Source organism: Impatiens glandulifera, chromosome 2 (assembly GCF_907164915.1).
Source record: "Impatiens glandulifera chromosome 2, dImpGla2.1, whole genome shotgun sequence".
In the NCBI taxonomy this organism is placed as follows: domain Eukaryota; kingdom Viridiplantae; phylum Streptophyta; class Magnoliopsida; order Ericales; family Balsaminaceae; genus Impatiens; species Impatiens glandulifera.
The window spans coordinates 2,098,855-2,169,339 of record NC_061863.1 but is presented as its reverse complement, the minus strand read 5'-3'; the positions used below and the strand labels follow the sequence as shown (position 1 = coordinate 2,169,339).

General features: G+C 35.3%; 3 protein-coding genes and 4 non-coding genes across 8 annotated transcripts; 6 read left to right on the top strand and 1 right to left on the bottom strand.

The window, feature by feature from the left end:
• Positions 1–32,054: 32,054 nt before the first annotated feature.
• Positions 32,055–36,461, top strand: LOC124926051. Of its 2 annotated transcripts, none has more exons than XM_047466212.1 (4): positions 32,055–32,194; positions 34,172–34,333; positions 34,433–34,723; positions 35,681–36,461. In XM_047466212.1, exons 2-4 carry the CDS (start codon positions 34,193–34,195, stop codon positions 36,323–36,325), a joined length of 1,077 nt encoding a protein of 358 aa, XP_047322168.1. In that variant the 5' UTR covers positions 32,055–32,194; positions 34,172–34,192; the 3' UTR covers positions 36,326–36,461. The 2 variants fall into 2 exon arrangements, with proteins under 2 accessions (XP_047322168.1, XP_047322169.1); XM_047466213.1 differs by having other exon boundaries at positions 32,096–32,194; positions 34,182–34,333.
• Positions 36,462–37,904: 1,443 nt separating this feature from the next.
• On the top strand, positions 37,905–37,978 carry TRNAV-AAC. The gene has a single exon. It is a non-coding gene; the product is annotated as a tRNA-Val (tRNA).
• Positions 37,979–41,979: 4,001 nt separating this feature from the next.
• On the top strand, positions 41,980–43,807 carry LOC124925570 (6-phosphogluconate dehydrogenase, decarboxylating 1, chloroplastic). Its single transcript, XM_047465605.1, has one exon. It carries the CDS (start codon positions 42,141–42,143, stop codon positions 43,608–43,610), a length of 1,470 nt encoding a protein of 489 aa, XP_047321561.1. The 5' UTR covers positions 41,980–42,140; the 3' UTR covers positions 43,611–43,807.
• Positions 43,808–44,872: 1,065 nt separating this feature from the next.
• LOC124926934 (ATP-dependent Clp protease proteolytic subunit 4, chloroplastic) lies at positions 44,873–48,960 on the bottom strand. Its single transcript, XM_047467269.1, has 3 exons — positions 48,462–48,960; positions 46,187–46,694; positions 44,873–45,186 (listed from the first exon to the last, which is right to left on the bottom strand). Exons 1-2 carry the CDS (start codon positions 48,893–48,895, stop codon positions 46,208–46,210), a joined length of 921 nt encoding a protein of 306 aa, XP_047323225.1. The 5' UTR covers positions 48,896–48,960; the 3' UTR covers positions 44,873–45,186; positions 46,187–46,207.
• A 10,098-nt stretch (positions 48,961–59,058) lies between these two features.
• On the top strand, positions 59,059–59,226 carry LOC124928316. The gene has a single exon (XR_007098522.1). It is a non-coding gene; the product is annotated as a small nucleolar RNA snoR143 (small nucleolar RNA).
• A 72-nt stretch (positions 59,227–59,298) lies between these two features.
• LOC124928314 lies at positions 59,299–59,467 on the top strand. The gene has a single exon (XR_007098520.1). It is a non-coding gene; the product is annotated as a small nucleolar RNA snoR143 (small nucleolar RNA).
• A 56-nt stretch (positions 59,468–59,523) lies between these two features.
• Positions 59,524–59,691, top strand: LOC124928315. The gene has a single exon (XR_007098521.1). It is a non-coding gene; the product is annotated as a small nucleolar RNA snoR143 (small nucleolar RNA).
• Positions 59,692–70,485: the final 10,794 nt, after the last annotated feature.

The window sequence follows — 70,485 nt, the reverse complement described above, 5'->3', positions numbered from 1 at the left end:
TTACATGAACGGATCAGTCGTTTTACATTATACTTCGAATTGATCATGACATCCAAATTGCAATCAAAGAATGAATCAAAGCTAACGACAATGAGTCGATTTATATCACTACAGAATAAACGAAATACATAATGTAAAATATAACTTCAGACTATAATCAAACATAACTTCATAATATTGATGAATACACAAAAACATTCCATAATCCGTTTACATAAGTACTGCACAGATTAACCAAAAATATAGATGTTCAACAATAAAAATGAAGCTCTAGTCTGATTCATGAGATGATGACTCGTCTATCGGTCCTGTCAGCGACACGACCTCATGTTCGATGACGGGTGGAATGTATAGCTGAATGGCTTCGTTCACAGCATTGATCCATCGGTTGGGGATGAAAACCGTCAAAGAATTTTCAATTATTGATGCGTACTCTAAGTAAAGATGTTGAGGAGTAAACATGAAGTCCTCCGGAGGATTGTCTCCATTTGAAGGTAGGGGATTCCGTAGGCCAAATTGTCTGTATATGACACTTGTGCAGTAGGAGGTAGTTCCCTGAAGGCCCAACAAAATGATGAATGGAGAACCCCTCATCTCGTACATCATTTCAGCAAACAGATACCACGGAACAATGAACCTAATTGGGTGAATATCCGAAATAAAATTCGGAGGCACGAGTCCATTGACCCTTTGCACTTGTAGATTGGCAAAGGAAGTGTAGGGAACTGAAGGACGGGGCAACCAATGCAACTTGTCTAACAACCAGAGGTATAGAACCAAAGGTGATCCACGGCGAGAATAGTTGTTTTCCTCGGGAACAAATTCGTTAAGACCAAGTAATGTCTCAGCAAGTACCAGGCTAGCCAGGTTTGGGGCGTTTCCCATCAGTGCAGGAACTACCCGCAGGAGCCTTTCCGAAGGCCGGCGTCCTGCAGCCGGACATAAAAAAAAATGAGCCAGAACCACAAGCATGATCAGTTTGCTTTGTGTGTGGTTGATGGTCCTCTCAGCTCCCTGGACACGCCAAATGTACTCGTCTATGTTTGTCATATTCAGAAATCCATGTTGGAGGGTAAACAAGAGAGCATCAAACATTGTACATCCATAGAAGCTGTCGCAAATGTGGACGGCCATATGAGGATCTTGATGGACAGGCAAGATCATGAGTGCATTTGTACCATACCTAAGGATTGAAGCAAAGTCCTCTAGCGTCGGGCATATGTGCATTTCCCCAATAACAAAAGAACGAGAGTCCGTATCCCATCTGCTTTGCATGTGGGCCATCAGTCCGTCGTTAACGTTTATTCGTATTAGAGGAAGAATCTCATCTACATGATAGACACTAAAAGGGACAGGGTCATCGTTGATCAGACTTAAGTATCGCTCCAGCTGTTGCTGCGATAAAACCAGCATGTCTGGGTCCATCTCTACATCCATCTTATGAGTTTTACGCTTAATGACTGAATGAAAGACAACGGTAGATTGAGATTCGGGAAGGAGTGAGAGTGTAATGTGAGAGTGAGAGTGAGAGTGAGGGTATGAGAGTGATGATCTTGATACAGCAGTAGTTGAAGTTAATAAATGAGTTTTCATTCTGGAATTGACATCAATACATACCACAGGTAGGTGCATTACATGTTGCGAGGATATCTTCGTTTATGAATTGGCAAACATATAGCGAAGAAGATATCTTCGTCTCGGATATTAAAAATATGGATAGCCCCAAAATTTAACATAAGAAGATATCATCGTTTCGGATATTACAAATATGGATTGAGCCAAAAAATGAAAATAAGAAGATATCTTCGTTACGAATTTCTAAATTTTCAGTGAAGAAGATATCTTCGGCTCGGATATTAAAAATATGGATTGAACCAACAAATAACATAAGAAGATATCTTCGTTTAGGATTTTGAAAATGTTTAGTGGCGAGGATATCTTCGTTCATGAATTTAAAAACATATAGTGAAGAAGATATCTTCGTCTCGTAGTTTCGAAATATCGACTGTACCCCAAAATAAATTAAGAAGATATATTCGTCTAGGAATTTGAAAACATATATTGAAGAAGATATCTTCGTCTCGTAGTTTCGAAATATCGATTGTACCCCAAAATAAATTAAGAAGATATATTCGTTTAGGAATTTCTAAATATATAGTGAAGAAGATATCTTCGTTTAGTAATTTGTGAACATATATTGAAGAAGATATCTTCGTCTCTGATTATCAAATGAAGGATTGCACCGAAAAGGAACATAAGAAGATATTCGTTTAGAAATTTGAAAATGAATAGTTAAGAAGAGGGCCACAAGAAGACATAACAAGATAATTCTGTTTCAAGAGGTGGTCATCATGTCAATATTACGGTTGCAAGTTTATCAGTTTGATCATGTTAAGAATATATCTTCGTTTAAGAATATTCAAAGATACAGTTAAGAAAATAACATCGTCTAGGATTTCACAAATATGGGTACAAGAATACATATCAAACATCAATACATTATAAGCAATTCATTATAACTCCATACATTAAGATCTGAACTGCCTTCCATACATTAAGATCTGAATTGCATTATAAGTACATCCATACATTAAAAATAGGTCAATTGACCTGTGTGAACATAAGATTTACTGTACAAGTATAATTCCGTGTAACACATACAAAACCCTAATATCTTGATCTAATTGCAGTCTTTAACTTGAACCTATTGACATTGTGGTCAGACATAAGAATTCTGTATAAATATTTTATCCTCAATGTACTCAAAGCTTCGTCGGCCTTCAAAAGAACAAGAGAAAGTATAAGAACATTTAAAATTGATAAATGTCATAGAATAACATATAAAAAACACTCACATTTTTTTCGTTGATGTCACATGACCAACCCTTCATCTTTCCTCTATATGTTTCCATATGTCTCATTAAATATACACCGCAGTCGGTCTTGTTTGTTTGGTCTTGCCAAGGCAGCTTTGGGGCCGTTATCCTGTACATCTTAACCTTTTCTGCAAATCTTTGTATGCCTTGCCTTTCCAAGAAAGTCGAAAAACTATCGATTTGATTCCTCAACTGGACATACTTCTCCAAAATTTTCATTCTATGCGGACGACCGGAGTTGTCTAGGACATTTATTTGGGAGTCTTTAATATTCACACATACAAGAAAGAAATGTCCAGAAGTGACGACAGGTAGGAATATCTGCAAAAAGAACATAACATTTGTTATTTTATGGCAGTCTCGTTACTTGGAATTGAGGGATATGTACATACCAGGTCAGCGAAGATGATGTCTTCTTTTGTGACATGGTAGTTTCTCATGTCTTCTTCAAGGGATTCACAAAATAAGGTCCTATCATACTGCAGACTAACCTGCAAAATAAGGGGGGAGACTCAAAGTCATGAACATTGAAGGATACATAGAACAAAACAAGAGAAGCACTTACATGTGAAATTGTTGAAAAACATATTATTCGTGGCTCATGCCTTGGCAACCTACGGCATTTGAAGTGCACAATTATGGACCAAGCGTCCACAACTTCGCTCGCAATTTCACGACCCATTTTCAACGTTTGAAAGAGCTTACGGGTGATATTACCCGGTGCACCTACGTACAGAACGTCCCTGCAAAATACATTCATTTACAAGACCATAACTAACTAATTTCATATTTGAAATTCCGAAAAGCATGAGAGGTAACTTACATTTCAGGCAGGTCTTCATCGAACACAAAATCGGCTAATCTCTGTTCCTTGATGGTTATGTTGTGGTCCAACATATCTGCAACTTGTTGCATGTAGGGGGATCGAAGGTGCACAGGAATTTTCGTGATCTTCCTCTTAGGATATTCTCTAATGTTGATGCATCCCCCCCATCACCTTCATCTTCGTCTTCAGAAGATTCAACGGCATCAGAAGCCTCAACCTTTTCCTTGCCTTTAACCTGATCATTTGGTGCAACAGATTTGGGTTCCGCAACATGTTCATTCCCTTCACCCTGAGCATTTGGTTCAACATGCTGCGCTTTGGGTTCCTCAACCGGTTCCTTCCCTTCACCCTGATCATCGTCTTCAAGAGTGGGTGTCTGCACTGGGGGTACCTCATCCGGTTCCTTGACTTCGCCATCATGATCAGTTGGTTCAACACGGGGTGAGGCATCTTTGTTGGGAAGAACTGCATCCTCAGGTTCGTCCGGTTGAAAAGGGGGTGACTTTCTTTGAATGGGCTGAAATGCAGCCTGTACATCTTCCAGTTCAACAAGGAGTGATTCTTCGTCAATGTCATGACCGACATCCTCAACATCTTTCGGTTGAACAGGGAGTGACTGATCTTCATTGTGCAGAACTGCATCATCGAGATCATTCGGTTCCACGTGATCCGAACAATTTTCTTGATGGGGCATAACTGCATCCTCAGGTTCGTCCGGTTGAAAAGGGGGTGACTTGGCTTGAATGGGCTGAAATGCAGCCTGTACAACTTCCTGTTCAACAAGGAGTGATTCATCGTCAATGTCATGACCTACATCCTCAACATCTTTCGTTTCAAGAGGGAGTGACTGATCTTCATTGTGCAGAACTGCATCATCGAGATCATTCGGTTCCACCTGATCTGAACGATTTTCTTGATGGGGCATAACTGCATCCTCTAAATCATTCTGTTCAACCCGTGTTGTTTGATTGTCTGCATGGTCCTCCAATGCAGTCTCACATGTGTAATCAACCCGGGGACTAATGACTTTCAAGCCCGCACACGGTAAAGTGTCCACAAGTGCCTCCCTTGTAGGATCTTCCACACCTACATGAACCGGACCATCGATCACCACCTTCAAGTGTTTCATGAACCCTTCAGACTCTCTGAGGTTCAGGAAACCGGCCTCAAAAAAGGGCTTCGGATCGATGTTGCGTTTCTCCAACTCCCCGGATAGGTAATTCAGCTGTTGGGCTGTATCTTTAAAAGTTTGCAGGATTTTGGCGGTCAGCAACTGTACATTATGAAAAACAGACTTCATTAATCTTGAAAACAGGCTAATAATGAACAATGGGAGTCAATTTATTGTTTCCACATACCTCATTATCGTCTTCTTTTAATTCAACCGAGTCAACTGGATTCTCGGGTTGTCTAACTGCTAGGCGCGCCCTTGCCCTGCCAAGCCCAAAACCACCGGCACGACCTTCTAAGTTGGTAAACTCCAACACGCTGACGTCATCCCAACAGGAGATGATTGGAAATTTTCTTTCGTAGGGGATACGTTCACCTTCCACAAAAACACCATCTAGGTAGCAAATCTGGAGTAAAGGAGTGGGAGACATGTTAGAAAATATTACATATCTATAAATCATATATAAGAGAGGCAACAATACTTACCGATAAAAGGGTTATAGGTCCATCGAAATATGGATTTTTATTTTTACTTGCTTTTTCTTTCCAACTTCTTACACTGTCAATCAATCGTTGAAGTGTAAAGTGGCACCAGTTCAGTTCCTTTATGTTATCAACCTCCATTAAGGATTTGAGAATTTTGAACCTGAAATGAAAAAAATACATTTGTCAGTATTCAAAAATACAATTAGATATATAAGAGGTTTGAATACATGTTTACCTGGCCCGTGAATTTTGAACAGGACATAAAAAACTAGAGACAACAAAGACAACGAAGTCTATTTTGAAATCGTTGTCTGCACTTGTGTTACTTAATATCTTGGGGATCATAGAAAGTGTTTCGGGAGCTTTGGAGTCTTCCCCGGTCCATCTGGTCTTCCAATCCCTCAAGAAATTAAAATAAGCAGGGTCCTTAGTCTTGTCCAACCCAACGGACTCGACTACGTTCATTGAGCCTCTAGGGAGGTTCATCACGAGCTGTACGAGATCTTCATCGATACGGATCTCATCACCGTTGGCCAATACCAGAGAACTCTTATCCGGGTCAAAAGATTGGATTACATGTTTGGAAAAATGAGCAAGGCACTTGGAGACGCCCATTGTAAGAAGAGAACCAAACCCGATTTCCTTAACGGCTTCCCTCTGTTCTACGCTCAATTGAGGAATGAGTTGAGCGAGGCCATGAGGTGATGATCTGGTTAGAAATGTCACTGGACGTTTCTTGCGGGTTTTGGTTTTTTGGGGAGAGGGGGGAAACTCTTCATCGAATGGGGTAGTAGACGGAGAAATATTAGTGGTTTCTGGGGGTGGTTCTGGTAACTCTTCATCGACTGTTGGATTGGAGGTAGGAATAACATTTGGTTTTTTTTTAGGGGGAAAAGGTGGTGGTAAAATATCATCAGTACCTGCAGCAACATCAGTAGCTTCGACAGCAACTGTGGAAACTGATTCAGCAGTCGATGAAGACTTAGTATTCGTCTTCGGATTTCTCTTCCTCTTCCTTTCATATGTAAAGTTATTAAACCTCGAAGTCATTATTTTGGGTGGGATAGCATAAATCAGTATTCAACGAAATAAATTGAATAAACATGTGTAAAATTAGTATAAACACAATAAGATGAACATACCTCTCTGGTTTAGTGCTGGGATTGACGTTGGATGCCGGAGTGGGTGCAGTTTCGTTTTCGGTTATGCTCCTACAAACTTGCAAGACGACCTCTCGGGAGTCGATGGGATGATCCACTTCCATGTTGTTGCCTTGGTTACCCGACATGTTCAGAAGAAATCCTTCTAGTATAAACGAAATATCTAGGGTTTCGACGTTCAGTGTTTGGATTATCGCCGGGAGATAGAGAGAGAAGAATATGAACAGTTGCTTATGAAAATGAAATTGAGGGATAGTCGGCTTGTAGCGGGAAATTGAAATTATATCAACTAGTCATGGAAGCGAATAAATATTCGTTCGATATCGTAAATTCATAAAAAAATGATAAAAATAACTGTAAAATAAAAACTATTCATAGAAGCGAAGATTTATTCGTGGAATGTAAGTGCACGGGTAAGTGAATTTACATGACAGGCAAGTTGGCTTCTCATGTGAGGGGAGGTTGTTTTACATGAACGTCAGGCTAAAATTATTTGAAAATAAGAAATCTTCGCTTTCAATCGTCTACTCGAAAAAAAAAATTCAACCGAATATTTGGTCGTTTACTGATTTCCAATTTAATTTAATTACATTAACATTTATTAATAAACGGAAAAAAAGAAAAAAAATATAGCCAAGGAATGGAAGCGAAGATTTGTTCGGTTGCTGCATGTCATCTTCAATTAATTGAATTAATATTTAATAAACGGAAATATAAATTCCATGTCATTCTGGTCTTTACATAAACGGGTAAGTGTCTTTACATGGTAGGCAAGAGGTCTTTACATGGGAGGGTAGGGGGGTTTTACATGAGGTTTTCATTAACATTAATTGAAGCAAATATATCTTCGCTCCAGAGAGCCTCGAGGCAAAAAAAATGAAATAAAAATAAAATGGGAAAAGAAAACAAGCCGGTAATTGAGGCGAAGATTTGTTCGGTCGCTGGATGTCATCTTCAATTAATTGAATTAATATTTAATAAACGGAAATATAGAATCCATGTCATTTTGGTCTTCACATAAACGGGTAAATGTCTTTACATGGTAGGCAAGCGGTCTTCACATGGGTGCCTAGGGGGGTTTTACATGAGGTTTTTATTAGAATGAATTGAGGCAAATATATCTTCGCTCCAGAGATTCGCGAGGCAAAAAAAATGAAATAAAAAGAAAAATATAAAATCCTAGAAAATAAAAGATTGAATTACTTGAAGCGAATATTATATCGCTGCCCTGTGTTATTTAATAAATTAAACAAATATTTAAAAAACGTAAATATAATATGACTGTGAATTCGGTCTTTACATGGACGTGTAAGTGTATTTTCATGAACGGCAGACGGTCTTCTCATGGGTGGGTATGGGGGGTTTACATGAGGGTCATTTCAATGGGCGTGTAGATCAGAGCGAAGATATCTTATCTGGGTATTATCTGAATATTATATTATTTCCTGGCGTTAACGGGCGCTTCCGTTAACGGCGTCTTGTGTGAACCCGGGCCTAAACCCGGATTCCGGATTCTCCCTCCCTCCGTCTCCTGCCCAGATTGATTTATTATTAAATTAATAATGCTGCAATCTGATTGGTCCGCCACAGGGGAACACGGCAATCGGTAGCAGAAGATCTGAACTGCTTGGCACGCCATGTGAAAATTTAGTTCAGATCTTCTGCTACCGATTGCCGTGTTCCCCTGTGGCGGACCAATCAGATTGCAGCATTATTAATTTAATAATAAATCAATCTGGGCAGGAGACGGAGGGAGGGAGAATCCGGAATCCGGGTTTAGGCCCGGGTTCACACAAGACGCCGTTAACGGAAGCGCCCGTTAACGCCAGGAAATAATATAATATTCAGATAATACCCAGATAAGATATCTTCGCTCTGATCTACACGCCCATTGAAATGACCCTCATGTAAACCCCCCATACCCACCCATGAGAAGACCGTCTGCCGTTCATGAAAATACACTTACACGTCCATGTAAAGACCGAATTCACAGTCATATTATATTTACGTTTTTTAAATATTTGTTTAATTTATTAAATAACACAGGGCAGCGATATAATATTCGCTTCAAGTAATTCAATCTTTTATTTTCTAGGATTTTATATTTTTCTTTTTATTTCATTTTTTTTGCCTCGCGAATCTCTGGAGCGAAGATATATTTGCCTCAATTCATTCTAATAAAAACCTCATGTAAAACCCCCCTAGGCACCCATGTGAAGACCGCTTGCCTACCATGTAAAGACATTTACCCGTTTATGTGAAGACCAAAATGACATGGATTCTATATTTCCGTTTATTAAATATTAATTCAATTAATTGAAGATGACATCCAGCGACCGAACAAATCTTCGCCTCAATTACCGGCTTGTTTTCTTTTCCCATTTTATTTTTATTTCATTTTTTTTGCCTCGAGGCTCTCTGGAGCGAAGATATATTTGCTTCAATTAATGTTAATGAAAACCTCATGTAAAACCCCCCTACCCTCCCATGTAAAGACCTCTTGCCTACCATGTAAAGACACTTACCCGTTTATGTAAAGACCAGAATGACATGGAATTTATATTTCCGTTTATTAAATATTAATTCAATTAATTGAAGATGACATGCAGCAACCGAACAAATCTTCGCTTCCATTCCTTGGCTATATTTTTTTTCTTTTTTTCCGTTTATTAATAAATGTTAATGTAATTAAATTAAATTGGAAATCAGTAAACGACCAAATATTCGGTTGAATTTTTTTTTTCGAGTAGACGATTGAAAGCGAAGATTTCTTATTTTCAAATAATTTTAGCCTGACGTTCATGTAAAACAACCTCCCCTCACATGAGAAGCCAACTTGCCTGTCATGTAAATTCACTTACCCGTGCACTTACATTCCACGAATAAATCTTCGCTTCTATGAATAGTTTTTATTTTACAGTTATTTTTATCATTTTTTTATGAATTTACGATATCGAACGAATATTTATTCGCTTCCATGACTAGTTGATATAATTTCAATTTCCCGCTACAAGCCGACTATCCCTCAATTTCATTTTCATAAGCAACTGTTCATATTCTTCTCTCTCTATCTCCCGGCGATAATCCAAACACTGAACGTCGAAACCCTAGATATTTCGTTTATACTAGAAGGATTTCTTCTGAACATGTCGGGTAACCAAGGCAACAACATGGAAGTGGATCATCCCATCGACTCCCGAGAGGTCGTCTTGCAAGTTTGTAGGAGCATAACCGAAAACGAAACTGCACCCACTCCGGCATCCAACGTCAATCCCAGCACTAAACCAGAGAGGTATGTTCATCTTATTGTGTTTATACTAATTTTACACATGTTTATTCAATTTATTTCGTTGAATACTGATTTATGCTATCCCACCCAAAATAATGACTTCGAGGTTTAATAACTTTACATATGAAAGGAAGAGGAAGAGAAATCCGAAGACGAATACTAAGTCTTCATCGACTGCTGAATCAGTTTCCACAGTTGCTGTCGAAGCTACTGATGTTGCTGCAGGTACTGATGATATTTTACCACCACCTTTTCCCCCTAAAAAAAAACCAAATGTTATTCCTACCTCCAATCCAACAGTCGATGAAGAGTTACCAGAACCACCCCCAGAAACCACTAATATTTCTCCGTCTACTACCCCATTCGATGAAGAGTTTCCCCCCTCTCCCCAAAAAACCAAAACCCGCAAGAAACGTCCAGTGACATTTCTAACCAGATCATCACCTCATGGCCTCGCTCAACTCATTCCTCAATTGAGCGTAGAACAGAGGGAAGCCGTTAAGGAAATCGGGTTTGGTTCTCTTCTTACAATGGGCGTCTCCAAGTGCCTTGCTCATTTTTCCAAACATGTAATCCAATCTTTTGACCCGGATAAGAGTTCTCTGGTATTGGCCAACGGTGATGAGATCCGTATCGATGAAGATCTCGTACAGCTCGTGATGAACCTCCCTAGAGGCTCAATGAACGTAGTCGAGTCCGTTGGGTTGGACAAGACTAAGGACCCTGCTTATTTTAATTTCTTGAGGGATTGGAAGACCAGATGGACCGGGGAAGACTCCAAAGCTCCCGAAACACTTTCTATGATCCCCAAGATATTAAGTAACACAAGTGCAGACAACGATTTCAAAATAGACTTCGTTGTCTTTGTTGTCTCTAGTTTTTTATGTCCTGTTCAAAATTCACGGGCCAGGTAAACATGTATTCAAACCTCTTATATATCTAATTGTATTTTTGAATACTGACAAATGTATTTTTTTCATTTCAGGTTCAAAATTCTCAAATCCTTAATGGAGGTTGATAACATAAAGGAACTGAACTGGTGCCACTTTACACTTCAACGATTGATTGACAGTGTAAGAAGTTGGAAAGAAAAAGCAAGTAAAAATAAAAATCCATATTTCGATGGACCTATAACCCTTTTATCGGTAAGTATTGTTGCCTCTCTTATATATGATTTATAGATATGTAATATTTTCTAACATGTCTCCCACTCCTTTACTCCAGATTTGCTACCTAGATGGTGTTTTTGTGGAAGGTGAACGTATCCCCTACGAAAGAAAATTTCCAATCATCTCCTGTTGGGATGACGTCAGCGTGTTGGAGTTTACCAACTTAGAAGGTCGTGCCGGTGGTTTTGGGCTTGGCAGGGCAAGGGCGCGCCTAGCAGTTAGACAACCCGAGAATCCAGTTGACTCGGTTGAATTAAAAGAAGACGATAATGAGGTATGTGGAAACAATAAATTGACTCCCATTGTTCATTATTAGCCTGTTTTCAAGATTAATGAAGTCTGTTTTTCATAATGTACAGTTGCTGACCGCCAAAATCCTGCAAACTTTTAAAGATACAGCCCAACAGCTGAATTACCTATCCGGGGAGTTGGAGAAACGCAACATCGATCCGAAGCCCTTTTTTGAGGCCGGTTTCCTGAACCTCAGAGAGTCTGAAGGGTTCATGAAACACTTGAAGGTGGTGATCGATGGTCCGGTTCATGTAGGTGTGGAAGATCCTACAAGGGAGGCACTTGTGGACACTTTACCGTGTGCGGGCTTGAAAGTCATTAGTCCCCGGGTTGATTACACATGTGAGACTGCATTGGAGGACCATGCAGACAATCAAACAACACGGGTTGAACAGAATGATTTAGAGGATGCAGTTATGCCCCATCAAGAAAATCGTTCAGATCAGGTGGAACCGAATGATCTCGATGATGCAGTTCTGCACAATGAAGATCAGTCACTCCCTCTTGAAACGAAAGATGTTGAGGATGTAGGTCATGACATTGACGATGAATCACTCCTTGTTGAACAGGAAGTTGTACAGGCTGCATTTCAGCCCATTCAAGCCAAGTCACCCCCTTTTCAACCGGACGAACCTGAGGATGCAGTTATGCCCCATCAAGAAAATTGTTCGGATCACGTGGAACCGAATGATCTCGATGATGCAGTTCTGCACAATGAAGATCAGTCACTCCCTGTTCAACCGAAAGATGTTGAGGATGTCGGTCATGACATTGACGAAGAATCACTCCTTGTTGAACTGGAAGATGTACAGGCTGCATTTCAGCCCATTCAAAGAAAGTCACCCCCTTTTCAACCGGACGAACCTGAGGATGCAGTTCTTCCCAACAAAGATGCCTCACCCCGTGTTGAACCAACTGATCATGATGGCGAAGTCAAGGAACCGGATGAGGTACCCCCAGTGCAGACACCCACTCTTGAAGACGATGATCAGGGTGAAGGGAAGGAACCGGTTGAGGAACCCAAAGCGCAGCATGTTGAACCAAATGCTCAGGGTGAAGGGAATGAACATGTTGCGGAACCCAAATCTGTTGCACCAAATGATCAGGTTAAAGGCAAGGAAAAGGTTGAGGCTTCTGATGCCGTTGAATCTTCTGAAGACGAAGATGAAGGTGATGGGGGGGATGCATCAACATTAGAGAATATCCTAAGAGGAAGATCACGAAAATTCCTGTGCACCTTCGATCCCCCTACATGCAACAAGTTGCAGATATGTTGGACCACAACATAACCATCAAGGAACAGAGATTAGCCGATTTTGTGTTCGATGAAGACCTGCCTGAAATGTAAGTTACCTCTCATGCTTTTCGGAATTTCAAATATGAAATTAGTTAGTTATGGTCTTGTAAATGAATGTATTTTGCAGGGACGTTCTGTACGTAGGTGCACCGGGTAATATCACCCGTAAGCTCTTTCAAACGTTGAAAATGGGTCGTGAAATTGCGAGCGAAGTTGTGGACGCTTGGTCCATAATTGTGCACTTCAAATGCCGTAGGTTGCCAAGGCATGAGCCACGAATAATATGTTTTTCAACAATTTCACATGTAAGTGCTTCTCTTGTTTTGTTCTATGTATCCTTCAATGTTCATGACTTTGAGTCTCCCCCCTTATTTTGCAGGTTAGTCTGCAGTATGATAGGACCTTATTTTGTGAATCCCTTGAAGAAGACATGAGAAACTACCATGTCACAAAAGAAGACATCATCTTCGCTGACCTGGTATGTACATATCCCTCAATTCCAAGTAACGAGACTGCCATAAAATAACAAATGTTATGTTCTTTTTGCAGATATTCCTACCTGTCGTCACTTCTGGACATTTCTTTCTTGTATGTGTGAATATTAAAGACTCCCAAATAAATGTCCTAGACAACTCCGGTCGTCCGCATAGAATGAAAATTTTGGAGAAGTATGTCCAGTTGAGGAATCAAATCGATAGTTTTTCGACTTTCTTGGAAAGGCAAGGCATACAAAGATTTGCAGAAAAGGTTAAGATGTACAGGATAACGGCCCCAAAGCTGCCTTGGCAAGACCAAACAAACAAGACCGACTGCGGTGTATATTTAATGAGACATATGGAAACATATAGAGGAAAGATGAAGGGTTGGTCATGTGACATCAACGAAAAAAATGTGAGTGTTTTTTATATGTTATTCTATGACATTTATCAATTTTAAATGTTCTTATACTTTCTCTTGTTCTTTTGAAGGCCGACGAAGCTTTGAGTACATTGAGGATAAAATATTTATACAGAATTCTTATGTCTGACCACAATGTCAATAGGTTCAAGTTAAAGACTGCAATTAGATCAAGATATTAGGGTTTTGTATGTGTTACACGGAATTATACTTGTACAGTAAATCTTATGTTCACACAGGTCAATTGACCTATTTTTAATGTATGGATGTACTTATAATGCAATTCAGATCTTAATGTATGGAAGGCAGTTCAGATCTTAATGTATGGAGTTATAATGAATTGCTTATAATGTATTGATGTTTGATATGTATTCTTGTACCCATATTTGTGAAATCCTAGACGATGTTATTTTCTTAACTGTATCTTTGAATATTCTTAAACGAAGATATATTCTTAACATGATCAAACTGATAAACTTGCAACCGTAATATTGACATGATGACCACCTCTTGAAACAGAATTATCTTGTTATGTCTTCTTGTGGCCCTCTTCTTAACTATTCATTTTCAAATTTCTAAACGAATATCTTCTTATGTTCCTTTTCGGTGCAATCCTTCATTTGATAATCAGAGACGAAGATATCTTCTTCAATATATGTTCACAAATTACTAAACGAAGATATCTTCTTCACTATATATTTAGAAATTCCTAAACGAATATATCTTCTTAATTTATTTTGGGGTACAATCGATATTTCGAAACTACGAGACGAAGATATCTTCTTCAATATATGTTTTCAAATTCCTAGACGAATATATCTTCTTAATTTATTTTGGGGTACAGTCGATATTTCGAAACTACGAGACGAAGATATCTTCTTCACTATATGTTTTTAAATTCATGAACGAAGATATCCTCGCCACTAAACATTTTCAAAATCCTAAACGAAGATATCTTCTTATGTTATTTGTTGGTTCAATCCATATTTTTAATATCCGAGCCGAAGATATCTTCTTCACTGAAAATTTAGAAATTCGTAAACGAAGATATCTTCTTATTTTCATTTTTTGGCTCAATCCATATTTGTAATATCCGAAACGATGATATCTTCTTATGTTAAATTTTGGGGCTATCCATATTTTTAATATCCGAGACGAAGATATCTTCTTCGCTATATGTTTGCCAATTCATAAACGAAGATATCCTCGCAACATGTAATGCACCTACCTGTGGTATGTATTGATGTCAATTCCAGAATGAAAACTCATTTATTAACTTCAACTACTGCTGTATCAAGATCATCACTCTCATACCCTCACTCTCACTCTCACTCTCACATTACACTCTCACTCCTTCCCGAATCTCAATCTACCGTTGTCTTTCATTCAGTCATTAAGCGTAAAACTCATAAGATGGATGTAGAGATGGACCCAGACATGCTGGTTTTATCGCAGCAACAGCTGGAGCGATACTTAAGTCTGATCAACGATGACCCTGTCCCTTTTAGTGTCTATCATGTAGATGAGATTCTTCCTCTAATACGAATAAACGTTAACGACGGACTGATGGCCCACATGCAAAGCAGATGGGATACGGACTCTCGTTCTTTTGTTATTGGGGAAATGCACATATGCCCGACGCTAGAGGACTTTGCTTCAATCCTTAGGTATGGTACAAATGCACTCATGATCTTGCCTGTCCATCAAGATCCTCATATGGCCGTCCACATTTGCGACAGCTTCTATGGATGTACAATGTTTGATGCTCTCTTGTTTACCCTCCAACATGGATTTCTGAATATGACAAACATAGACGAGTACATTTGGCGTGTCCAGGGAGCTGAGAGGACCATCAACCACACACAAAGCAAACTGATCATGCTTGTGGTTCTGGCTCATTTTTTTTTATGTCCGGCTGCAGGACGCCGGCCTTCGGAAAGGCTCCTGCGGGTAGTTCCTGCACTGATGGGAAACGCCCCAAACCTGGCTAGCCTGGTACTTGCTGAGACATTACTTGGTCTTAACGAATTTGTTCCCGAGGAAAACAACTATTCTCGCCGTGGATCACCTTTGGTTCTATACCTCTGGTTGTTAGACAAGTTGCATTGGTTGCCCCGTCCTTCAGTTCCCTACACTTCCTTTGCCAATCTACAAGTGCAAAGGGTCAATGGACTCGTGCCTCCGAATTTTATTTCGGATATTCACCCAATTAGGTTCATTGTTCCGTGGTATCTGTTTGCTGAAATGATGTACGAGATGAGGGGTTCTCCATTCATCATTTTGTTGGGCCTTCAGGGAACTACCTCCTACTGCACAAGTGTCATATACAGACAATTTGGCCTACGGAATCCCCTACCTTCAAATGGAGACAATCCTCCGGAGGACTTCATGTTTACTCCTCAACATCTTTACTTAGAGTACGCATCAATAATTGAAAATTCTTTGACGGTTTTCATCCCCAACCGATGGATCAATGCTGTGAACGAAGCCATTCAGCTATACATTCCACCCGTCATCGAACATGAGGTCGTGTCGCTGACAGGACCGATAGACGAGTCATCATCTCATGAATCAGACTAGAGCTTCATTTTTATTGTTGAACATCTATATTTTTGGTTAATCTGTGCAGTACTTATGTAAACGGATTATGGAATGTTTTTGTGTATTCATCAATATTATGAAGTTATGTTTGATTATAGTCTGAAGTTATATTTTACATTATGTATTTCGTTTATTCTGTAGTGATATAAATCGACTCATTGTCGTTAGCTTTGATTCATTCTTTGATTGCAATTTGGATGTCATGATCAATTCGAAGTATAATGTAAAACGACTGATCCGTTCATGTAAACCCCTTCGATTGATCAATCGATTGGATCTTCGCCTGTAAAACCCTTAAAAACGAAGATGATGTCGCATCCAATCTTTGAAGTTACATATTATTGTTGACACTTTCATGTCATACTGTAATGAATTGGAAAACGAAGATTCATTCGCCTGTAAGTTTCTATATGAAACAAAACATTGTTACGAAACGACATAATATTCGCTTGATCTTCATATTTCAGGTCGACCACATTCAACGGAAATGTATTGAAAATATCTTTCATCATTCAAAAAAGAAAAGAAGATTGTTTTCGTATAAAACACTATAAAGAAATCATTTCATATCTATGGATTACTGTATGTAGCCTGTAATGACATATCAAATCGGAACAGTGTGCCGTATTGTTGTCACATCAAAAAAATTAATAAATATTGTATTTTAATGAAGTTGCAAATTATGTTTTTTTTTCAATTTTTAAGCACATGACTTCATCTAATTATATTTGAAAAGAAGCGAACATATATTCGTGTGCAGAACTAATTTGAAGCGAATAAATATTCGCTTGAATGAATTCTAGGTTGACTTACATGTGAAACGCCCAACCCCTACATGAGAATACCCTTTACACCTGATGTAAGTACACCAACGCTTGTATGTGAAGACCAAAATGATGAACGAATGTGGGAGGAAATTACACGCCGCGAATAAATCTTCGCTACAAACCATTTTCCAATTTCTTTCCGTTAATCACATATAATTTTTATTTATAATCTTTACACATCGAATCGGACCAAAACTTACATTTAAAATTATGGCAATGATATGATAATACTTTATTATTTTTAACAATTTCGTTATTTTATTAATGTTTAATGACATTTGCATGAAAATATAAATAACAAATAAATATTATCATTCGACGTACAAATTTTCATTACAAGTTTCATAAACATTTCCCCTTTTCATAAACATTTGTACATTTTAACAATATTCATCTGCATCTCCAGCTTCAAGGCATCTCCATTGAAGCAACCACAGCGGATCTCTCACGCATAACTGGGGTCCTACACCTGTTGAGTTATCTCTTGAGATGTTTTCCATCCCAGGGAATCTCCCAAATGGTACATCCTAGGTAAGCAACCACAGCAGTGTACACGAATGATCTTCATTTGATCGGTAGTTTCTACTTGAGTTACCAAGCATTCGTGTACACTGAAGATGTTTTCCACCACTTGATCTTGATTGTACAAGTTTTCCATCACAGAGAATCTCCCAAATGATACATCCCAACAAACTATATGAAAAAAACACACACTCTCAACAAAAACGCTCAATAGATATTTCATGCTGCCGACGAAGATTGTTCATGTAATCCCTACATTTATAGCAAAAAGAAAATCTGTTTTCTTCATAAATTATTTAGATCTATTGATTCAGAAAAAGTAAATTTCCCGTGATGAAATATCAAATCCGAACAGTGTGTAGTCACTTTGTCACATCATGAAAAAGTAATTTCATTCACGAAAATGTAATAACACTTAATAATATTAAAAATAATACAATATTCAATATTGTCATTCACATTATATTAGATAATAAATTATTTCAACATGAATAAACACATTTTCATGAATAATTATAAAATTATATTCAATATAATACGTAGGATGTGTTTGGTAGACAGTAGTACACTGTTATAATTATTTCAATATAATTATAAAAGTATATTTATCCCAATAGTAAAATTATAAGGGTGTTTGGTTTGGTTGAACTGGTTTTATATGTATAGTAATTATTTAAATTTATTTGTAATATTTTTTAATCTTATTCTTTTAATATTAACATTAATTCTTTTTATTAAGTTTTAATTAAAGTTTAATTATTAAGCTTTTATTATTTTTAATTTAAGTTTAATTATTTTTAATATTTGTTAATCTTATTCTTTTAATATTAACATTAATCCTTTGTTTTGTCACATCGTGCAGAAATTAGATGTCATCATTGTAAAAGAGGTGTGTTTTTGTATAAAACCCTATAAAGAAATCATTTCATATCTATGGATTCAGTAAAAGTATTATGCATGTCATGACATGTCTAATCGGAACAGTGTGCAGTATTGTTGTCACATCACAAAAAGTAATAAATAGTATATTTTAATACAGTTTCCAATTGCACAACATTTTTCTATTTTTAAACACATGCAATCATCTAATTATACAAGAAAAGAAGCGAACATATATCCGTGTTCAGTGAAACTTGCAAATTATGAGAAACTAATCTGAAGCGAATAAATACTCGCTTCAATGGATTCTAGGTTGACTTACATGTGAAACACACAACCCCTACATGAGAATACCCTTTACACCTGATGTAAGTACAACAAAGCTTGTATGTGAATACCTAAATTATGAACGAATGTGGGTGGCAAACACACTAACGCGAATAAATCTTCGCTACAAACCATTTCTCAATTTCTATCCCCTGGATCACATTTCATTTTTATATATAATTCATTGCCGACATATTTTTGTACGTTACATCATATCTTAAACTAATCATTATACATCGAATCGGACCAGTCTTCATTATTTTAGATAGGGAACATCAATCATAATTTATATATTGTTAATTAAAAAGTTTAGGTGATGTTTGATCTTATCTTGTTACACTCATTATAGGAATCAAAAATTTATATTAAAAAATGCTGAAGACTACTGTCATAAATTAAAATATTACATTTACTCTAATTAACATTATATGAAATATTAAATTATTCACACATAACAAACCTTATATTTATTACATGAGCGTCAAAGTAAAATATATACAATGTCATTTATATTCCAAAAAAAATTATAAAAGAATTTAATTGACAGCTCAATTAAAAAGGAAATTAGTACAATGAAGCGCCAAAAAAATTACCACATGTCAAGTCAACTGTCACAAAGTCTCAGACTTTGTGACGCCGGTCAGTGAATCGCTACCATCGAATCAAACGTCATTCCTTTAGATTGGATACGATCTGTTAGATTGGCAGATCGAAGATTTGTTCGCTTATTCAGCATTGAGAATCAAATAGTTGTTTCTTTTGTGGGAATTTTTTTTCAAATAATGTGAAACATGAAAGACATGTACTAAGCGAAGATATATTCGTACAGTGCGGAGTTCTGCACGAATACATCCTCGTCTATTGTCGTATGTTACTTTTCATAATGCATAATTACCTTTCACACTACAAAAGCGAATATCGCTTCGAGTCGTACGAAGTTCATGAGAAACTCCTTATTCATGTTTGTGAAAACCGATACGGCCTCATGAAAATACATTCACACTAAGAGTGCACTTTGCATAGTAAAACTGTAAAACATCTGAAGCCCGAATTCGGCCGTAAGACACCCAGGTTATTCTACCATCTGACCTAGCGCTGTCGTCTCCGGCATTTCGACTACGAACCAATTTGTCTTCCGGTTAGTATCTTCGGCTCCAGCGAAAATGGTAAGAAGTATTTACGGTTGCATGCTTGTGTCTATTTCGTTTTCTTAGTTTAGGTCGTTAGAATCTAAATGTGACTTTAACATCTCAGAATCAGGATTCCGATATGCAAATAGTTCCATATACTGAATCCACGACTGAAGTGAACACACTAAGGTAATTACGCGAATGTTACAATTGTTAAAATTTGACTCTATTTGGATTAGGTAAGTAATCCAATTTGCTAATGATAATGTAGTGTTCAACAAAGGAAACGAAAACCCGATGCATCAGGCACGCTCACGACACCACTGGATATTCTGGCCAACGCGGCGAATGAAGCACTTAGTGAGAAGCAGGTTCAGAAGAAAAGAAGAAGGACTCGTGACCCTGATGTCGATTTCAAGAGCAGAACCTCTCCATCGGGCCTTCATCACCTGATTAACAGGTTATCTGAAGAACAGAAGCAGGCTGTGAAGGACATCGGATTTGGTTCCCTTCTGTCACTTGGCATATCAAAATGCCCACTTCAATTCTCACGGTGCATTGTGAGTCTATTCAATCCCAGAAGGAGGAGCATCGTCCTACACAGTGGAGAGGAGATGCAGATTGATGAAGAGGATGTTCAATGTGTATTGAACATACCCAGAGGTGAATTAGTTGTGGCAGAGTGTTTAGGAAATCACACGGACGACAAGGTGTACAAGGAACATCTCACGGCGTGGAGAAGGAGATGGGGATTCGAGAACAGTGGAGGTCCTTCAACCTACCAAATGCCTGACAAAATTCTACAGAACACAGAAGGAGACAGTAACTTCAAGATGGACTTCGTGGTGTTTGTTGTATCCAGTTTTTTGTGGACATCCCAAAATCCACAGTGCAGGTAAACCCAAAGAACCTAGCATTAATTCTGTGATCTCATTTAGAACTTCAATATCAGTTTACATGGCTTGAGTCACTACTTTTTTATTTTCAGATTCAAAGTACTGAAATCCCTCCAGGATGTATCTAAAATCAAAGACTACAACTGGTGCAAGTTCACGTTAGACGGGCTAGTCGACAGTGTTTATAAGTGGAAAGCAAAGAAGACATCCTATTTCCATGGACCATTAACCTTTCTTTTGGTGAGTGTAGAAATCTATTTGCTGGAGGTTGTCCATTCATAATTTTTTGATGACTATGAACGTAACATATATTTGTTCATGCTAATGTATCAGTTGTGCTACTTGGACCGTGTGGTTGAGTTCAAGGTAAACAGTAAGATCTCAAGGAGTTTTCCTATTCTAGGATGCTGGGACGAGAAGAAGATGTACGAAAGGGTTGATTATGAGGCTGCACAGGGGGGGTTTGGACATGGTAGGGTGGTTGCTCGCATAGCCATGCCGAATGAGCAACCACCGATGCAACAAAATGTGCAGCCAACACCACCACAAACTGGAGATGACCATCCAACTGAGCATGCTCCAATTACACAAAACCTGGCGTCATGTTTGAGGAAGGTTGCTGCCGCTGCCGAAGAATTGGCACAAGGGGCTAAATATCTGAATGAGATGCACCAGATAAACGCCATGGAACTTGTACAGTCTGCGTTTGAGCCCTTGGCCACGGTGCTAAACTCCAATGCAATCCTGAGGGAAGGCTTACAGCGGAGTCTGGACCAAAACAAAAAGCAGCAGCCCAGAGGAAGTGGCATTAACCCCCACACGGAAGCCACCACCCAAGCGAAAGGCAACACCCTTCCTACCAACAACCATGCCAACACCAATCCAACGGCCCCATCGAACAAGAACACATTCACCCCCTCCACCGAAACGAAGACAAAAGCCAACCACCCACCAACGGCCCCATCCAACAAGAGCACACTTTCTCCCAACATCCAAAAAAATATCAACGCAGACAACCAAGCCAAATCCAACACCCATCCTCTAAACACCCTAGACCACACACAACCCACCCTCACACCAACACCCCAATCCCACAAGAACCCCCTTCCACTCAAAACAGTTACCCAAACCCCAGCCCCACCCCCTCCAATGGCACAAGCCAACGCCAACCCCCTTCCTCCAATCATAACCACACCCACTCCAGTGGCACAAGCCAAAGCCAACCCCATTCCACCACTCAAAACCACACCCCCTCCAATGGCACAAGCCAAGCCCAAAACAAACCCCATTCCTCCACTCAAAACCACACCCCCTCCAATGGCACAAGCCAAGCCCAAAACAAACCCCATTCCTCCACTCAAAACCACACCCCCTCCAATGGCACAAGCCAAAGCCAACCCCATTCCTCCAATCATAACCACACCCCCTCCAATGGCACAAGCCAAGACCAAAACCAACCCCATTCCTCCACTCAAAACCACACCCCCTCCATTGGCACAAGACAAGCCTAAAGCAAACCCCATTCCTCCACTCAAAACCACACCCCCTCTAATGGCACAAGACAAGCCCAAAGCAAACCCCATTCCTCCACTCAAAACCACAACCCCTCCAATGGCAGAAGCCAAAACCAAAGCCAACCCAATTACTCCCAAAACAGAAACCAACACGAACCCCAGCACTACAACCACCCCAGCCTTGACTCCTACCCTAATTATCCAAAAAAATGAGGAAGCAGGACCTTCAAAGGCCTTAAATGTCCAAAGAAAAGCCCCACGAAATTTGAAAACTGATTGGTTAACCGATGTCATCAAAACCGAAACCAACAAAAACTCCCCTTCTTTGGCGCTAGTTAAAAAGGAACCTGAAGAATGCATCTCTAGTCTACCACAGCCACTTCAAACCGCCTCGTCATTGGAGACAGTGAAGAATGAACCTGAAGAAGGCATCTCCAGTCTACTAACGCCAATTCACACCGCCTATTCTTTGGAGATAGTAAAGAATGAACCGGAAGAAGGCATCTCCAGTGTACTACCGCCACTTCAAACTGGCTCTTCTCGTCCAAACATGCGAACGACAGAATGGGTTAAAGCATTGGAATTGCCTACAGCTTTGAAAACACCACAATTCAATAAAATGTTTAGGGATGACAAGAAACTAACAAACTTTCAGAAGATTTTTGTGGGTTTCGTATTTGCTGGAGGACTTGATCCAAGGTAATGTTTGCTGCAAATGCTTAATTATTCATAAAAAATAGGAATTGCACACCATCTTGAAAAATGTTTTGCTGTTTCCATGCAGTGAAATGTTATTTATTGCGGAACACCTATGTCTACACTTGACGCGCGGGGACATGCTCACAATGGCTAATGAAACCTGGGTAGACAGTATGATTATTGATGTTTGGTCATACATTTTGCACAACCTTTGTAGGAAAAATGTCAAATCTCGTTACAAGAAGATTTTCTACACAACCGTGCTCACCGTAAGTTGTACTAGCACTGTTATTTATCAATTATGTTATTCTTGTGAGACTAAAGACTGCTGTAAACAGATTTTTCGTGAAGGTGGGATAACTACGCGAGAAAAATTCAATGACAGGTTCTGTCTAGAAGGTCGTGCTTTCCAAATTTCAAAAATGGACCTCTGGGAAGTGGACCTCGTAAGTACATCTTTGGCTGTCATACCTTATAATATCATTTACCACTCAGTTCAAATCTAATGTTTTCTAATTCTATCCACAGTTGTTTTTCCCAATCATTGATGACAGACATTTCTACCTTGTTTGCTATAACTTCATACAAAGGCAATTTCAAGTAATTGATAACCGCGAGTCACCTATGCAATCGCCCTTTGAAAGAAGATATAAGAATGCACAAATCTTGGTATGACACTACAATTAAAATTTAAAACAGTTCAATTTTGGAATTCTAGTAGCACTAAAATACATTACATAATGTTGTTTGTAATGATGTATCAGGATGACTACATTCAACAATATATGAACGACGTAGACCCCGTTCTTGCTAAAAAGTATGGCGGTTTGGAAAAGACATGTCTGAAATTGCCATGGCAGGATTCAAAGAATTACACTGACTGCGGCATTTATTGCATGAGACACATGGAGACGTATGAAGGTGAGGTGAAGGGGTGGAAAACTGGCTTTGGAGTTAAAAGAAATGTAAGGAACCAAATAAGGACATTGAGGATGGAATACTGTTGGCGTGTCATTGGCTCGGAGCTCAACAAGGCCAGGAGCGAGGTCTACAATTCCTGCCGTAAATGGATAAGTCAATGATTTAGGAACTGTATACAAATTGTGTAATTAAATTTTACAAATAGTTTTAGTTCACATGAGTACAATAATGTAATCATAGACAGATGGGGTAATTAAACTATTCCTATAATTGTAATGATTTATTGTTACAATAAAGAATATGTTGTGTAATTTCAATTCTAAAAAATTGTTACTTCACATCCTCACACTTAGGAACGTGTTTACATGAAGTGTTTTTTTTATGAAATTTGATTTTCAAATACTTGTTCAATTATGTGTTAAATGAATAAATTAAGTGAAATAAACATGAGCCGCATAAATATTCGCTTCAAACACCTTCTCTTCATAAAATATGTATGTGAAGCCTCTAATTTCATGAAAGAAATATGAAGAGAATAAATATTCGCCTCTAATACATATTTTCGATGAAGCGAATACATATTCGCCTCACGTTACTGATAATGTAAAGCCACCATCTCAACCATGAGAAGCGGGATGACTTGTCATGTCACTGCACTTACCACGACATGTAAATACCAGTTTCAACATAAAGATCAATTTCATCAGACAAAGATGGTTAGGTTCAAGCGAAAACATCTTCGCCTCAGTATTATGTTTCATTTTCTCAATTTGCAACTAAAAGGATACTTAATATTAGTTGACTTGGGGCGAATAAATATTCGATTCATATAGGTGTTTGTAATTTTTTAGAAATGAATTAGTGTGGTCATTCATTTGGTATTTCATAAAACTTCGCATGCATACATTCGACCTTATTCTTTGTTTCAAATCCAACGTACATACAATACTATATACATATCAGATTTCACATGAAACTGGAATTCGATAGTTGAGATGACAAAAGAACAGTGAACGGAGTATTGGCGTCCATGCTGAAACTTTCGTCCCATTGTTGAGGAGTTGAGAACTGAGGAGTTGTCGTTGGCATTGCACTTGATGGCTGGAAAGGAAGATCAAATTTATTTAAAAGTATGTTATTATATGAATATTAATAACACAATTATTAGTAAAGAAGGGTAAGTCAGCAATTTCATACCGGAATATGTGATTCACTAGTTATTCTTGTTGATTTTCGTTTTCTTGAGTTCTTCTCCAGTCCACCTTTCCTTCTCTTACCCGACTTTGTTGGCTTCTTAGTTTTCATTCCTTTTGCTTGCACAGGGGCACCCTCGGCCGAACGTGATAAACCGGTTGGTGGAGTTTGCATATTTAAACTCTCCTGCAATTTTTTATCCACAAACGTGCACTGGCTCAGCATGATTTCTTTGACATGATTGTAAGTGTCATCTCTTTCGGCTGCCTTGTTAAATAAATGCATGGACAACCCACACAAATCTCTGTATCTTATGTTATGAAGCTCACTCGGATCAACATTAGTACTGTCCACGGTTGGATCAGTTCCAAATATTCCATCTTTGGCTGTTCTTGTCCACCTCTTCAATATCAACGCCGGAGGAATCTTCAACACGTCAATCGTTGTGAAAATCTTTAGGATGTGAGCACACAAAATCCCTCCAAATTCAAATTTACAGCAGCTACACTCGATATTCTTATCGTCATTCTTATGAACTGTAACTGTATGAGAGCATCTCCTAGTGTGGGGTGTTACCTTGTATTTTCTGTGTGTGTCAACATCCTCTAACATTTCAACACCACAATCATGCGACATAAACCATTGTTGTTCAAAGCACTTAAAGACCTCTGGGGTGTAAACTTTGCAGGCATCCTTTAAGATCAAAACTGGATAGTTAAGACTTGGTTGGCTGGTAATTGATTTGAAATCAGCCTTCAACACATCATATCTTCTTTCATCAAGTAGTCTTTCAAAGTGTTTGAAAAATTCTAAAAACTTGTGTTTGTAGGAGCAGTACCTTTTCAACATACTGTTCATACTCTCACTTCTCTGTGTTGTCGTCATATCAGCACAAAACATTTGTCGTCCATACACTAATGCCCACTTTCGCCTGATGATAAACATGCGTTTCAACCAATCGTTGTTTTCAAGCCCGTAGTTTGTCAACATTTGATTCCAAGCTTCAACAAACTCTATCTCTTCTTCAAAATCATATATACACGAAGAAAAATCCTTAGAAAAATCTCTGAAATTATGGAACACCGAGCTAAGATGTATGGCTGCATTTTGAAATATGTGCCAAATACAGAGACGATGATTTGTTTCGGGCCATTGAGACGCCAAGGCCTTAGCCATGGCCGCGTCTTGATCTGTAAGAATGGTTTTTGGTTTTTTCCCATGCATAGCTTTGGTGAAAGTCTCAAACAACCAATCAAAAGTCATCGCAGTTTCATCGTATAATAGAGCTGCTCCAAAAAGAATTGATTGTTTGTGATGATTGACACCTACAAAAAGCGCAACTGGACGACCTTCATTATTCTTCTTGTATGTGGTGTCAAAACTGACCACGTCTCCGAAGTATGAATAATCGGACCGCATGTTGGAATCACACCAAAAAATATTCGTTATCAAATCGTCCGCATCAAGTTGAAAAGCATTATAAAAACCAGGATCATTGGATTGTTTGTTCTGCAAATACTCTAATACACCCCCTGTTTCCCCAAAATTACACTCTCTGGTTCTTTTCGTGCGCAGGTAATTTTTGTAATCCTCAGGAAGAAAACCTAGATTCTCCCTTCCACCGATTTGTTTAGACATTAGAGCATGTGATGACTTAGGAGGAATTCCCACGTTAGTGGCCATCTCGATATGTAAGCCTGCAACTGCAGAAATATTCCTATGGCATCTATACAGGTGAGTTTTCTTTGGACTTGCAAGAGGATGACTATGATCACTAATAAAATTTACCACTTGGAACTTTCCATTGTCTGCACGCTTTATCCTCAATTTCGCTTCACAACAGAACCGAGTCACAGAACGTCTACGTTTCACATAGACATCACGTTTGTCCTTTCCCCGTTCACCCTGTGCACTACAACAAAAAACTCTATCCAGTATTTTACCCTCCTTGTCTACATGTTTTGAACTGCGCCTTATACCAAATCCTATTAGTTTAGCGTATGCTAAGTAGAATACGTAGCCTTCTTCTTCACTCTCAAATTCTCTACCTAAAAGTGGAATTAAGTTGGATTCGATGTCCTCCAAAGGTTGGCCGTTTCCATCGAAATTCAATTGACGACGACAAGTAGCAGATTCGCTGTTCAGTTTGAACAAGTGGAAAATAAAGGTTTGTAGATTATTGGAAAATGAAAACAATATAAGCGAAGAATGCTTCACTTCAACAGTATGAAGAATGTAATATTAGGCGAACATAGTTTCGCTTCATAAGATATTATCTCATAATGTAGTAGTGAAGAGATCTTCGCTTACATGTGCACTACAAAAATTGGAGAAGTTAAAAAATGTTACCTTAAATCAATAATATCATTCTCGTCCATATCATTCTCGCTGATACGTATTCCTTCCTGATAATCAAAAAGAACATGACCTTTTCATGTCGATGATTCAAAAAACATAGAAAAGGTTGGGAAGAAAAGTAAAGGAGGTATAGATGACATTCAAAAACAAACCATTTTATAATTTAGGAAGACGGATTGATATTATAATGAAGTCTCCGGCGAAGGAGAGGTCGATGGTAGACAATGTAGTATAACTCCGGCGAAGAAATGGTCGTACAGTAGAGAGAGAGAAGAGTACAAAGTTGTCTAGCTTAGCAGCATGGCTTGCTGCATGCAGCATTTAATGAAAAGGTGGCAGGTGTTAGGTGGCGGTGAGGTGACTTGTTAAAAAAATTATTTCATTTCAATAATTAAATTACAAAAATTATTATGAAATTAAATTAATAAATCAATCAATCAATCAGTAAGCGAAGATTTCTTCACATTATTGTTTTGACAATTGTTTTACAAATATTATTTTGACAGTAGTTTTAAAAAATATTAATTATTTATCAAATTTATACTTCAATTTATACAATTTATACAGTATTTGTTAATGTTTCAAGATTTAGTTAAATATAAGGCTGATGTTTAAAAAAAAAAGAATTCGAAGAACAAAAAACATAATTCTGAAATCAAATATGACATTGAATTTTCAAGAATGCAAAATATTCAAATATTAAGTAACAAATTAAACCAACACATGTCTATTACAAAAACAAAGGCTGCAAATCACAAGCAGCAATGGATTCTAGCAAGCTTGTGTGAGGAACACCAAACACATCCAAATATGTCTTCAGAGGATTCTCTGCCTCAAATACCCAAACAAGTTCATTAACATCGTGCCTAGACTTGTCGTATACAACTATAGTTTTGTCGTCCTCGGGCTCGACAAATGGATTCTCCATTTCTTTAGTTGTACCTCCTCCAGCAATTACAAACCCCATAAGATCAAGTTTGTAAGCCGGGATGAATTCCCCTGCAAATATGAAGGTGTAACTGTCGAAGAGTTTGGGCAGCTGAAAGAAAATACAATACATTATTAGTAATGATGGACAATTGAATATCATATGGAGGAGGGAATAAGACAAAACTTACATTGTTCAAATAACGCATTCTGCCAGCTCTTGGACCGCCCACAGTCCCATGATTATCTCGCTGCACCTCGTATGGTTCCTCGTCCACGTAACAGTTGAATCTGATTGATGATTTTATCCCTGTATAAAAGCAATAGGTGTTTTTAGTTTCATATATGTGAAAATGAATATTGAGTTAACAGTAAAGGGTTAAGAATAACAGAGTCTCACAATCAATGGTAAGGACCCAACTCCCGTTCAATATGCCCTTCAATACTTTGATAGTGCGACCGCATCCACCATTAGAATCGGTGGATGCTATGACGTGGGTAACATCGTCTCGCCACCTCATTGACACCGTGGCACCACATGTGTTAGCATATTGTTGCATCAAGTGCTGTTTAAGAACAATCATAAATATTTCAGTTAAACAGGATGAAAACTTAAACAATATGGAAAAATAAGGGAGAAATGTAACGAAGAGTACTATCTCTTCACTTCTTAATTGATTTGGGCATAAAATCCAATCTTTGCCAAAGTTTTGGACGGATGCTGAGGCAGCCTGCACGTGCATGAAAATAACATTGATTTACAGTCAAGGTAACATTTTGAGAGTAGGGTTTCCAAAAGATTAAAGAGACAACAACATCACATAACAGAATCTAGTGTAGTAGTTCCATAATCCTAAATATTAAAAGCTACTAGTCAGGAATACGTACCATTGAGGAGTCGTGAAGATGTGGATTCAGGTTCGGTCGACGGGGAGCCGGTTACGAATCGCCGTGAAAAGGAGGCAGGAAGAGAGAGAGATGAATCGGGCGGAAATGATAATAAAATAATCATATTAGGGGGTATATATATTCATGTAACCTGGGCGAACATGTCTTCTTTCGAAAAGCGACTATTCATTCCATGTAACATGACACAGGGACCAGGGGCGAATAAGTGTTCTCTCGAGAAGCGACTATTCAATCCATTTTACATGGAACATGGTCTAGGCGAACAAATGTTCTTTTCCAGCGAAAAAATTGAAATAAAGAAAAAAAGTAATGAATTAATTGAAGCAAATATATCTTCGCTCCAGAGAGTCTCGAGGCAAAAAAAATGAAATAAAAAAAAATTAGGAAAAAAAAATTAGCCGGTAATTGAGGCGAAGATTTGTTCGGTTGCTGCATGTCATCTTCAATTAATTGAATTAATATTTAAAAAACGGAAATATAAAATCCAGGTAATTTTGGTCTTCACATAAACGGGTAAGTGTCTTTACATGGTATTCAAGCGGTCTTTACATGTGTGGGTAGGGGGGATTTACATGGGGTGTTTATTAAAATTAATTGAAGCAAAGAGATCTTCGCTCCAGAGAGTCTCGAGGCCAAAAAAATGAAATAAAATAAAAAAGAAAAAAAAAACTAGCCGGTAATTGAGGCGAAGATTTGTTCGGTTGCAGCATGTCATCTTCAATTAATTGTATTTATATTTAATAAACGGAAATATAAAATCCATGTAATTTTCGTCTTCACATAAACGTGTAAGTGTCTTTACATGGTAGTCAAGCGGGGTTTACATGTGTGGGTAGGGGAGTTTTACATGAGGTTTCAATTAAAATTAATTGAAGCAAATATATCTTCGCTCCAGAGAGTCTCGAGGCAAAAAATAGGAAAATATAACGAGCCCGTAATTGAGGCGAAGATTTGTTCGGTCGCTGGATGTCATCTTCAATTAATTGAATTAATATTTAATAAACGGAAATATAGAATCCATGTCATTTTGGTCTTCACATAAACGGGTAAATGTCTTTACATGGTAGGCAAGCGGTCTTCACATGGGTGCCTAGGGGGGTTTTACATGAGGTTTTTATTAGAATGAATTGAGGCAAATATATCTTCGCTCCAGAGATTCGCGAGGCAAAAAAAATGAAATAAAAAGAAAAATATAAAATCCAAGAAAATAAAAGATTGAATTACTTGAAGCGAATATTATATCGCTGCCTGTGTTATTTAATAAATTAAATTAATATTTAATAAACGTAAATATAATATGACTGTCAATTCGGTCTTTACATGGACGTGTAAGTGTATTTTCATGAACGGCAGACGGTCTTCTCATGGGTGGGTATGGGGGGTTTACATGAGGGTCATTTCAATGGGCGTGTAGATCAGAGCGAAGATATCTTATCTGGGTATTATCTGAATATTATATTATTTCCTGGCGTTAACGGGCGCTTCCGTTAACGGCGTCTTGTGTGAACCCGGGCCTAAACCCGGATTCCGGATTCTCCCTCCCTCCGTCTCCTGCCCAGATTGATTTATTATTAAATTAATAATGCTGCAATCTGATTGGTGCGCCACAGGGGAACACGGCAATCGGTAGCAGAAGATCTGATCTGCGTGCCAAGCCTCAACAAAATTAAAGTCTCATCCCATGCCGGAGATGTAAAAGTGTTCAAGCTTATTGATTGATTATAATTTATTTGAATAAATTTTGAATTATTTTAAAAAAATGATTTGTATTCATTTTAAGATTAAAAAATATTAATATATAATAATAAAAAATATTTTTTAAATAATAAAGAATTATTTTAATAATTTAATTAATAAATTGAGTATGATAAGAAAATTGACTATAAAGATATTTAATTAGATAAGAATTAGAAGAGAAAAAGTAGAATCTGAATTTTTATTTTTTTATTCTTACTTTCCTTGCCCTGTTTATTTATTAAGAAAAAGTTTGATTGTTTAAAATATATTTTATTCAACTGAAATTAAAAAATAATAAAATTATTATTATTAATAATAAACTAATTAAAATAATTTTATATTTTTATTAAATAACATAAAAGGTTATATTCATTCTTATAATTTAAAATTATTTTAAAATTTTATAAGTTAATATTTTATCATTTTATACTATTTTATAGAATACAAAATCTGTATTTATAAATTTAAAAATAAATTATTAAATATTCAAATAAATAAACTCTAAGTTAAATTTGCAATAAATTTTAGTATAAATATATATTTATTAAATAGTTTATTTATATTAAAAATGATAATAATCATTTAAACACAAAAATAATCACTCCATAAAACTCATAGATCTTCAAGAAAAACAATTAGATCTCTAATCGACTTCACCGACTTTTCGGAACGAATCTCAAAAAATGTTATAATTTCTTTCAAACTAGATAGTTCTTAATTATTAATAAAAATAATTGGGATGATAACTCATATAAATTGCTTCAATTCAAACTTTTAATCAACATTAAGGCATCACTCATTAAATCCCAATAATACTATACAAAAAATATTACAAATATTAGTCACATTTCGACCATACAAAAGTAAATGAATTACATATTGTTGTGACATAAAGACGTAACTACAACATTTATTCATTCAGAATTTTATAAATGAATAACACTACATCCAAATAACTCAATCTTGGATGAAATTAAGAAATAGTACAGGGGCATATATATATAATATATGTATATTTTTTTTTTTCTCCATATAAACATGTCCACAATATTCACGCCTTACATGAAAAAAAAGAAAGAAAAAAAAAAAACGTGTGGATGAGTTGACCCAATTAAAGGAAGCAACCGGAAATAGCAGGTGAAACCCTGGCTGTAATCCATTTGTTAACCGGTTAGGTAGGTAAAGACTACAAAATTCTCCCCTTCCTTCTGTGTTCAACACACGTCTTTCTATCTGTCAGTTGCCTGAAACTCTGAAATCTCCGGCGATCTCTCCGAACCATTTCATAGCGTGTATGTTTCTATCTCCGATCCTTTCGATTCTCTTATTTACGTTGTAGTTTATACATATTTGGATACGTATTTCGTTTTCTATTTGTTGTTTTTGTCTGAAATCTTCTCTTGTTTGCTTGTGGAGATCGAGTCGTAATCTCTAGCCAGATGATTGTTTGGATTATGTATTTAATTTGCTCGTAGGATGTTGATTTGTTGATATGTGCGTTTGATACCCTAGGATGATGTATCGTCGTTTCCGTTCATTTTACTTGATACAGCTTGTTCAGGAATTGATTTCTCTCGTTTTCTTAGTGAGATCGATTGCGTACAGTTGTTGATCGAATTAGATTTGTTGTGAATGAAGAGAGAATATAATAGCTTAAAATGAACGAGTACCTTTTGCATAGGTTTCATCGATGTTACAGAATTCTTATGGATCCGACCTAATTTGGTCAAGGATTGGATGTATCTGTTCACTTTGTATATCGCTTGAACTTAATAAGACATCATCTATATTTGGTGTGTCTTTGGAACTGATTGTCTTTTGTAGGCTCTTACCTGATAGAAAAGTCATTGTAATCCAATTTCAGTGTAGTACATCCTTAATGGCTGTTGAATTTGTGGTAGACAGAGGTTTAAGGGATGGAAGGAACCATGTATCATAGAATCTCTAGTGTATCTGAAGAATTTCATGTAGAAAAACCTTTAAAGTTTAAACTAACAAGTCTTCTGAAAGCACAATCATTTTCATTATTTGCTAGTGTTAGTTCCATTTGTTCTCTACTTGCTGAAAACTTATTCACAATCCTTAATATATGTCAGTTGGGGCTTCCAACTCTAATTAAACTATATACAGGGTTAGTTATATAAATGTAATCACTATGTTGCTAGTCAATTTCAGTGTAAGCCTTTGGTACCATAAGATTGCCATCCACGAGCCCAAGCTAAATCTCCATCTCTAGTGGTTGTTGTTTAATGTTCAAGGAAAGAACTGATATCATCTATATGCGTTGTCTTTGGAACTGATTGTCTTTTGTAGACCCTTATCTGATAGACAAAGTCATTGTAATCCAATTTCAGTGTGGTACATCCTTCATGGTTGTTGAATTTGTGGCAGACTGAGGCTTAAGGGATGGAAGGAACCATAACATCATTTTCTAGAAAATATATCATAGAACCTCTAGTGTATGATCTGAAGAATTTCATGTAGAAAACCATTTAAACTAACAAGTCTTCTGAAAGCACAACCATTTTCATTATTTGCTAGTGTTAGTTCTATTTGTTCTCTACCTGCTGAAAACTTGTTCACAATCCTTAATATATGCCAGTTGGGGATTCCAACTCTAATCAAACATTCAAACTATATATGGGGTTAATTATATAAATGTAATCATTATGTTGCTAGTCAATTTCAGTGTAAGCCTTCGGTACCATAAGATTGCCATCCAACAAACACAAGCTAAATCTCCATCTCTAGTGGTTGTTGTTTAATGTTCAAGGAAAGAACTTATTTCTCATGGTTGTTTATTCACTTTTCTTTCATGTAGGTGCGAGCTTTTAATATGCAATATTTCCATTTGGCATCTGAACACACTCATATTCCTATTCCAGTTTTTTTCTTACTTAACTAGCAAGCTAGATAGGTGAAAGTAGATGGCTTTGTGGAAATTATAGGTCTTTGCTCACCACTAATTTTAGGTTTATCAAAATAGAGAATGGTGTTCTGATGAAAATTTTCACTCTTTAACTCATTGTAGTTGATATAATTACTTAGTTGTTTGTTTTGCTTAAATATAATTGCTTATTTGCATTTCAATGTGGGGGGTCATGGCGGTGGGATGATGTTCTACAGTTCTAGCCTCCATGGGAAAAGCCCTGATCTAAAATAAAAAATTGTATTTGCATTTCATTGTAGTTATGATTTTCCTTATGCTGTATTCACCTTTCTGTTATTTAGCCCTGTCTGATTCTCATTTCATTTTTCTCCCTATAAAGGAATCTGCAGGTGAAGGAGTCATGGAGTTTCTTTTTAAGGGAGCAACTGAAGAGACGTCTGAATGCCCCTTTAACTCGCAAGACATCCAAAGGTGCCCATTTTTGAGGAACATTAATACACCAACTAACTTCTCTTTCACTTCTGTCGGCTTCTCCAATCCTGTAAGTTCCCACTAGTTTCATCCACACACACAAAAGTTACATTATATTCATGCTTCATTCTTGTAATGAACGTGGGACACTACTTTATTGTTTTTTCAGGGGAGGGGAGCTAAAGGTCCAATCTTTGAAGATGGACCGAACTTTAACATGGCCTTTAAGCTCTTTCATGGGAAGGATGGAGTAGTTCCACTTTCTGGAAAGACTTTTCATGACGATGCAGTGAAAACTGTCTCCGCCTCTCAATTCAACCCTTTAGCTGCAAAAGCTGCAACAATCAGTTTATCTGGATTTGGATCTGGTGGCCCTTTCAGCTTTGATTTCTTCTCCAAGAACTTTAAGAATCAGAAAAAGAAATTAGATTCTTCCAAAGAGAGAAAACCAACTTCACAGGTATATATCTAAACCCTTCCCAATTATGCCTCTTTTCATTTCACATAGAATAGAAGTTTTCAGAAAAAAAAATTGTTGCAGAAAAACTAATATTCTATTAATTAAAGCCTGTCTGCCCCTTTTGGTGCATCAGCTCAAATGTATTTGATAAAAAAAAAGAGGGAAATGCACTGATGTGTTTCGGTTGGGTATCTTTAAGCTGGGAAATTTTATAGTTTGGGGAACAAGCTCACACCATGTTCCCATTATAGATTTGGGAAAAAAAGAGTTTTCATTCAATTTACAATAAACTCGGAGATCCCATCTACAGTAGAGGATGAATTTACAATTTTTTTCTACAACTCATTTTTCTGAAAAAACACACTTTCCAAATGAGTTCAGCTTCATTTGGAAACATTATTTCTGCCACTGGATCACATTTAGAAACAGGTGTATCTGAATTTTGTCTCACTCAGATTCAAATTGGTTATACTGAATATTATGAAGAAACACTTTATACTGACCTCTATCAATCTTTTCTCATCTTAACTCTACTATTTTCTCATCTCAGTCTATCTGTGTTCTCATATCGGGATAATGATTTAGATGAGATAATGTTCTAAAAGATAACTTAATTCGACACACATATATTTGTTAACGTTTTCTCATCTAAAGTCATACCCATACTCAAATCTAGGTACAAAATTTGTTTCCAAATGAGCTCTCTCTATTGGTGCTAAAACCATCTATCAACTATAAAAAAATCCGAGGTGGTGCTTCATAACACACACAACCTATCACTTAATCTATTGAAACCCTGATTTAAAAGTTTGTTATTCTGTGAAATTTGAATTGAATTCAATTATTTAAAATCATTTTAACCCTTGAAAACTAATTAAATTACGTTTATTATGACGGTAAAATAGCCTTTTTAAGTATTTTCCCGAAATTTAGTAATTGTAACTTTTTTATCTTCAGGAAGGGGACTCGTCGAAGCACGAGGCAACAGGAAACGAGTGGTTAGAATCGGGAAACTGTCCATTAGCCAAATCATACAGAGCAGTTAACGGCATCCTTCCTATTGTTGCATCAGCATTCCGTCCTCCCCCCGGTTTAAAAATCCAATGTCCACAGGCAATTGTCGTCGCTAGAGCTGCCCTAGCCCGAACCGCCTTCTGCAAAAATCTCCGTCCACAAACCCTCCCCACAAAAATGCTTGTAATCGGAGCTATGGGAATGGCTGCCAACATTCCTTTAGGCGTTTGGAGAGAACACACTCGGAAATTCTCTATTTCGTGGTTCGTCGCAGTTCATGCTGCAGTACCTTTTATAGGCATGCTTAGGAAAACCGTTCTTATGCCTAAGAACGCCATGGCATTAACGATTGCAGCTTCAATTCTCGGTCAGGTTATCGGTTCTAGGGCTGAGCGTATTAGGCTCAAAGCGAAAGCTAAAAGAGAGAAACTCGCTTTTCCAGCTCTCGTCGTCACCGGTCAGGTTGATGGATTTCCGGCAGCAGGCGGTTATTGTGGTAAAGAGGAAGGGATGATTTGGGATCCTCTTCCCGGCAAGGGAACGGTTGTTGTCGCCAATTCATCCCCTGCTAGTACTGTTTGTTTCTGAGAATTTGTTTAAGAAATGAGGAATAAAAAAAACAACTCTTATGAAATAAAAATGATGGAGTGTTTTTTTATTTGTATAATTTGTATTGGACTTGTTAACATTTTGTGTGAAATTATTATATAGTGTTCTTGTATTATTAATATTTACTATAAAGTATTATTGACTTTGAAAGAAGTTTTATGATATTATCTACCTTTGTCAAAGAAAAGGGATTTCATAATGATATCGTTTATTAGTATGATTTAGGTGCAAATAATTTTAAGATCAATATGGTTCAATCTGAGCTAGTAGAACTTGTTTAAATGTTTGATTCAATTGTAAATTTGGTAAATCTTCACAATTATTATGTAAGAATACAATCCTGTCTCGATCTACGATAAGAAATTTTATTATATATCATCCCTGCCCCGATTGAAGATTGGAATTTCCCGGCTGTGCACCAAATATTAAATAATTGTAAAAGATGGTAATTGGTTATATAATAAAGTTTAATATTAGAAATTTGGTGTTAAAATCTTAGAATTTAAAGTTTATTATTGATTTTTTTTAAAGAATGTAGAACTAATAATTAAGAAAAATATTAAATTTTATAACAAGGTTTCATGGTGTAGTTGTTTATCATGTCAGTCTAACACACTGAAAGGTCTCCGGTTTGAACCTGGGCAAAGTCAGTTTTTTGAAAATCATTTTGTGAAGGATGGATCTATGGTTATGTTCTTGTTGTATTGTCAATATTTAATAACTATTTTGTGGCTAATTATGACAGAAGATGATGAATCGAGTATACATTTAGGATGTGATGTAGAAGTGTCTGAAGCTGAAGAAATGTCTATAATGGATTGGGATAAGGCTAAGGAAAGGTTTGCGACGTGAGTTTTGAGAAAGATGATGGTTCTATTATGTATGAAAATTGTAAATGAATGATGTATGCTAACAAAGACGGTGTAAATAATGCGTTTATAGTTGAGTTTCTTCGTCAAAAACACATTTATTTTGGGGATAATAAAAGCAATTTTGTCAGAACCTTTATAAATTGCTCAACATTTTAAGACAAGTGTTATATCACAAATGAACATAAAGATCACAACCGAACATAAGGGTTTCGTGGTGTAGTTAGTTATCACGTCAGTTTAACCCACTGAAGGTCTTCGGTTTAACCCGGGCAAAGCCATCTTTTTTTTAAATCATTTTGTGAATGATGGATCTATGGTTATATTCTTGTTGTATTGTCAAATCATTTTGTGAATGATGGATCTATGGTTATGTTCTTGTTGTATTGTCAATATTTAGAAGTGTTAGAAGCTGAAATATCTATAGTGGATTGGGATAAGGTTAAGGAAAGGTTTTCGACGTGAGTTTTGAGAAAGATGATGGTTCTATTATGTATGAAAATTGTAAATGAATGATATATGCTAACAAATACGGTGTAAGGAATGCGTTTATAGTTGAGTTTCTTCATAAAAACACATTTGTTTTGCGGATAATAAAAACAATTTTGTCAGAACCTTTATAAATTGTTCAACATTTTAAGACAAGTGTTATATCACAAATGAACATAAAGATCACAACCAAACATAAGGGTTTCGTGGTGTAGTTGGTTATCACGTCAGTCTAACACACTGAAGGTCTCCGGTTCGAACCCGGGCGAAGCCATCTTTTTTCAAAATAATTTTATGAATGATGGATCTATGTTTATGTTCTTGTTGTATTGTCAATATTTAGAAGTGTCAAAAGCTGAAATATCTATAATGTTCGAAGCCATCTTTTTAAAAAATCATTTTATGAATGATGGATCTAAAGCTGAAATATCTATAGTGGATTGGGACAAGGCTAAGGAAAAGTTTGCGACGTGAGTTTTGAGAAAGATGATGGCTCTATTATGTATGAAAATTGTAAATGAATGATGTATGCTAACAAAGACAGTGTAAGGAATGCGTTTATAGTTGAGTTTCTTCATAAAAACATATTTGTTTTGCGGATAATAAAAACAATTTTGTCAGAACCTTTATAAATTGCTCAACATTTTAAGACAAGTGTTATATCACAAATGAACATAAAGATCACAACCAAACATAAAGGTTTCGTGGTGTAGTTGGTTATCACGTCAGTCTAATCAGTGAAGGTCTTCGGTTTGAACCCGGGCGAAGCCATCTTTTTTTAAAATCATTTTATGAATGATGGATCTATGTTTATGTTCTTGTTGTATTGTCAATATTTAGAAGTGTCAAAAGCTGAAATATCTATAATGTTCGAAGCCATCTTTTTAAAAAATCATTTTATGAATGATGGATCTATGTTTATGTTCTTGTTGTATTGTCAATATTTAGAAGTGTCAAAAGCTGAAATATCTATAGTGGATTGGGATAAGGCTAAGGAAAAGTTTGCGACGTGAGTTTTGAGAAAGATGATGGCTCTATTATGTATAAAAATTGTAAATGAATGATGTATGCTAACAAAGACGGTGTAAGGAATGCGTTTATAGTTGAGTTTCTTCATAAAAACATATTTGTTTTGCGGATAATAAAAACAATTTTGTCAGAACCTTTATAAATTGCTCAACATTTTAAGACAAGTGTTATATCACAAATGAACATAAAGATCACAACCAAACATAAGGGTTTCGTGGTGTAGTTGGTTATCACGTCAGTCTAATACAATCCAGGCGAAACCATTTTTTTTTAAACCATTTTGTGAAGGATGGATATGTCACCTTGCCATTTGCGATGGTTATGTTCTTGTTGTATTGTCAATATTTAATAACTAGATGTGATGTAGAAGTGTCTGAAGCAAGCTGAAATGTCTATAGTGGATTAGGATAAGGCTAAAGAAAGGTTTGCGAGCGTGAGTTTTGAGAAAGATGATGGTCCTATTATGTATGAAGATATTAGTAGTTATATTTTGTCAAATGAGCTATTTTTTATTGGAATGTTATATAAAGATTACAAATAATTTAAATATGTTGCGACAATGTATACATGTGAAAAAATGGTATGTCTATATGCTAGACCAAATGAGCCGTCAAAAATAAAGATGCGTGCAGTGAAAAAAAATTGTAAAATGATGATATATGCTAACAAGACGGAATAATAAAAATAATTTTGTCAGAACCTCTATATATTGCTCAACATTTTAAGACAAGTGTGATATTACAACCGAACATAAAGATCAAAGAGCTCGTTCAGCTATGTAGAATTAATCTAAATGCGTGTGAGCAAAACTAAAGTGAAAAGAGAAAAAAATAAAATTTGTGAGAGAAATTGGTGTCACGGGAATCCAAGACAGAATATGCTAGTTTATGAAAATATGCAGCAGAGTTGACGAAGACTATTCCAGAAACATCAATCAATGGATGTCAATGAAAATAGAAATTACAAAAGATGAAGAGAAAAATATAACTCATTTCAAAAAGAGGTTATATATGTTTTGAACATGTAAAGGATGATTTATAGAGGGATGTTGACCAATCAATTATTGTTTTATAAAACATGCTTGTAAATGCTTGTAAATGCTTGTAAATGACTAATAGCTTCTATAATTGCGAGAGATAAAAATAATCAAAAATTTCCATTAGCTTGGGCAGTAATTGAAACAAAATGTAAAAGATAGTCCAAAATGGTGAATGTTTAACCATAATGTCAGATATACATGAGTAAATTTGATGCTCTAATATTTTTTTATTGTGTGCTTAATGATTTATTAAATATTTAATCTTTTTTCAGGGAATTCTATAAACAGTACAAACTATTTTTTCAAAAATTGAACACAGATTATCTACTTGTCATATTTATACCAATAAAAAATCACTCCTGGACAAATGAAGATGTTATTAAATAAACTAATTAGGAGCACTTATCATTAACAATTTGAGGATAATCTAGTTGAAATGAAATTTATTTCACCCCAAACAAAATCTCAATTAATAGATTACAAACCGGAGAAATAGAGCAAGGTGTACATGCTAACAACGAGCCAATGTGATATCATAGATAACGTGCGAGAGCATCAATGCATGCTGCATTTTAGATATTCAAGTAATGTCTATTATGAGTATGTTAAATCACATTAAATTAATGATAATGCATAGACGGAATAGAATCATAGTCATTTATCTAGTTTGAGGTATGATGTTCCCCTAATGTGATGCAAATAAATGAACAAGCTAGAAAGTATGCATATTATATTATTGTGAGATCAATTTAAATGATATACGGATAAGAGATATCTTATAAGCTATAAGGATTTGTTACTAGAGTAAGTTACAAAATTTATAAGAAATTATTATAAGTCCATATTTTGTTACTATCAAAATTCTAGATCTTCTTCTTTCTTAACTCTCATTTTTGTTTATTTGAAATGTTTAATTTATAATATAATTAGTATTCTCACCGCAATGCACAACCCATGTTGTTTTTTTAAAAGGCCAATGTATATTAAGAATGAAAAAAAAAAAATCGTTTAAATACAACAAAAATCATGATATTAAAAGAAAAAATAAGAAAAAAACGGTACTCAATAAGTTATATCGAACTCGTAAATATTCGAAACAACGATTAACTTCCCGATAAACTCTACTAGTTTTTTGAACGAACCTCAGAAAGTGTCGTACTAATAGTATAATTAAAAATTCATTTAGACATATTTTTGTACAAATAATTTAGTTAGACGTATAGACTAATAAAAATTCATTTAAACATACCTAATTTAAAAGTTGACTCATTCCCCGGTTAGTGAATATAGTTAATTTTTTAGTAAATATTAATATTTATTAATTAAATATTTATTTTTTCTCTCTCCATCTTTTTTATTAATTAAATATTCAGTTTACATATTTTTTTCTTTTTCCTTTATCAATTATATTTCTCCTCTCAATTTTCATCTTCTTTCCTTTATAGCTTTGTTCTACAATAATATTTGTTTTTATTGTAATTGATCTTTTATTTTTTATTTTTTTAAATTAAAAATTTATTTGTGAATTTTATTCTACTGCAATAATTTTTTGAAGTGTTTTTTTTTTTTTGTGTTTTTTAATATAAATAAAAATAAAATTAATAGTCTATTTATTTAATTTTTTATTCAGAATTTATAAATTTTAATAAAAAAATATTTAAATAACATTAAACTATTTTATATATTAAAATATTTAAATATTAGTTCCTAAAAAGAACAAAACAATTATAAAATAATCTTTGTTACATAAAAAAAATATTAAAATAATCAAATACTTATATAAGATATGAGAATATAAAAAAAAAATTAATTAAAAAATATTATATCTAAAATACAAAATTAACTATGTTTACTAATATAAATTAAATGAACCTTTTTATAATAATATATACATTTAAATAAACTTTTAAAATAACCCAATAATTAAAATTAGCTATATAATAAAATAAAATTAATAAAAATAGTAATACTTGATAAGGTTAAATTATAAAAAATAATAATAATATTAATCCAATAATTAAAAATGGCTGTATATCTATCTAATTGAGGATTGTAGTTATAATTAGTTAATTAGCAAATATTAATTATCTAAAAACCTATTAAATTAATTAATTAAATATAATTAAAATTGGTCTCCTAGGATAAGCCGGCTTAAGCTGATGGCTTAATAGCGACCTCTCATAAGCTGCTGCGGCCGCCAGCCTTTCACTCCCTCGACGAGTCCGCCACCATCACCTACTTCTTCTTCTTCTTCTTCTCTCTCTATATCTCTTCAGTCCATCGCCGGTCTTCTCTCTCTATATCTCTCTCTCACACACACATACACGCACTCACTCACTCACAGACATCACACATTCCTTCATCCGCCATGGAATCTGCTCTACTCTCCCGCATCGGACTCGCCGGTTTAGCAGTCATGGGACAAAACCTAGCTCTCAACATTGCAGAAAAAGGTTTCCCAATCTCCGTCTACAATCGCACAACCTCCAAAGTCGACGAAACACTAGATCGAGCTCATCGCGAAGGTAATCTTCCATTAACAGGTCATTACAATCCACGCGATTTCGTTCTCTCTCTTCAACGTCCTAGATCTGTTATCATCCTCGTCAAGGCGGGCGCTCCCGTCGATCAGACAATCGCGGCTCTATCTGAACATATGGAATCGGGAGATACAATCATTGACGGAGGAAACGAGTGGTACGAGAATACTGAACGTCGTATCAAGGAGACTGCAGATCGTGGTATTCTTTACTTAGGTATGGGAGTTTCAGGTGGTGAAGATGGTGCTAGAAATGGTCCTTCTCTTATGCCTGGTGGATCATATCAAGCTTATCTTAACATTGAAGATATTGTTAAGAAAGTTGCTGCTCAAGTTGAGGATGGACCTTGTGTTACTTATATTGGTGAAGGTGGTTCTGGAAATTTCGTTAAAATGGTTCATAATGGGATTGAATACGGCGATATGCAGTTGATTTCGGAGGCGTATGATGTTCTTAAGAACGTTGGTGGTTTGACGAACTCCGAATTGGCTGAAATTTTCGATGAATGGAATAGAGGTGAGCTTGAGAGTTTCCTTGTTGAAATCACCACTGATATTTTCAGAGTTAAGGATGAACAGTATGGTGGTGAGCTTGTAGATAAGATTCTCGACAAAACAGGGATGAAGGGTACTGGAAAATGGACTGTTCAGCAAGCAGCTGAGCTTTCCATTGCTGCACCTACAATAGCAGCTTCACTTGACTGTCGTTACCTTAGCGGGTTAAAGGAAGAACGAGAAGCAGCAGCAGAGGTACTGAAAGGTGCTGGATTGAAGGAGTATGTTGGAGTTACAAAAACTGGTGCAGAGAAGAAACAGTTGATTGATGATGTGAGGCAAGCTCTGTATGCTTCAAAGATTTGCAGTTATGCACAGGGGATGAACTTGCTGAGAGCGAAAAGCTTTGAGAAAGGGTGGAATTTGAATTTGGGTGAATTGGCTAGAATTTGGAAAGGTGGGTGTATTATAAGAGCAGTGTTCTTGGACAGGATCAAGAAGGCGTATCAGCGAAACCCGAATCTTGCAAACTTGGTTGTTGATCCGGAATTCGCGAAGGAGATGGTTCAAAGGGAGGGTGCTTGGAGGAGAGTTGTTAAGGAGGCAATTGGAGCTGGGATTACTACACCTGGAATGTGTGCGAGTCTTGCTTATTTCGATACTTACAAGAGGCCTAGGGTTCCTGCTAACTTAGTTCAAGCTCAAAGAGACTATTTTGGAGCTCATACATATGAGAGGATTGATATTCCTGGAGCATATCATACCGAATGGAGTAAGCTTGCTAAATCTAATATCAAGTCTTAATTTGGGTTGGTGATCTTGAATCTTGAAGCTAAATCTTTTGTTTGTTTGTTGTTGTTGAGTGAGTGTCTCTAATTTGTCTTTGATTAGGCATATAGATGATGTTCTTATTCCTCCTAGTCTTCTTCTTCTTCATCTTCAAATAAACCCTTTTTTTTTTTTTATAAGTTAATAATAAGCTTCTTGACAATTTGCAGACATTTTGAAATGTTTTCTTTTGAAGAAGATGATGAGTTTTATTAAATGGGTATTTGTTCATTTTCATTTCAACTTGTTTTAAATGCTTGTGCTTTTGTGTGTAGCATGATTCAAATTTTGAAAATGTTTTGGTTTTTGAAATTGGATTGATTAGATTTGGGTTGAGGAATTTGAAATTATTGGTGAAATTTGTATAGTTTCTAAATATCTTCTGGCTCGATTTAGTGCGCCTCGATTTCGTTTAAGTGGTAAAAGTGATGTCTAAAAGAAAGATATGATAGTTTTTTTTGAAAAAGAAATATTGATTTAAAAGAAAATGAAAATATAAATGTTTATATATTTAATTTTTATATTTTACTCACAGCATCTACCATAAACTGATTCTTTTAGATATTTTAACTGAAATTTTAATATGAAAATTAATTTTTAGAATTTTCAAATAATACTGTATAAACAAAAACTTTGCTTAGCTTAAATTAGTTTAGAATCACCTATACAAATTGATACCATATTTAAATGATTTATTTATATTTAAAAATAATATTGTTTTATTATTTTCAAATAAATTATTTAGTTCATAACAGCTTGTGAAGTTTATCATTTTCCTCATGTTCTATTTCAAAAAAATATTAATTTTGTATATAACATATAGCCTAATATATTAGTATATATAGTCTAAAATATTAAAAATAAATAAATATATTGTTAGGGTTCTGAGCGTAAATATCATCCCGGTCAAAATTAAAAAATCGACAAGACAAAACACGATGTGAACCTCAAAAACGATCTCAAAATAAACATTCGCTTCAAAAATTGAACTCTGCAAGGGCCCTACAAAATTTCAAAATATTCAGACAATTGAATTGCAAGCGGCCATCACTCAAACTAGGTATTTAAAGGTGACAATTTTCGCTGTATTCCAAAAAAGTCGGTATCTTAAAAAATATAGATCCACATTCATTTAAAACACTGTTTTCAATTCGATCCATTACGGGTTCATCTTCTTCATCTTTCTGGTAAAAAAAAACAAAAACTGCTCATCACTTCAAGGACTCTGAACACATATATCATGAAATGATGTTTTTTTCATAGTACACCATGTTTCCCATAAATGGGTAAGAACTAGGAACAAACTAATGTGCAAAATAGAGTTAAATCATTAGGAAAAACTAAAAACCTTCATAAAAGGGAAGAATTGCAGAATTAGACATGTAAAACAACAACTAAGAAAATACCACCAAAGGTTATGAAGATGGCTTTCGGCTCCGACAATGGCACATTGCATCCACGATCCTTATTACAAAGTCGTCTTTCATTTGTTTCTCTTGTTTTGGCACATATTAAGAAGAGTAATAGTCCATTCCCATGTTCCTTGTCTAAGCTGAAAGAAGAAGAAAAAATACCTATCATCTAAATCAAGTGTGCACTATAAATGATGGTTCATGAGTAATTTAAGTAAAAAATCAATAGTCAGATGAAATACTTTGACCAAAAAAATAAAATATTGTTTTCAAATAAAATTTATAAATATTTTTTCGTTCAAATTCAGATCTGGGTATCGTTTAGTCAAAGGTTTTTGCCATCCTAGCTATTGAGGGTGAGTTTTCATTCAATTGATCGGTACTAAAAAAAGGACCAAATAAGTGGAATTAACTTCTACAAAATAAGAAAATATGATATAACCTATGCCAAGGCAATTGAGGATTATAATCATTTCTATCTTTATCTTATTTCATATACTTATATTATATTGATTTGATGATAAAATCTCTTTGGTGGCAAGGGAAAGTCTTCAATCACTCAAACAACTTGTTTATTCTCTTTCCTTCAACGGTTGCATAGAAAGTTTGTATCGCCATCCCCATGAACATTCGGAAAAATAGGATTTCATGGGATATTCTTGTTTCAGATATCACCTCTTCTTGTATTATTATGTGTAACTCTCTTTTTCTTTCTTTTTTGGAAAATGTTCTGGATGTGAAAACTCGTACTTATCAACTTGTGAACATTAGTTCTTATGTTCTACAACTAATCTATGAATCTCCAGATGAAATTAGTTTTTTTTTTTGCAACCACTGGTTTTTTCCCTAGAGGAAGTTAGTACGAACCCCACTGTCAAGACCTCCCACTAAAAGGCAATTAGGAATAGAACCCGAAATCCCTTAAGCAACACTCTTTCCACTTAGGCTATAATGCTATATCCTAATGACACTAGTTTCATTTATAAAATGAAAAATAAAAAAAAAATGCGGACAATGTTTCCCTTACATTATTAGATTCTAGGATATAGGCTAATGAAAACTCTAGTTTGGTATGCACCAACTGAAATCAACTGAATGAATCAAACACAACCATAAGAAGAAAGTGATAAAGGTTATTACCTCTGGAAAAACAGACATTGACTAATATATCTCATCATCTGGGATGTCTGGTGTCAAGTACTTTCGCGGGTCCTTACTGATTTCCTCATAATTGAAAATGGACGCTTTGACATTTTCTGGAACAGGCTCTAGAGGAATAATAGTATCCCTGTCAATAACTCCATCAATTATACCATATTCCACTGCTTCAATTGGAGACATGTAGCGATCCCTGTCAATGTCTTTCTGAACTTGCTCATACGATCTACCAGTGAAAGCAGATACAATTCTAGTCAAATTATCCTTGCTATGCATAATTTCCTTGGCTTGAATTTCTACATCTATTGCTTGACCACTTGCACCTCCAAGAGGTTGATGAATCATTACCCGGGTATTGGGCATTGCAAAGCGTTTGCCTTTGGTTCCACCACCAAGTATAATCGAAGCGGTTGATGCTGCAATTCCCAAAGCAACTGTCGAAACATCTGCCCTCACAAGCTGTACCACATCGTAGATAGCCATTGTAGCACTGAAAGGAAAACAAAACAAATTAAGTCATATTGCTTAAAGATTTAATTCTTATGTTTCATGCTTCCTTTAGGATCAGATATGGAGTTTGTTTGATATGTTTTTCTTTTATTTCAAAATATCTAGGGCGGTGTTTGATAACACAACTTATCACTTAATCTAGATAATTAAGGGCTTATTTATTACATTAACATTTATTTCATTTAATCTTATTATTTAGATTCAACTCAAATTAAGCTATAAAATCCAACTTAATTTGGTAAGCTATGAATTAGTTAATTGGAAAATCTAATAAGAACATTCAAAAAGACAACTTAAACCCGAAAAAGTAATCAATCTACGCTATTATGAGAAAAGGGCAAAATCATCTTTAATAACTTCCATGACACTAGTTCAACATTTAATCAAATTAACTTACATACCAAGCACCTAAAATTCAGACAGATTCATTTGGTTTATTCAACATTTATTTTACAAATACTTAACTCATTCAACACTTAAAAATTTATTATTCAACATTCATCACTTATTTTTTAGTGACATCGAACACACCTTAGATTATAATTAAAAAGAACTTGTTTGACGTAAAAAATGGTTTATTTGGGTCATATTATCAAAATATCCTTAGTATTGAATATTTTAAAATGTTATAAAGAATAAAGTAATGGTACTTTGTATTTTGGTGAATGAATTGATTGATTAAATAGAAGAAGTGATTGACGATGGAATAGTGATTTATTTGTATAAATAAACAAAGTCCAACAAGCCCATGGCGTTCAATATGAAATCATTTAATCAACAAACCCATGATCTTAAGGGTATGGGTGGAATGGTTTTGAAGACACAATATGCAAAGTAATTCTTAAAGTGTTAGTTAGGACATGAATATGAATACAATTGGTATCATTGATTAATGATGTGTGGTCTTATGGATGTGGGTGGAATGGTTTTGAAGACACAAAATGCAAAGTAGTTCTTAAAGTGTTAGTTAGAACACGAATAGAGATTTCAGGAATACAATTGGTATCATTGATTAATGATGTGTCTAAATAGATAATAGTAGACTTGTAGAAGGATAAGCATGAGGTGATAAAATTTGGTATTAATTAAATAGAAAGCTAGTAGTCTACATCCTCTCATCGCCAATTCTTTCTTGTTTTATCCCAATTCTATCAATATACAATTTTGAATCTTAACAGAACACTTCTCATGCAATGTATGATAGTTTGTATGTAACGAAAACGAATAATATACAGTGGCAAACACCTAAAATTTATGTTTGATATTTGTATTCAGCATTTAACATAAACAAACCCTTAAAATTTGTTAAGCAAAGTGTTGAGAACAAGTCTTAGTTATAAGTCATTTTAATTGTACTTAATAATATCGAACATGTCTACTTAACATCTAAGAACAGATTTGGTGTTCATGTTTCATAGCAATTTGTAGCCATTCATTCATTCACACAATCGCTAGTCAAATTTCAGTTTCTTATTTTCAAGACCTAACTTTTAGTTTCATCGAATTAAGAAGTCTGGAAGTTTTGTTTCTTTTCATCTATACACACACATCAAGAAGAAGAATCACTGTAGAATTTGATTTCCTATGTAATAGTGTTTCACGTCCATGGCAATCAATAATCATGATAGGAATATGAATGGAGTTTTGGCTTCAATAAGAAATACAGGACAGTAAATCTCTACCAAATTCACGTTTATTAAGCAAATATAGATTGAATTATTGAGCATATTATAAGTACAAGACAAACCTCAAAGATCCACCAGTCGAATTGATGAACAGTCTAATATCCTTAGTCGGATCTTGAGCATCCAACAATAACAATTGGCTAATAATAGCATCTGCAACAAAATCATCAATACTGCTTCCCAGAAACACAATCCTCTCCCGGAGCAACAGTCCCATCGCGTCGGAATCAGCTCCTCTCATCCCTGTTGCCGGCGATTGAGACGCATAAGGAGATAATATGTCAGAATAATCGTTTACCTCACGCTTTGAATCCGGAAAACCGCTGTTTACTTTAGGACTGGCGGCAATCGAACATCTAGTAGAAAATGATAAGTGAGGACGAATAGAGAATGATTGGATCCTTGAAAGAGACTTCTTCCGGAGATTGACAATTCCAGAACGGCATGTAGCGATGGAATTGGAAGCTAACGGAGCAGAGATTGAAAGTAAGTCCATTTTTGATACAGCGGAGTTGCAGAGAAAGACGAAGAAGAGAGGGTTTTGGGTAAGGCGAGTTTTCAGCGAAGAAGAAAGAGGATAACAACAAGATATTATTTTCTAATTTCGTCCCTATCTTTTATTTATATTTTTATTTTTCCCTTAAACTTAATCTAAAAAATTAGTTGGTTGGTTAACTATTTTAATAGAGAATTTTAATTAGACTCTAGGTTGTGCTTCGTTTTTTAACTTTTTAGATGGCCCTAGTGATGAAGATAGGAGTGTTAATTAAGGTCGGATTGACTAGCATGTTGATCAATACTATTTTTTTCTCATTTTTTTTAGAAATGTCTTTTTTTTTTTGTCATTTAATTAAAATCCTATATAAGAAAACTAGAGATACAAGAGTCTTATGAACAAGCCAAAGCGTAATCTGATGTCGAGGTATAATCATAAAAGACCATACGTTGTGATGCCACTCCACAATCTTCCCATGAGAGCAAATGCATTATCATGCCAAACTAGAGCTAAATTTGTTATTTATCTCAACCTTCCACTCATGCACATCAACCAATTCATGAAATGTTATAGGATTAATAGCCTGAATGATTCTTGCCCCCAGCCTCAAATATCATTGCATTGACATTCTTTAACTTCACGTACTATTGCCAACTTTTGTTCTCTTCTCATTCAGATGTTTCCGGCTTCATACCAGAATATAGTGCCCTACTGTTACAAGCGTAACTTGCTGGCCTCGGTCTTGGCTTGATTGCGGAAGGCCAGGACCGAGTGGTGCCTAAAAAGAATGTCGCGGGTGTGCGGCATGGGCACCGGGGTGGCGAAATGCGAAGTGTCGGAAGATTCTGTCGGGGCGCGAGTTTTAAAAGACAAGGACCGAGAGATGGATACTAGCACGTGGGATTGTCTCGGCATGATGAGGAGTGTCGAGACCGAGCGGAAAGGGTCGTTTGCGTGCGACCTAGGACCGTAAGAGTAACAACAGCCGGCGCATTGAGTGTGCGCGCAGAGGGTGGGAAAAGTGTGGAGAAGGAAGCATCAGACCGAGAAAAGGTTAGCCTTGCAGAAGCATCTGACCGAGGGAAAAGCTGACCAAGCGTAAGCATCAGACCGAGGACCGAGGACTGAGGACCGTACATTCCAGACAGGGGGCCGGATCATTGTGCATGGGTCAGGCTTCGACCATGGGTCGGACAGTGGACCGGGTTTTGGACCGGTACCCGCCCCAACCCACTGGGCGACCGAAGAGAAGCGCCGCGCCAGGTCAAAGAAGGAATAAGTCTCAGCCACGACCGAGTATGTCGGGAGGGCCCGGTCAAGACCCTATTATTTCGGAAGGCCAAGTCTTGGATGACTTTGTCAGCCAAGACCTAGCCAAGGGCTTTCTCCGTCTCCAAGTTTCTAACTGTTATTCTTAATGGCTATAAATGTATCATGAGCTGCACAAGACGAGGGAGTTGAGTTTTTGGTAGAGAAATACCCACAACTAGTGAGCGTCATTTTGTGTGCAGCCTTGAGATTTATAGCCTTCTTTGTAATCATATTTGTGAGTGAATATATATCAAAGTTGGGCGTTTGCCCGTAAATTCTGTGTCTTTAAGATTCTGCATACTTCTTGATTGTGTTGTGAACTTGCTGGTTAGTTTCTGTGCGAAAAACTAACCTCGGTGTTGGAGTTGGGCTGACTGTTTTGGTGCGCAAAACAGGCCGCACAAGGGCAGAAAGTTAGAAAAATTCCGCTGCATAATTGCCTTTGTGACAGGTGGTATCAGAGCTCTGTTTCCGAGTTCTATCAAGCATGACAGAGAGAAGGGAGACCCGAGGCCTGACCTTAGAGATGGAGCCAAGGCTAAGGCGTTTGGAGGCGCTGGTCGGAGTCCCTAATAATGGAGAGGAGGCCTCCATATTTACACAGATCAGCGACCTGAATACAGAATGGTTGTCCACGCGGAATTCCATTGCTGTTGTGTCAGAGTTTGTTGGTCAGAAGGCTCTAGTGACTGAAGAGGATCTAGAGGCCCGACTTGAAGAATTGGTGACGGATGAGGAACTGGATTCCAGATTGGAACAGCTGGTAACTCAGGAAAACTTAGATTCAAGATTGAAACATTTCGAGAATGAGATAAAACTCTTGAAGAGAGTGGTTGATGCTTCAAACTCGGCTGGCCAGGGAGCGCTGGTAACCGAAGGTGACTTGTTGTCCAGATTGGAGTACTTCGACGTAGAAATCAGGCTCTTGAAGAAAGCTGTCGGCAGCAGCCATGCCACAGCCCCTGTTTCTGCATCTAGATTTAAAGTGCCGGAGCCAAAGCCCTTTGGTGGTGTGAGAAGCGCCAAAGAGCTGGAGAATTTTCTATGGGATATGGAAACCTACTTCGCAGCGGCGAAGATCCCAGAAGAAGAAAGGGTTTCCATCACGAGTATGTACCTTGCGGGGGACGCAAAGCTCTGGTGGAGGGCTCGCTTAGCAGATGATACGAGTGCAAACCGTGCAAAGATTGATTCGTGGGAAAGCATAAAGGGTGAGCTGAAGGAACAATTTCTGCCTCGAAACTCATCATGGAGGGCGAGAGAGGCACTTCGAAACTTGAAACATGGTGCCTCGACCAGGGATTATGTTAGGGATTTTACTTCTCTAATGCTGGATGTGAAAGATATGACTGAAGAGGATAAGTTGTTTAACTTCTTATCAGGTTTGCAACCGTGGGCGCAAACCGAGCTAAGAAGGCAGGATGTGAAGAACTTGCCTTCGGCTGTTGCTGCAGCTGATCGCCTAGTGGACTTTAAAGCAATCGGGGGTGCGAACCCTGATGCCAAGAAGCACACGCAGAGAGACAAGGGAAAGGCCAAATCTTTTGAAAAAGAGGCAGCCAGGTCTGAGGGATCCTACAGCAAGAAAGAGACAAAAGGAAGTTTTGTTTTCAAGGACAGGGCCAACCAGGGGTGCTTCATTTGTGATGGCGACCACCGTATGAAGGACTGTCCAAAGCGTGCAAGAGTAGCAGCACTCTTGGCCGAGGAAGATGAGGAACCTAGTGAAGAATTTCCAGCCAGGGTAAATCCGATTCAACTATTGAGTGCCTTGCATGCGGAGAAATCAGTCCCGGGGTTGGGATTAATGTTTGTGAAAGTCTGTATCAATGGAAGAGAGGTGATGGCGCTGGTTGATTCAGGGGCCACACATAACTTTGTTGCAGACCGAGTAATTCAGAAGCTGGGATTGGTGATGTCCCCACACAAGGGCCGATTGAAGGCCGTGAATTCTGAAGCCACGCCAAATAAAGGTATGGCCAAGGCCGATCTCCAGGTGGGAAGTTGGCAGGGGCAGGTCGAGTTTATGGCAGTCCCTTTAGATGATTATGAAGTCATTTTAGGACTTGAGTTTTTGATCCAAGCGATGGTGGTGGTGATGCCTCATTTGGGAGGGATTTTCGTTGGTGATCCCAAGAATCCCTCATTTATAAAAGGAACTTATGAATCTCTAAAAAAAAGTAAGTCGGGATGCCTTGCAGCCATGCAGCTAGTTGAAAGTTGTGTTGGAGAAGAGGAGGCAGAAGCGTCGACTGGGTTGGAGAAGAAAGCCAGAAAGGGTCAAGGGTCGGCCTGTTCTAAGGTCCCGACGCTTGCGGGGTCCAGATTTTCTAAAGTTGCGGAAAAGGTAACCAAGAAAGGCCCTAAACATCAGCCGTGGGTGAAGGTGATGGCTTGTTCGGTATGTAAACTGGGCAAGACCGAGAAGAAGATGGAAGTGGGTCTGCTGCAGCGACCATCACATATTCCGGGGAGAATGGGCAGGTATCTCTCAAAGGGCTTCGTTCTCGAATTCCCAAGTGCAAGTGGGAAGATCTCTACTCCGTGTGTGGGTAGAGCAGCCAAGTATACGGTCTCAAAGGGGGTGCTAAAGGTATTTCCAGCAGAGGGGACCGAGGAGTGTTTTTCCAGATACTTGGGTGCGGCGAAATTCCTGAAGGCGAGCAGGAAGACCTCGGTCCTAGGAGCAGACCGATTATACAAGTACACGGTCCTGATGAGAAAGCTGAAGGTGCGTTCGGCTAGCAAGACCGAGAAAATTATTTTTGTGTGTTTAAGCAAGGCAGGGTTAGCGCAGGCCCCAACGAGGACGTTGGCTTCGTTTGGTGGGGGTGGTGTGTTACAAGCGTAACTTGCTGGCCTCGGTCTTGGCTTGATTGCGGAAGGCCAGGACCGAGTGGTGCCTAAAAAGAATGTCGCGGGTGTGCGGCATGGGCACCGGGGTGGCGAAATGCGAAGTGTCGGAAGATTCTGTCGGGGCGCGAGTTTTAAAAGACAAGGACCGAGAGATGGATACTAGCACGTGGGATTGTCTCGGCATGATGAGGAGTGTCGAGACCGAGCGGAAAGGGTCGTTTGCGTGCGACCTAGGACCGTAAGAGTAACAACAGCCGGCGCATTGAGTGTGCGCGCAGAGGGTGGGAAAAGTGTGGAGAAGGAAGCATCAGACCGAGAAAAGGTTAGCCTTGCAGAAGCATCTGACCGAGGGAAAAGCTGACCAAGCGTAAGCATCAGACCGAGGACCGAGGACTGAGGACCGTACATTCCAGACAGGGGGCCGGATCATTGTGCATGGGTCAGGCTTCGACCATGGGTCGGACAGTGGACCGGGTTTTGGACCGGTACCCGCCCCGACCCACTGGGCGACCGAAGAGAAGCGCCGCGCCAGGTCAAAGAAGGAATAAGTCTCAGCCACGACCGAGTATGTCGGGAGGGCCCGGTCAAGACCCTATTATTTCGGAAGGCCAAGTCTTGGATGACTTTGTCAGCCAAGACCTAGCCAAGGGCTTTCTCCGTCTCCAAGTTTCTAACTGTTATTCTTAATGGCTATAAATGTATCATGAGCTGCACAAGACGAGGGAGTTGAGTTTTTGGTAGAGAAATACCCACAACTAGTGAGCGTCATTTTGTGTGCAGCCTTGAGATTTATAGCCTTCTTTGTAATCATATTTGTGAGTGAATATATATCAAAGTTGGGCGTTTGCCCGTAAATTCTGTGTCTTTAAGATTCTGCATACTTCTTGATTGTGTTGTGAACTTGCTGGTTAGTTTCTGTGCGAAAAACTAACCTCGGTGTTGGAGTTGGGCTGACTGTTTTGGTGCGCAAAACAGGCCGCACAAGGGCAGAAAGTTAGAAAAATTCCGCTGCATAATTGCCTTTGTGACACCTACCATCGCCAAATCTGACTTGATATAGCAGTCTCGAACTTTGTTTCAGTTTCAGTATCTTCTTTAACGATCAAGACATGTTCTTCTTCACCTTGTACGTCCAGATACTTCTCTCCACTTTCAGGAATTTTGAATGTACCCATTTGACCCAAAGCAAATCTTCTTTTTTTCAATCTTCTAAAACTGTTTATAGGTTAACGCTTTGTTTCATTCCGTGCAATTTTTGATACCTAGACCCCCTTCTTTCTTGGGTTTACAAACATTATCCCATTTTACCTTTTGCCTCCTCTTCCTTGATTGCCCAAAATGAAATCTCTTACTAGTTTATCAAGTTCTTTCATCACCATTTTAGAAATAACAATCTGTTGTGCCCAGAATCCAATGCTGCCCATTATGACCTTAGTAACCAACTCAATTATGTCCTCATATGTTAAGTTTTTTTAGGCCCAACCGTTTATTGACTTTTTGACATTCTCAATTAGTAATCTGCAATGTGTGATCCTGAGCTGTTTGGACGAGAGAGACACTCCCAAGTAGGCATTTGACCCTCTTTGATTCAATGACATTTAAAATATTCTCTTTAGTTACTTCATCCACCCCTCCATAAAAAACAACACTCTTTTTTCTTCATTTATGTAGAGGTCAGTGATACTTGGGATTGATTAAGAACTTCATTTATGGTATTCATGGAGTCCACGTTTTCATGCGCTACAATAAAAAGGTCATCAACAAAACAAATATGGGTAATTTATTCCTCCAAACAAAAAGGATGATAGACAATTGGTTTATTCTTCAGTATCTCCTTGAAGATACAATTAAGGATTTTCATGATTAGAACAAATATATATGAGGATAAGGGATTCCCTTGCCTAACAACGTTTTAACCTTTGAAAAATTCTGCGTCGGCACCATTTACACTTACAATGAAATGGGTGAACGTCACACACTGCATAATCCACTCCACAAACACATTAGAAAAACTAGAAACAATAAAAAAAAGTTTTGAATAACATCAAATCTAATGGAATCAAATGTTTTCTAATATTAACTTTAATAGCAATCTTAGGTGTAATTCTTTTCCTACCATAACCCTTAAGAAGACCTTGCATAAGAAGTATATTATGAGATATATAACGACCATGAATTAATGATGACTGCCCATGACTAACAATGCAAGAAATTACGTTTTTAAACTTGTTGGAAATGATTTTCGAAATGGTTTTATAAATAACATTACAACAAGAGATATGGCGAAAATCTTAAATATTTCTAGGTGTTAGGTGTAAAACTTTTAGGAATTAGATTTAAAATGGTAACATTCCATTGTTTCAACATCTTCCTATTATGAAAAAACTAGCATTTAGCCCGTGCATTTGCACGAGTAATAATACAAAAACCGTGAAAAAAAATTACGGATAACATTTTTTATTTTATTTTTAACCGTTTTAAGTTTATGGGTGGATCAACCCACAATCCGACCCAAGTATCCATTTACTCAACATCATTATATATTAGTTAGTTAAAAAGTTAAACTTATATTAATATTAAAACGTCTCACGTTTATCAAATTTGGTGTTGAATTTAAAATATAAAGTCTTTGTAGTCTAGTTGGTTAAAGAGTTGTACTTGTTTTGTTAGGTTGCAAGTTCGAAACATACCTTTAGCATTTTTAATTTTATTTTTAACCGTTTTAAATTTAAAAACGGGTCAACCCACAATCCGACACAAGTATCCAAATTAACCACAGCTCTCGACCCGGCAATCCGGACACTTTAAAAATTAAGCATCATTATATATATAAATTAGTTGGTTAAAAAGTTAAACTTATATTAATATTAAAACGTCCCGCGTTTATCAAATTTAGTGTTGAATTTAAAATATAAAGTCTTTGTACCCTAGTTGGTTAAAGAGTTATACTTGTTTTGTTAGGTTGCAAGTTTGAAACATACCTCTAGCATTTTTAATTTTATTTTTAACCGTTTTAGATTTTAAAACGGGTCAACCCATAATCCGACCCAAGTATCCAAATTAAGCACAGCTCTCAACCCGGCAATCCGGACACTTTAAAAATTAAGCATCATTATATATATATATATATATTAGTTAGTTAAAAAGTTGAACTTATATTAATATTTAAACGTCCCGCGTTTATCAAATTTGGTGTTGAATTTAAAATATAAAGTCTTTTTAGCTTAGTTGGTAAAAGAGTTGTACTTGTTTTGTTAGGTTGCAAGTTCGAAACATGCCTCTAGCATTTTTTATTTTATTTTTAACCGTTTTAAATTTAAAAACGGGTCAACCCACAATCCGACCCCAGTATCCAAATTAACCACAGCTCTCGACTTGGCAATCCGGACACTTTAAAAATTAAGTATCATTATATATATATATATATATATAAATTAGTTAGTTAAAAGTTGAACTTATATTAATATTAAAACGTCCCGCGTTTAGCAAATTTGGTGTTGAATTTAAAATATAAAGTCTTTGTATCTTAGTTGGTTAAAGAATTGTACTTTTTTTTGTTAGGTTGCAAGTTCGAAACATACCTCTAACATTTTTAATTTTATTTTTAACCGTTTTAAATTTAAAAACGAGTCAACCCACAATGCGACCCAAGTATCCAAATTAACCACAGCTCTCGACCCGGCAATCCGGACTTTAAAAATTAAGCATCATTATATATATATATATATATATATATATATATATATATATTCCAACACCCATTCACCACATCCTTATCAATAATGCTCCAGTTACTCTTAAAAATTTCTACAATGAATCCATACGGCCCAGGACTTTTATCCCCATTCATATGGAACATTCCTTGTCTAACATCCTACTCTGTTACCCTTTCCATCAATATGCTTCATCATTATATCCATTCTGCTTCAGTTTAATTATACTAAGATAGCTAATGTTGATAGAATTTACTCTCTTGGTGCCAATTAATTCCTTGTAGAACCTAATTGTTTTCTCATGAACCTGTTTATGTCCAATTGCAACACCCCATCATCCTTTTCCAATCTGACCACCTGATGAACATTTCTTATAAAAAAAGGCTATACTTTTATCTTTCAAAGGCAGTCATCTCTGCCTTGATTTCTGTCTAGCAAAACTCTCCTCGTAAACACTAAATTTTCTGAATTCCGCAAACACATTCTTCATCAGATTAGAAAGATTGCTAGGTACATTGCTACAAAGGATTTACCTTTGCACTTCTTCAAGCTGTTTTCTAGCTTTAGCAACTTTGATGAAGATTTTGTTGAACCTAATTTGGTTGAACTTCTACAATTATACTATTAAAAGTCTAAACTTTTCAGTAACTTTAAAACATTGCAGTTCCTTCAATTCGGCTGATCCAGACCTCTTCTAATATCTGAGTAAACCTATAATCATCCATCTAAAAGTTGAAGAACTTAAATGACCTTTTAATCATTTATTTTCTTTTTCCAACTCAAGCTAATTGGGCAATGATCCGGTATTTCAGGACTTAATACATGGATGTGGCTATTAGGGAATTTAGTCACCCACATTTCATTAACCAACCCTCTATCAATCATTAATCTTCTCATCTGTTCATTTTTCCTTGAGGACGACCATGTGAACGAATTTCTAGAGTTGGAAGGCTCTATACAGCCTATGTCCCTTATGCACTCAATAAAATCTATCATATCTTTTGTGCATTGAAGTCGCCCAAGATAACTAAATACTCATAAATGTTCTTTTGTGTGTGTTTTATTTTGTTTTGCTAAGCAACATATTTGAAATAATATACAAGTTTAACAATCATTTTTGCATAGTATATAAATTTTTATTTTTTAGCTAGATATAGAGCTACAACTTTTAAAATATCTTTTAGTCATTAACTCCCAAGTCCCACCAATTCCCTTAAACTAATTCTCAACATGAACCTACATTAAGATATTTTTTTCTAAGATCGATTGGAGATTTTTATGGAGATCTTTGGGGACGAATTGAACTATGCATGTTGGGATGCCTAGATTAAAATGTGCAATTCCTTACATTTTGTCACCAAATTATTCACTATTTTGATGATAAGTGGATGAATGCTCTCGATCTAGAGTAACAGAAAAATCTTTGAAAATAATACCCAACCAATTCATTTGATTTTGAGTTTTATTTTAATGACTTTAATCGATGTTATATCCTACCCTCCTTAGATCTAATCACTAGTTTAGTGATACTACTATCGTGTAAAGTTATATTCTCGATTCTCTTTGTTTTAAGTCCTTTCTTGTTTCAATTAAAAAAAAATTGTATTAGTTTTTGTGTTTACCTTGTTAATCCATCCAACTTTCGTTTGTTGGTATGTGCTATTTCTTTATTTTCATTATCAATTTGGAATAATATATATAATTAATTTTTAAAATTTAAAAATTTTATGATTGTAAAAGGTTTCTAAATTTAGGTAAATTTCTAAACTACTTCAATTTTAGGATTTTAAATTTACATATTAAAATTTTACGATTTTATATTAGAAAGTTAATATAAATTTATAATTTTTTAAAAAACTATTATTTATTTAAATTAATATAATTAATTTTGTAAATACAATTTCTTTATAGTCTCATTTATTTATTATTATTATTATTTAATTAATTGAATTCGTAAGTTTTTGTTTTTAGAAATTTATCAACGTTTAATAACAATTCATTATATATATATATATATATATATATATATATATAAATAATAATAAACTCTTAATTTTATAAATTAATTATAAATATATGGTCAAATTAAGCCCAGTTCAAAAGCCATAAAACTGAGCGAGTTCAAAAGCCCAATTTAAGAATAGTTGGGCTCTCTCTTATCGTTTTGACGGATCAAAAATTAGGGTTTCCGAAGCATTATAAATACAAAAATCGGCAAATAATAATATTCATCATTTCATTCTACATCTTCCCCTTATGGTTTTCATATTGAATATCTAATAATCGCACTCTGCAATTTGAGCTTCTTCATAGATGATGTCGAAGATGGCTATAAGCTAGGGTTTGCGTAAAGAAATGCTGTTAGATCAGCAGCGGCCAGACAACCGTAGAGATGGATCCACAGACGATATGCCTTTTTTGCTCTTTGTCTACTAAATCCATCTTACATTTCATTTCTACATCTTCTTATTCCTTAGAGTTTTCATATCTGATTACATTCAATTTACATAAAATCCTGTTCAATCGCACTCTGCATATTGAGCTTCTTCATATATTATATCGAAGATTGCTATAAGCTAGGGTTTGCGTATAGAAATGCTGTTAAATCAGAAGCGGCCAGACAACCGTAGAGATGGATCCACAGATGAAACGCTTTCTTTTGCTTTTTGTCTACTAAATCCATCTTACATTTCTTTCTACAATCAATTTACATAATCCTGTTCATCGCGTTCATTTAGTATTTGTTAATCGCACTCTGCATACTAAGCTTCTTCATATTTTATATTGAAGATGGCTATGAGTTAGGGTTTGCGTATAGAAATGCTGTTAGATCAGCAGCGGCCAGACAACCGTAAAGATGGATCCACAGATGATGCGCTTTTTTTGCTCACTGTCTACTAAATTCATCTTACATTCCTTTCTACAACTCCTCTCTAGGATTTTCATATTGAATTACAGTCAATTTACATAATCATGTTCATATTATCTGAAGATTGATAATCGCACTGCATATCGAGATTCTTCACAGATGAGGTTGAAGATTGTTTTAAGCTAGGGTTTGTGTATAGAAATGCTGTTAGATCATACGCATTTTCTTAAACTAATTATATTTTATAAAAAAATTATTTATTTATCTAAATTAATTTTATATGTTAAATTAATTCATTATGTTATGAGCTAAACCAAGATAATCAACTACTAAAAAATAAAAATAAAAACATATACAATTACATAAATTATCAAAATTAGTAATTATTATTTATATGAATCATTTTAAAATAATATTTTAATTTTATAATTAAAAAATATAATTACAATATGAATAATATAATAATGATAAAACAGTTAATAAAATATTAAATTATTTGTACTTATTAATTTATATATGTATATATATATTTTGAAGTTTAATGTTAAAGTAGTACCACAATAATTTTATAGGATCGGTATATCTTATTTTTCTTATTCTCATTCTTAACTAAATTTTAAATATTATAATTATATTTTAATTTATATTTTTTTATTTTCTAATAATGTTTTTAATCATTAATTATATATATATATATATTTTCAAAAATTATAATATATATATATATATTTTTTCACAAATTATAATATATATATTTTGTTAATAATTTTTATATATAATATATATATTAAATGTAGTTACTTTATATATATATTATTTTATTTTCAACATTAATATTATATAAACATATTTACATATTTTATTATATATTTTTGTCTTATTTTATATATATAATATTATTTTTATTAGTATAAATAATATTTTGTTAATATAAAAATTAACTAATTGATAATAAATTCAAAATATATGCCTAAAATAATAAAAATATTTCAACCATTTTTCTAGCAGTTAAAGTGATTACATTTTATGCTTAAGATTGAGTTTGAAACCTAAAACATGTAAATTTAAATTTTTAAGATTGCATGATTTTAAATTTGATATGAAACATTTGAGGTTGAAATTAGTTGTTGGTTTGACGAGTATTTTAAAGTGTGAGGTCACGAGTTCGGGTGGTGGGTGGTTTGTCGAGTGTGAGGTTGAAATTATTGATTGGTTTAATAATCATTTAAACGTGTGAAAGTGTGAGGTCATGAAATAGAGGTTGGATGGTGGGTGTTTTGTCGAATGTGAGGTCATAATTAGTTGTTAGTTTGTTGAACATTTGAGTATGAGGTCATAAGATAGAAGTCGGGTGGTGAGTGATTTGTTGAGTGTGAGATCGGAATTAGTGGTTGGTTTGACAAACATTTAAAAGTGTGAGGTCACGAGATGAAGGTCGGGTGGTGAGTGGTTTGTTGAGTGTGGGGTCTTAATTATTAGTTGGTTTGCCGAACATTTGAAAATGTGAAGTCATGAAATGAAGGTCGGGTGGTGGTTGTTTGTCGAATGTGAGGTCGTAATTAGTTGTTAGTTTGAAGGGTATTTGAAAGTGCGAGATCTTGAGATTGAAGTCTGATGGTTTGTTGTGTGTGAGATCGGAATTAGCGGTTAGTTTGACGAACATTTAAAAGTGTGAGGTCATGAGATGAAGGTCGGGTGGTGAGTGATTTGTCGAGTGTGGGTCGAAATTATTGGTTGGTTTTCCGAACATTTGAAAGTGTGAGGTCAGGAAATGGAGGTCGGGTAGTGGGTGGTTTGTCGAATGTAAGTTCGTCATTAGTTGTTGGTTTGACAGGTATTTGAAAGTGCGAGATCATGAGATTGAAGTCTAATGGTTTGTTGTGTGTGAGATCAGAATCAGCGGTTGGTTTGACGAGTATTTAAAAGTGTTAGATCGCGAGATGAAGGTCGGGTGATGAGTGATTTGTCGAGTGTGAGTTCGAAATTAGTTGTTGGTTTGACAAGCATTTGAAAGTGAAAGGTCACGAGACGGAGGTCTGGTGTTGTTGGTTTGTCGAATGAAAGGTCGGACTTAGTGGTTGATTTTGCGAGCATTTTAAAGTGTGAGGTTAGGAGATGGAGGTCGAGTGGTGGGGGGTTTGTCAAATGTGAAGTCGAAATTAGTTGTTGATTTAGCGAGCATTTGAAAGTGTGAAGTCACGAGATGGAGGCCGGGTGGTGGGTGATTTGTCGAGTGTGAGGTCGTAATTAGTGGTTGGTTTGACGAACATTTGAAAGTGTGAGGTAACGAGATAATGTTGGGTGGTGGTTAGTGGTTGGTTTGACGTTGTATAAGAGAAATTCGTGATGAATTGAGATTGGTTGTTGATTTGTTGAAGTGTGATTAAAAGAAAGGTCGACTAAGATCTGTCAGTGGTTTGTCAAGGGATAAAGAAACATGTTAAAAAGTGTGAGTCACAAGATTATGGTCGGTGGATGGTTTGTCTAGGGGATAAAGAGGTATATGAAATAGTGTAAATTACAAGATAATGCTCAATTGGGGTTAGTGGTTTAGACAAGAGATAAGAGATGTGTCATTAATTGAGGTCGACTAAAATTGACGTGTGATTTGCTGAGAGTATAAAAAATACATATAAAAAGTGTGAGTCACAAAATAATAGCCAATTGAGGGTTATATTTGAATAATATTAATTTTATATAAAATATTTTTAAATAAATAATATTTTGTATATATATTCTTATTTGTGCATTTACACATACATTACCTTTCCGTAATAATGTAATTTAAAAAACTAATAGTGAGAAAAGAATATAATGTATAATAGGAATGATTTTGAGGATGTAATAATTTTTTTTATTAAAAAATATTAATATATATAAATAAAATAAATAATAATAATTTAAAATAGAGGTATTTTAGTATTTTGAGCCTTGTTCTAATTGGGGTTTTTAAAAAGAGAAATGATTGTGGAGGGAAATTGGGAGAGAGAATTTTGAAAGGAATGACATGGCGCATTCTGATTGGTCCAAAAAATAATAAAATTTCTCTCTTTTCCCTTTCTCCTCACACTTTATCCTTTTCCAACTAGTGATATATTAACACATCATTCTCTTCCCCTTATCGCTCCCAAATTCCCTCTCCTATCACGCTATCACTCTTATTTTTAAAATTTAAAGTGAGAAAAAAAATAATGATGGTTGATAAATTTGAGGAAGTGGTGATTATTTTTGATTAAAAGATTTAAGGGTGTGTTTGATAACCCTGGAATTGACATTGGAATTAGAATTGGAGGTCCAATTCCAATTCTTATGTTTGTTAGACACTTTAATATTAAGAATTGGAATTTGATAGTTCTCAATTCCAATTTTTTTAGGTCGGAATTGTAATTCCAAATTAACATATTTTTCATTTTTGACATGTTTAACACGTTTTTCACACATTAAACACGTTTAACACATTTTTGACACATTTAACACGTTTTTCACGTCCTTGACACGTTTAACACATTTTTGACATATTTAACACGTTTTTCACGTCCTTGACACGTTTAACATGTCTTTGACACGTTTAACACGTCCTTGACACGTTAAACACGTTTTTGACACGTTTAACATGATTTTTACGTTTTTAACAAGTTTAACACGTTTTTGGCACGTTTAACACGTTTTTGACACGTTTAACACGTTTTTGACACGTTTGACACATTTAACACGTTTTTCACATCCTTGACACGTTTAACACGTTTTTGACACATTTAACACGTTTTTCACGTCCTTGAAACGTTTAACACGTCCTTGACACGTTAAACGTGTTTTTTGACACGTTTAACATGATTTTCACGTTTTTAACACGTTTAACACGTTTTTGACACGTTTAACACGTTTTTGACACGTTTAACACATTTAACACGTTTTTCACGTCCTTGACACGTTTAACACGTTTTTGACACATTTAACACGTTTTTCACGTCCTTGACACGTTTAACATGTCTTTGACACGTTTAACATGTTTTTGACACGTTTAACACGTCCTTGACACATTAAACACGTCGTTGACACGTTAAACACGTTTTTGACACGTTTAACATGATTTTTACGTTTTTAACAAGTTTAACACGTTTTTGGCACGTTTAACACGTTTTTGGCACGTTTAACATGTTTTTGACACGTTTGACACATTTAACACGTTTTTCACGTCTTTGACACGTTTAACACGTTTTTGACACATTTAACACGTTTTTACGTCCTTGACACGTTTAACACGTCCTTGACACGTTAAACACATTTTTGACACGTTTAACATGATTTTCACATTTTTTACACGTTTAACACGTTTTTGGCACGTTTAACACGTTTTTGACACGTTTTTAACACGTTTTTGACACGTTTTTAGCACGTTTAACACGTTTTTGACACGTTTAACACATTTAACACGTTTTTCACGTCCTTGACACGTTTAACACGTTTTTGACACATTTAACACGTTTTTCACTTCCTTGACACGTTGAACACATTTTTGACACGTTTAACATGATTTTCACATTTTTAACACGTTTAACATTATTTTCATGTTTTTAACATGTTTAACACGTTTTTGACACGTTTAACACGTTTTTGACACGTTTTGACACATTTAACACATTTGTTTACATTTCGGCATATTTTGTACGTTTTGACACTTTTAACAAGTTTTTCACATATTTAACACGTATTTGACACGTTTAACATGTTTTCATGTTTTTGACACATTTAACACGTTTTTTTACGTTTTTGACACGTTTAACATGTTTTCATATTTTTGACACATTTAACACATTTGTTTACGTTTTTGACACATTTACCACATTTTTGACACGTTTAATATGTTTAACACGTTTTTCACGTTTTGACACGTTTACCAAGTTTTTCACATGTTTGGAACGTTTAACACGTTTTTGACACATTTTCATGTTTTTTACATTTTGGAACATTTTGGTACGTTTTGGCACATTTAACAAGTTTTTCACATATATAACATATTTTTGACACATTTATCACGTTTTCACGGTTTTGACAAATAAAACTCGTTTTTTTTACGTTTTGACACATTTAATACATTTGTTTACGTTTTGACACATTTAACACATTTTTTTACGTTTTTGACACATTTACCTCATTTTGACACGTTTAACACGTTTTCACGTTTTTTACCATTAAACACGTTTTTTTTCATTTTTGACATGTTTAACACGTTTTCACGTTTTTGACACCTTTAACACATTTTTTTATACTTTTGACACATTTACCTCATTTTTGACACGTTTAACACGTTTTGATACGTTTAACAAATTTCCACATGTTTGGAACGTTTAACACGTTTAAAACGTTTTTAATACATTAAATGCGTTTAACACGTTGTTGACACGTTTCACATGTTTTTTTATGTTTTTGAAACGTTTGACACATTTTTAACACGTTTTAAATATGTTTAACACATTTTGGCATGTTTAACAAGTTTTCACTTATTTGGCGTGTTTAACACATTTTTACGTTTTTGACACGTTTAACACGTTTTAAACCTATCAAAACGTGTGAAAAACATGTTAAACATATTAAAAATGTCAAAAATGTGTTAAATGTGTCAAAAATGTGTAAAAAACGTGCCAAAAAGTGAAAAACGTGTAAAACGTGCAAAAAACGTGAAAAACGTGTGAAAACATGTTAAACGTGCCAAAACGTGGAAAACGTGTTAAACGTGTCAAAAATGTGTAAACGTGTGAAAAACATGTTAGACATGCCAAAAATGTGTTTAATGTGCCAAAAACGTGAAAAACATGTTAAACGTGTGAAAACGTGTTAAATGTGAAAAACGTGTTAATCGTGAAAAACATGTGAAAACGTGTAAAATAACATGGAAAACGTGTGAAAAACATGTTAAACTTGTGAAAAACGTGTTAAACGTGCCAAAACGTGAAAAACTTGTTAAACATGTCAATAATGTGTAAAACGTGTTAGACATGCCAAAAATGTGAAAAACATTTTAACGTGTGAAAAACTTATTAAATGTGAAAAATGTGTTAAACGTGAAAAATGTGTGAAAATGTGTTAAATGTGCCAAAACGTGAAAAAACGTGTTAAACGTGTCAAAAATGTGTAAAATGTGTTAGACATGCCAAAAATGTGTTAAACGTGTAAAAAGCGTAAAAACATGTTAAACGTGTGAAAAATGTATTAAACGTGCCAAAAACGTGAAAAACGTGTTAAACTTGTTATGTTGTGTGAAAATAATGTGAAAACGTGTTAAACTTGTTAAAACGTGTGAAAAACATGAACAATGTGTGGAAAACTTGAAAAACAGTTGAAAAACGTGTTAAACTTATTAAAACGTGTGGAAAACGTGTGAAAATCGTGAAAGAAACGTGAAGAATGTGTTAAAACATTTGAAAAACGTGTAAAACGTGTGAAAAACGTGTGAAAATGTGAAAAACGTGTGAAAAACGTGTTAAACGTGCCAAAACATGAAAAAACGTGTTAAACGTGCCAAAACATGAAAAATATGTTAAACGTGTCAAAAATGTGTAAAACGGACATGCTAAAAATGTGTTTAACGTGCCAAAAACGTGAAAAACATGTTTAACGTGTGAAATGTGAAAAACGTGTTAAACGTGAAAAACGTGTCAAAAACGTGTTAAGCATATCAAAAACGTGAAAAATGTATTTAAAGTGTGAAATTGTGTTTAAAGTGTGAAAATGTGTTAAACATGTCAAAAACGTGTTTAAACGTGTCAAAAACGTGTAAAAATGTGTTAAACATGTCAAAAATGTGTTAAACGTGCCAAAAACGTGAAAACATATTTAAAAAGTTAATATTTTGAGCCGATATTTTATTTTACAAACATAGGAATTAGAATTGAATTATAATTCTAACATTTCCCAAACATAGGAATTAGAATTGAATTACAATTCTATAATTTTTCCAAACATAGGAATTCAATTGTAATTCAATGTCAATTCTCATGGAATTGGAATTAGAATTTCAATTCCAATTCCAATGCCAATGCCAATTCCAATTCCAATTCCCCCTTATCAAACACACCCTAAAGGATGTTGACATATATAAATAAAAAATAATGATTTAAAATATAAAGTACTTTAATATTTTGGTTAATGATTTTTGAAAAATGATTAATTGAAAATTTGATTTTGTTTGGATTATTTTAATAAATTGAGTGAAGTGATTGATGAGAGTACGGTGAAATAATGTTTAATTTATATGAGGTGATTTGTAACTCATACCCAATTGGCTTAAATGATTTTCTTAGATATAATAAATTAATTTAAAAAATGGTTTTGTAACATTTTAAAATTAATCTTATATAAAGTTAAAATAAAATTTAAAATTTTTATTTTTTATTTATTTTTATAAAATTAAATTATTATATAATTTATTATTATTATATTAAAAAAATAATTATTTAATTTTAAAGAGTTTGTATATATTTATATCAATCTTTTATTTATACATATGTTTAATAATTTAATAATAATATATATATATAAATATATTATACTATGCTATATTAAAATAATAAGAATAATAAAAGTTTTAATAATTTTTTAAAATAATTTCTCTATCTCAAATTCGCACTTATATGCATTTTATAAATATGATTAATTAATTTGTTTTTTGAGCTGACTTATAAATATATATAATTATATCTCATAATTTTTCAATAGAATTAAATTTTAATATTTTTTCAAACTTTGTCGGATGGATGGATCTATCATATGATTATCAAAATTCACACTAAAATATGTCATTTCATTTAGAATAAAAAAAGGACATACTACTTACTACATACAATATTTGTTGTTGTTGTTGAGAAAGAATAATGGGACTAGAGTAGAATATACATTTAACAAGGATGGTGGGTAAGAAAAGTGAAAATCTAAAAGAGAATTAATTAGTAGGGCTTTGCGTTTGCAACTTCGGGAATAGCGTAGATATCAGACATCTCCCATCTATTGCGATCGACTCGAAGAATGTAAGGCCTCTCCTTAATGATCCAATCGCATTTGAGGCACTTGAGGCGCACCGTATATAACCAGAAGAAGCCATGTTTGAGATCGTTGTAGTAAACGTAACACCACTTGGTAGGAAAAAACTTCAACTCCAATTCCCACGACACCTTTTCCCCCACTTTTAATAAATGGAAGTATTTATTGTACCCCGGGAAGTCGCAAATATAATACACATCTCCCTCGGATTGGTTCGTGATAGAAAGGTCTACCTTAGGAAACCTAGATGATTGTTGCTGCGGCGCCAACGGCAACTGCTGCTGCGGCGCCAGAGCATGCTGCTGCGACCATGATAACCTAAAACACTTCAACCATAGGAAGAGGAGGACCAAAAATATCTTATTTCTGGCCTCCATTAATGCCATCATCAAATAACTACTACACCAACCCAAGGAAGGAGATTTTTTGCCTCATATCTTCCCCCAATTTATACTAAAAAATCTCCCTCTATATATAAATTTGCTATTTTTAGATCTATCCATACATAAATATATGGTTGATAGGATCATCTATATATAACTAATAAAAATTACATATAAAAACATATACAATTACATTAATTATCAAAATTAATAATTTTAAAAAAATTACAATATTAATAAAACAATAATAAAAAAAACTGTTTATGAAATATTAAATTGTTTTTACTTATTTATTAATTAAATTTAAATATATTATTTAATAGTTTTATAACTTTGTTTTTTTGTATTTTTTTAAATATAATATAACTTGAACTAAAATTAATAAATTATGAAATGTTGTTAAATTTCTAAAACTTATTCATATAATTATTTGTTATATTTAAATACTTTATTTTAAAAAAATAATTGTTATAATTTAAATTTAAGTATTTTATTAAATATTTCATTAATGTATTATAATAACATTACCTTAATGTTTTACTTAATTTAGATATAATAAAAGAATTCTAAATAAAATGTTTTGTAAATTTTTTAATTAATCTTATATAAAGTTAAAATAAAATTTAAAAATTTACTTATTAATTATTTTTATAAAAATAAATTCTTATATAATTTATTATTATTATATTAAAAAATTAATTATTTCATTTTAAAGAGTTTGTATTTATATCAATCTTTTATTTATAAATATGTTTAATAATTTAATAATAATTTTTATATATTTAAAAATATATATTATATTATGTTATATTAAAAAAATAAGAATAATAAAGAGTTTAGATCAAAGGCATGATTTTTGTATCTCAATTAGAGAAAAATGAACGAATGAATCTTGTAGTTATTTTTTTGGTTTGAGGTATTAGATTATTGCACATTACCTCTACTAAGACTTTAAAACAATATAATAATATGTTAACTTTGTTCTATTTATTAAGTTATATTATATTTTAATACACTGTGTTATTAATATACATAAATATAAACAAAATAATCCTTTAAGGATTGTTTTGTAATTATTACATTTTAATATTAGATGGCAAGGAGAGTTAATAATCCCCAATGTTGTTTCTCATTCTTCTCTCTGTAAAATCCTAGCTCAATATTCACCATTGTCACAAATCGCCAGATTTCTTTCATGGTATCAAAGCGCAGGGTATAAGGTACTCTTGGTGCAAATATATTGTGGTTAATCCAGTGATGAAGACAAACGACAGTTCGACAACAAATCAGAAGATAAAATATAATATTGATCATTTGTTCCTTCATAGCGCCGACAACCCCAACTCAATCATCTGTTCGACCATTCCAACAGGTAACAATTACTTTTGTTGATGCAAATCGATTAAGCTAACCCTAACTGCAAAAATAAAGTTAGGGTTTCTAAATGGGTCATGTCCCAAGCCAAAAGATCCTCTTGAAGTTCAACAATGGAATATTGTTGATGCTATGGTTCGATCTTGGATTATGAATGCGATATCTGAAGATCTGAAACAATTTTTTTAAGAAAATACTACTACACAAGAGCTTTGGACTGAACTTAAAGGGGGTTACGAAAGGAATAATTGACCAAAAAAATATGAAGTTAAGAAAGAAATTAACAGCATCAAACAGGTTTCTCTAACATCAAACAGGGTTCTCTAACCCTAGAAAAATACTATTCAAAATTTAAAATGTTATGACAGGAGCTTAGAGGACTTAAACCTTTAGCTTCTAGTAAGAGAGAACAACCAAGCTCAGATGCTATTGAGGTTGGACAACAAGTGATTCTTGATGATGAAGAAGACAAACTGCTTGAGTTTTTGATGGGTCTAAATGAAACTTATGAACATATCAAAGACAACATACTAACTACAAATCCATTACCTAACATCCACAAAGCTTTCACGATCCTTTTAAATGTGGAAATCAAAAGGGAGGTAGACATGGAGCGCACTGAAAACTTCAATGTTATGTTCACAAGAGATAGTCATGGGTACAAAAAACAAAACATTGGAAGGACTACTGCTTCTGAAGGGAGATATTCTTTTGTTAAGCAAAAAAGTGGAACTGATAAAGGTAAGAATCCCTAAAAAAATGCAACATGTCAACACTGTAACATTCAAAGTCATGTTATTTTAGAACGTTGGGTTCCGCTGCTCCTATGGAGTGCGACTAATCCCCGCGGGTTAAGCACATAACCCGCAAACACACTTAACCATTTAACCAGACGCATAACTTGCCGTCTGACGAGCTCGAACCCAGGACCTCATGGAGGCTTGGGGATATCCACCTCTTGTTGCCGCTAGGCTAGAAGAATGTTGTTTCAAGATAATAGGATACCCTGAGTGGTACAAGCAACCAAAGGATCAAAAGATGAAGAAC

Bases quoted from the DNA above. Each gene is read 5' to 3' on its own strand.
- LOC124926051 (XM_047466212.1), top strand. From the start codon at position 34,193: ATGGAGTTTCTTTTTAAGGGAGCAACTGAAGAGACGTCTGAATGCCCC. The intron at 34,334-34,432 runs GTAAGTTCCCAC...TTGTTTTTTCAG, and splicing joins CTGTCGGCTTCTCCAATCCT to GGGAGGGGAGCTAAAGGTCC. The intron at 34,724-35,680 runs GTATATATCTAA...TTTTATCTTCAG, and splicing joins AGAGAAAACCAACTTCACAG to GAAGGGGACTCGTCGAAGCA.
- LOC124925570 (XM_047465605.1), top strand. From the start codon at position 42,141: ATGGAATCTGCTCTACTCTCCCGCATCGGACTCGCCGGTTTAGCAGTC.
- LOC124926934 (XM_047467269.1), bottom strand. From the start codon at position 48,895: ATGGACTTACTTTCAATCTCTGCTCCGTTAGCTTCCAATTCCATCGCT. The intron at 46,695-48,461 runs GTTTGTCTTGTA...TTTTCCTTTCAG, and splicing joins TCGACTGGTGGATCTTTGAG to TGCTACAATGGCTATCTACG.